Source organism: Coregonus clupeaformis, unplaced genomic scaffold (genome assembly GCF_020615455.1).
Source record: "Coregonus clupeaformis isolate EN_2021a unplaced genomic scaffold, ASM2061545v1 scaf0411, whole genome shotgun sequence".
Lineage (NCBI taxonomy): Eukaryota > Metazoa > Chordata > Actinopteri > Salmoniformes > Salmonidae > Coregonus > Coregonus clupeaformis.
Genome location: NW_025533866.1, coordinates 159,177 through 230,746, shown reverse-complemented (window position 1 = coordinate 230,746; position 71,570 = coordinate 159,177). Strand labels below are relative to the sequence as shown.

The window sequence follows — 71,570 nt, the reverse complement described above, 5'->3', positions numbered from 1 at the left end:
TCTTCTGTTGGATATCAGCCACTGTCCTTGAGATGATGCTGAAAGAGGCAGAGAAGGATGAAGTCCCCAAAACTCTGACCCAGATGTTCACACACTTCACGCTCATCCAAATAATATTGAAGAACAAGAAGTACAACAAAGCCACAGAGACAAACCCAAAGGAATTCTCAGTCAGACAAAGAGATGATCCTGAAACTGGCAAAGCTGGCTTTCCAACAGCTACAGAAGGGCAACCTGATCTTCTATGAGGAGGACCTGAGAGAGTGTGGCCTTGATGTCACAGAGGCATCAGAGTACTCAGCATTGTGTACAGAGATCTTTAAAGAAGAATCTGGGCTGAACCAAGAGAAGGTCTACAGCTTTGTGCATCTGAGCATTCAGGAGTTTCTAGCAGCAGTGCATGCTTTAGAATCATGTCTGGACAAGAAGGAAAATGTTTTTCCCACCACTAGTGAGGATGAAGATGAGAGTCAATCCAGTTGTCTGACTTACACAGAGAGCAGTGGACCAGGCCTTGAAGAGTGAGAATGGACACCTGGACCTGTTCCTCCGCTTCCTTCTGGGTCTCTCACTGGAGTCCAATCAGAATCTGTTACGAGGCCTTCTGACACAGACAGGAAGTACAACACAGAGCAATGAGGAAACAGTTGAGAGAACAGTCAGGTACCTTTCAGACACGATCAAAAGGGAATCCTCACCAGGAAGGATCATCAACTTGTTCCACTGTCTGAATGAACTTGGTGCCAACTCTCTAGTTGAAGAAATTCAAACCTCCCTGCGATCAGGAACTCTTTCAGAAACAGAGCTAGAACCTCAACAATGTTCAGCCCTGGCCTACCTGTTACTGATGTCAGAGGAGGTGCTGGAGGAGTTTGACCTGAAGACATACACCACATCAGAGGAAGGTTATCAGAGGTTAATGCCGGTAGTGAAAACCTGCAAGAGAGCACTGTAAATTCTGCTATTGAGTTGATGTATACAGTATCATTATTCTGAAGGATTTGTATATCTAACAGATGATCTCCTCTCTCCAGACTGGATTGCTGTAAACTCACATATGAATCCTGTGAGACTCTGGCCTCAGCTCTGCAGACACCAAACTCCCCCCTGAGAGAACTGGACCTCAGCTACAATGACCTGGGAGACAGAGGAGTGAAGCTGCTCTGTGTTGGACTAACCAGTGCACTCTGCAACATACAGACACTAGTGTGAGTTAAATATCTTCAGTATCCACTGTGAGTGTTTATATATTATGTATGTAGTTAGTATGTGTATGTTTTTAACATTATTTGAACGTCTTGGTAAATATGCAGAAACATACATAAAATGTGATAAATATATCAAACTAAGGTTAAATGTCTTGAGTGAGTTAGTATTTTTTGACATTGGTTAATCATGTCCTTCTGTTATTGTCTTAATGTATCTCATTATTCTTAAAGCTTTGCATATTTAACAGTATATCACTATATCTCCTCTCTCCAGACTGTCTGGCTGTAAACTCACATATAAATCCTGTGAGACTCTGGCCTCAGCTCTGCAGACACCAAACTCCCCCCTGAGAGAACTGGACCTCAGCTACAATGACCTGGGAGACAGAGGAGTGGAGCGGCTCTGTGTTGGACTAACCAGTCCACTCTGCAACATACAGACACTAGTGTGAGTTAACTATCTTCAGTATCCACTGTGAGTGTTTATATATTATGTATGTGTATGTTTTTAACATTATTTGAACATCTTGGTAAATATGCAGAAACATACATAAAATGTGATAAATACAGTGGGGGAAAAAAGTATTTAGTCAGCCACCAATTGTGCAAGTTCTCCCACTTAAAAAGATGAGAGAGGCCTGTAATTTTCATCATAGGTACACATCAACTATGACAGACAAATTGAGGATAGAAAATCCAGAAAATCACATTGTAGGATTTTTAATGAATTTATTTGCATATTATGGTGGAAAATAAGTATTTTTTATACTTAAGTCTCAAGTCTGTTTAATATTTATTAATTCATTATTACATGAGATTATCCGTTTTAAATAACAACTACTTTTGACTTCAGGGATTCCTCAGAGCTGTAAGACTTGTGACCATGTTGAGGTAAGTCATAATGTCAATTCTCACTTTTACATACCTTCAGGAGTCAGGCACAGTCTGAAAGCCAGGTGTGTACTGACCAACCATTCATACTGGGATATAGACAGTCCTGTGTTCTGCTTTAGTAATATAAACACAGTCTGAAAGCCAGGTGTGTACTGACCAACCATTCATACTGGGATATAGACAGTCCTGTGTTCTGCTTTAGTAATATAAACACAGTCTGAAAGCCAGGTGTGTACTGACCAACCATTCATACTGGGATATAGACAGTCCTGTGTTCTGCTTTAGTAATATAAACACAGTCTGAAAGCCAGGTGTGTACTTGACCAACCATTCATACTGGGATATAGACAGTCCTGTGTTCTGCTTTAGTAATATAAACACAGTCTGAAAGCCAGGTGTGTACTGACCAACCATTCATACTGGGATATAGACAGTCCTGTGTTCTGCTTTAGTAATATAAACACAGTCTGAAAGCCAGGTGTGTACTGACCAACCATTCATACTGGGATATAGACAGTCCTGTGTTCTGCTTGTAGGAATGCAGGATTTTAACTTCTGTCATATTTTGTCATTAGACAGTTTAATTGGATCAATCACCAGCATTCCATGTAACATTGAATAAATACATTAGATAAATTACTTTGTTCATTTAATGAGCCAGTTTCCCGGACAAAGATTAAGCCTAGTCTTGGACATTAAATAACTTTCTATTGAAACTTCCATTGATCATGCTTTAAGTCCAGCACTAGACTCAATCTGTGTCCAGGAAACTGGCCCCATATGTATAACTGACATGCTTGTCCTTGTTCAGGACTCCACACACTGGCTTCAGATTGAACCCTTGACATCCACTGTCCAGGAAGTGACAATGTTCAGGTAAAATAACTACTTTTAACATTTCATTCCACTTGCTAGTGTATTTCCCCATTACCTTTGGGAATAGGCTTCTAATCCAACCTCTCCATTTGACGATTGACCCTCTCTACCATATCTTGTTGTTGCCCTCAGGCACAGGACACCCAAAGGGCGTTATGAGTGCACAGTGTCTGGGATCCGCTGGGTGTGTGAGAGATGTCATTCTGAAGTATCACTTCAGGAACTGGGAACCCTACAGTCAACTTCTGAAAGACATGCAGTACGGACAAGGTGGTCCATTGCTGGACATCACTATGGAGTTAGGTGAACTGGAGGAAGTTCATCTGCCACACTTTGTCTGTTTAGGTAAAACCATATTCACATAGTATTCAGAAAGACATTTCCATGTAACTGAGTTTCACTTCCTGAATGAATGAATGAATATTCTGGGAGTTTGAGTTTACTGTGATCTGGTACCGCATATTCTTTGTGTTTTAGTTGTTTGAATAATACAATATTTGTCTTTCTGTCTCCTTTTTATTGTGTTGTTCAGGGACCAACCCTTCCCTGAGGAATGAGATGAAGATTTTTCATGTAGAGGAACATGGAGTGTCTTTTGAGGAAGTGCATGAGGTCACCAGATTCCATGCTAAGATTCTCCATCCCAAGTTCTCAGTTATCTCTGTTATACTGAGCTATATCTTTTCGTGGAACATAGATGTCCACTGTGAGCTGATGCTCTATCTGACAGTGAAAAAGCAAACACTAATTCCACGCCTATACCTGTTCCCCAGTAACCCCAGCCAAATACAGGTGAGGTACCATTATTTTAGAGGTGACCTTAACTAAGCAGTGGTACGGTTTATGTTGACACTCATAACATGAAGATAATAGTTTGTTGCTAGTTTTCTGAATAATGTTTGAATAAGACTATACATTGACTGGCTGTGTATTTCATGCCTCGTTTCGCAGGCTGTGGAACAACAGGAAAAGTCTCAAGGGTCTTCAAGGGTTCTCATCACAAGACCAGAGCAGGCCTTCAAACTGAATAGTTTCTTCAGACTGAACATTCCCTGTTCTACCTACATCAATCCACAGGTACAGTTTTAGTAGACTAAGAACATGAATCTGACATTTAAGTCACATTTCTATCCATTGCTCTCTCTCGCTCGATGGCTCTCAATTCAAATGGCTTTATTGGCATGGGAAACATATGTTTACATTGCAAGCAATCTCTCTCGCTCTCTCCATCTCTCTCCAGAAGATTCATCTCATACATAGAGACTCCACACCAAGATTTTTCAAGGCGGTTGTGAAAATGACAGGGGTTGACATTGAGATGGAGTTATTCGGTGATGATGAGAGGATTGCATGGAAAGAAGTGGTATCACAAAGTAGGAGCATATGTCAATCATAACTTTGTACTTTTGTAACAGATGCTATTTAGAGTGATATAACCTCATTTTGTTTATCTTTCAGATGAATACATCACTGCCACCCATTCAACAAGTAAGTAAACATGAGAGTTACAGTGCATTCAGAAAGTATTCAGACCCCTTGACTTTTTCCACATTTTGTTACGTTACAGCCTTATTATAAAATTGATAAAATCGTTTTTTCCCCCTCATCAATCTACACAAAATACCCGATAATGACAAAGCAAAAACAGGTTTTTAGACATTGTTGCAAATGTATATATATATAAAAAAACCTGAAATATCACATTTACATAAGTATTCAGACCCTTTACTCAGTACTTTGTTGAAGCACCTTTGGCAGCGATTACAGCATCAATTCTTCTTGGGCATGATGCTACAAGCTTGGCACACCTGTATTTGGGGAGTTTCTCCCATTCTTCTCTGCAGATCCTCTCAAGCTCTGTCAGGTTGGATGGGGAGCGTCGCTGCACAGCTATTTTCAGGTCTCTCCAGAGATGTTCGATCAGGTTCAAGTCCGGGCTCTGGCTGGAGCCACTCAAGGACATTCAGAGACTTGTCCCGAAGCCACTCCTGCGTTGTCTTGGCTGTGTGCTTAGGGTCGTTGTCCTGTTGGAAGGTGAACCTTCGCCCCAGTCTGAGGTCCTGGCGCTCTGGAGCAGGTTTTCATTAAGGATCTCTCTGTACTTTGCTCCATTCATCTTTCCCTCGATCCTGACTAGTCTCCCAGTCCCTGCCGCTGAAAAACATCCCACAGCATGATGCTGCCACCACCATGCTTCACCGTAGGGATGGTGCCAGGGTTCTTCCAGATGTGACGCTTGGCATTCAGGCCAAAGAGTTCAATCTTGGTTTCATCAGACCAGAGAATCTTGTTTCTCATGGTCTGAGAGTCTTTTGGTGCCTTTTGGCAAATTCAAAGCGGGCTGTCATGTGCCTTTTACTAAGGAGTGGCTTCCGTCTGGCCACTCTACCATAAAGGCCTGATTGGTGGAGTGCTGCAGAGATGGTTGTCCTTCTGGAAGGTTCTCCCATCTCCACAGAGGAACTCTGGAGCTCTTTCAGAGTGACCATCAGGTTCTTGGTCACCTCCCTGACCAAGGCCTTCTCCCCCGATTGCTCAGTTTGGCCGGGCGGCCAGCTCTAGGAAGAGTTTCGGTGGTTCTAAACTTCTTCCATTTAAGAATGATAGAGGCCACTGTGTTCTTGGATACCTTCAATGCTGCAGAACTGTTTGGTACCCTTCCCCAGATCTGGGCCTCGACACAATCCTGTCTCGGAGCTCTACGGACAATTCCTTCGACCTCATGGCTTGGTTTTTGCTCTGACATGCACTGTCAACTGTGGGACCTTATATAGACAGGTGTGTTCCTTCCCAAACATGTCCAATCAATTATATGTACCACAGGTGGACTCCAATCAAGTTGTTCAAACATCTCAAGGATGATCAATGGAAACAGGATGCACCTGAGCTCAATTTCAAGTCTCATAGCAAAGGGTCTGAATACTTATGTCGATAAGGTATTTCTGTTTTGGAATATTTTTATTCTGTCTATTTTGTATTCTTCTTTTCACTCTGTCATTTAAGTCATTATTGTGGAGTCACTACAATGTTGTTGATCCATCCTCAGTTTTCTCCCATCACAGACATTGACCTCTGTAGCTGTTTTAATATCATAAATGAACTCATGGTGACATCACTAACAGTTTCCTTCCTGCCCTGCAGCTCAGTTCAGAAGGACGACTGCATCTTTAATGTGTCTGGGTGGTTTAATACATCACCCACAGGATAATTATTAACTTGACCATGCTTAAAGAGAGATTCAATGTCTGATTTGTTATTGTTACCCATCTACCAATCACTGCCCTTCTTTTATGAGGCTTTCTAAAAGATCCCTGGTCTTTGTATATAGTTGAATCTGTGCTTGAAATGCAATACTTGACTGAGGGACTTACAGATGTTGAATGTATGGGGGACAGGCCCACTTTGACATTAGATTATTCTGAGTAGATTGTTGATAAAACATTAATAAGGGCATCAATTTTCAATGACTTCTCAATAAACCTAATAGGAAAAATTATTATTTCAAATTTTTTATTTTAAATTGACTGACTTTAATTGGAATTGACCACAACCCTGGAGTCAGCTCTATACAATAAATGACTATCAGAGGAATGATAACTGGAGAGACTGGAAGATGTAGAAACAGCTGCTGTTAACCCTAAAGCCATATTAATTTAATTGACCCCCCTTCAGCATTAACAGTCCCTGACATTCCTGCTGAGGAGTTTCTGAAGAAACACTGGGCTAAACTAATTCAGCGAACCAAAAACTCAATGCCAATAGCAGATGATCTGTGGTCAAAGAACATGATTGGTGAAGAAGAGCACTCCAGAATAACAGCTGAAACAACTGAACAGGACCGAATGAGAAAACTACTGAAAGCAGTCATCCCCAAAGGACCAGAAGTGACGGGAGCTTGTCTCAAAGCTCTCGTTGAACATGAAAACCATCTTGTTAAGGACTTGAGTGAATCTAGGTAAGACAGTTTTCATTGCTCCCTCCCTTGAATATGTGTAATGATTAAATATAGGTCAAATAAAAACACAGCTACCCAGATCAAAGAGGAACTGTTTTTCCAGAATGGAAGCATGTTTTAGTGTTTCTGTCTGTAATAAATGACTGTTATCTTATTGTAGTTACATCATAGGACCATCATCACATCATTATCTCAGGTGGAACTCCTCCTTCTCCTCCCTACTTTCTGATCTCTCTCTTCCTTCTCCTCCATACTTTCTGATCTCTCTCTTCCCTTCTCCTCCATACTTTCTGATCTCTCTCTTCCCTTCTCCTCCATACTTTCTGATCTCTCTCTTCCCTTCTCCTCCCTACTTTCTGATCTCTCTCTTCCCTTCTCCTCCCTACTTTCTGATCTCTCTCTTCCCTTCTCCTCCATACTTTCTGACCTCTCTCTTCCCTTCTCCTCCATACTTTCTGATCTCTCTCTTCCCTTCTCCTCCATACTTTCTGATCTCTCTCTTCCCTTCTCCTCCATACTTTCTGATCTCTCTCTTCCCTTCTCCTCCATACTTTCTGATCTCTCTCCTCCCTTCTCCTCCATACTTTCTGATCTCTCGCTTCCCTTCTCCTCCATACTTTCTGATCTCTCTCTTCCCTTCTCCTCCATCCTCTTTCTTATAGAACCTAATCTGAAGACACTGAGGCCTGTCTCCTAGTCTGTGGACTAAGACACTTCTTCACCTAATCTGAAGACCCTGAGGCCTGTCTCCTAGTCTGTGGACTAAGACACTTCTTCACCTAATCTGAAGACGCTGAGGCCTGTCTCCTAGTCTGTGGACTAAGACATTTCTTCACCTAGGAATGTATTGTGTGTGTGTGTGTGTCTTTGTATATACTGTGTGTGTCTATCTGTGTGTGTGAGTTGGTCTCTGATTACTGTGATTAGTTCAATGTAACGTCATATACTATACATTATAATCAGTCTGTTTTGGGTTTGCAGAATCATTGTATATCATTGGTTTTCCATCCTATCATGTTACCACACAGATGTGACTGTCTAGCTCAGCGGTTCCCAAACTTTCCCATTCTGGAGACCATCAAATCACCGTCCAAAGCTCTTGAGGACCACCATTCGCGGAGTCGCTGTTCTTTTTCACATCAAATATATTGCCGGTCAAATTCTATCAATAGATGTGAATGTAACAAAGCCTGTAAAGGTCTATTATTATTATTATTATTATAAACTAGTTGCATTGTGAAAAGGAATGTAAAATTGATTATAATACCATTAATACTCCCAACTGTTATTATTTTTGAATAATAAAATACTACAATCTAAAAGTAATTGAGGACCACCTGCACCACCCCCCAAGGACCACAGGTTGGGAACCACTGGTCTGGAGTCCTTCTGCCAAACCTGGTTGTTGTGTCACACTGCCCTCTCCTGGTAGCACTGCAAAACATCATCTCATTAAATACAATCATTAAATACAAAAATGTAATTGCAGTTTTACTAGATAGAATCTTAATTTATAGGCTGAATACTTGTATTAAGTGGATGAAGACTTTAGATGAACCTATGGGTGTTGAATCCACCAACTGTGTTGAAACAGGAAGTCCATTTATAATGAAGTAGAGGAACGGGTCCACCTCTTATTGTAGATCAATGGTGCCGCTACTTCGCTTCACCTCCGTTCCGCCGGTATGAATAAACAAGACCTAGAAAGAATAAGGTCGTGACCTCGGCAATTTTCCTTCAAAATAAAAGTCCCGCAATGATGATAGTGATTTTCTTTTTTTTTACTGAAATTCGTAACATTTATTGTATTAAATATCTGACACTAACCTCTATTTCAGTCTAGGAAAAGTTTTTTCTTAGCTTTTGTTGTTTCATTTCATTTTAAGGCTTTGTACATTCCCCACGGGCTTTAAAGGGATGATTTTGACCATATCTGGTTAATTAGGGGCGTTTCTAAATGCTAAATAGCCAAAGTAATACACAAGAACTGAGGCTGAGAACAACTGGTATTTATCAATGGCGATCTCCTACGTTTGCGTCATAGGATTGGTTGATACATCATACTTTTTCTATGCATACCAACAAAATTGCGTTTATATGTTGTATTTCAAGATAGATTCTACACAATATTTATAAATTGATAAATGTGCACAAAAGCATTGAGATGTATAAACTTGGCGCATTCATGTTTGCAGTTATAAATCAGACCTGTTGTAAAACGGTGCCTGCATGAACTAGCGTTATGAAATACACCCATCATCAATCTTTTATGGTGACAATAACGCCCTTATTTGCTGTATACTTTGGACAATTTGGAATTAGGCCTAGACAGTATATCTAAAGAACATATCCATGGCGAACTTCAAATGTCTTTGGAGGTGTTGGCAGAATGTTTTATTTTACAGTGACATTTGCTGTCGGTCTATCTGACCGTTTCTGAAAGACAAAAACACTTGCAAATAGTTGTGGACCTGTAAACAGATCGTTGGAATGAAGTAATGTTTTGCATTCACTTTTTCCCGAAACTAAATATGCTTCACTGCCCACAAATTCTGAAACATTGTCTACTCGAAAAAATAAAAATAAACTACAGTTTATTTGTAGCCTACACACTTCAATACACTGTTGCTACTAGGCTACTTTTGCCTTCTTAATATGCAAGACTTCAACCACTAGAACCTGTGCGCACGCATGGTCTAAAGTTTGCAGCAAATTCTCAGGTCAAGTTCAGTTTTTATAAATGACAACATTTGCGTGAAAACTGGAACATGCATGTTTTAGGCATATTTTGTGTGTAGGCAACGTTTATAAATGAGACCCCTGGTATTATAGCGCAAAATACTTGAAATAGTTTCTTTACTGCTGTGAAGTGGGTCCAATTAAACGAGAGATGGGCCGAATGGTAACCTTGTAGGTCTATATGCTACCTCGTGAGTATGAAACCATCACAGAAAAGGTGAGGAATTTATTATGCAATGATCATGGAAACGAAATAAATAATAGCCTAGGAAATAGATGGCTATTTCTAATTATTTTAAAACGCAAAGATAAACGAAATACATTTTCTATCTTCTTACTAACGGCAAATGATTGCTTCTTGTTATTAACCTTTTTATTGTTATGAATAAGCGTGTCCATCATATCCCACATTTACACTAAATACTAATCTACTTGCCTTCCTGCAACGCAATACTTCAACCGCTAGAAACTGTGAATACGCATGGTCTAAAGTTAACGGGAAGGTGAGTGTGTCTGTGTGTCTGTCTGTCTGTGTGTCTGTCTGTCTGTCTGTCTGTCTGTCTGTCTGTCTGTCTGTCTTCTGTCTGTGTGTCTTCACATATTTCTATATTTCTTAATTCCATTCTTCTACTTTTAGATTTGTGTGTATTGTTGTGTATTGTTAGATACTACTGCACTGTTGGAGCTAGGAACACAAGCATTTCAGTACACCCACAATAACATCTGCTAAATATGTTTATGCGACCAATACAATTTAATTTGATTTAAATGGCCCCTGGGTGTGATAATTTATTATTGAAAAATATATAGAGAAATGTTGGTAAACCAATACATAGTCAGGGTTGGGGTCAATTCCATTTAAGTTCCAGTCAATTCAGGAAGTAGACTGACATTCTAATTCCAATTCTCCTCAATGCTTTTCAATGAAGACAATTTGGATTTGGAATTTGGTTAACTTTCTGACTGGACTGGAATTCAAATGGAAGTGACTCCAACCACGCACATAGTCACTATGAAAATATAGACCTTAATGATATTTTTAGTAAAAGTGAAATATAGTGTTTATTATCCTGTAGTGTGTTAATCTCTCTGTGTGTGTCTGTGTTTGTGTATATGCTTTAGTGTGTGTGTGTGTGTGTGTGTGTGTGTGTGTGTGTGTGTGTGTGTGTGTGTGTGTGTGTGTGTGAGAGAGAATTGGTGAGATAATGAATAAATAATGAGTTAATTTGTATCACATTATTTCTAGGTCAGTGTATTCCAACCTCTCCTCTGGGATCCCTAAGGATCACATTATTCCTAGGTCAGTGTATTCCAACCTCTCCTCTGGGATCCCTAAGGATCACATTATTCTAGGTCAGTGTATTCCAACCTCTCCTCTGGGATCCTAAGGATCACATTACTCTAGGTCAGTGTATTCCAACCTCTCCTCTGGGATCCCTAAGGATCACATTACTCTAGATCAGTGTATTCCAACCTCTCCTCTGGGATCCCTAAGGATCACATTACTCCCTAGGTCAGTGTATTCCAACCTCTCCTCTGGGATCCCTAAGGATCACATTACTCTAGGTCAGTGTATTCCAACCTCTCCTCTGGGATCCCTAAGGATCACATTACTCTAGGTCAGTGTATTCCAACCTCTCCTCTGGGATCCCTAAGGATCACATTACTCTAGGTCAGTGTATTCCAACCTCTCCTCTGGGATCCCTAAGGATCACATTAGTTGTTTTTGCCCTAGAAGTAACACACTTGATTCAACTAATGAACTAATTATCATCAAGCCTTTGATTAGTAGAATCAGATGTGTTGGTGCTAGGGCAAAAACATGTATTTAGTATTTATTAAAATGTTTATCTACCTGCCCAGGGACTACAGTTGAAAACTAGCTAGCTGGCTAAATCTGGCACATTCACAGAAATGTTGATTGATGTGCAATATCACTGTCAATTACATTTTCAATAACTGAAATTAAAAGGAATGGAATGCATTTATGTGTGTGTGTGTGTTTCTGTGAATGTGTTTCGGTCGATCTCTGTGTGTGAATGTGTCTTTGATAAGTGTGATTAATTCAATGTAACTTCACATTATAAATAGTCCATTTTTAAATTCATATGCTATACATTATAATAAATTTTTTGGGGGGTTTGCAGAGTCATTGTATATCATTGGTTACCCATCCTATCATGTTACCACACAGATATGACCGTCTAGCGTCCTTCTGCCAAACCTGGGTGTTGTCACAGGGCCCCCTCTTGGTAACACTGCAAAACATCACTAAATCAAATCCTGAAATAAAAATCCACTTTTACTAGATAAAATATGAATTTATGGGCTGAATACTTGCATTAAGTGTATGAAGACTTTACATTACATACATATATACTATAAACCTATACGTGGTGAACCCGCCCACTGTGTTGAAATAGGAAGTACATTTATAAGGAAATAGAAAAAGAAATGGACGCTATCGGTCGAAGAAAAATGTTTCTGAGGTTTGTAGCGTTCTTTTACAATTTGATGTAGAAAAGTGTTTTGTAAAAGTTAGGCGATCGCAGAGAGAGGTGATTTAGGGGTAAGACATCCGCAGAATTGTTAACTTATTCAAATACTGATTTCAACGTTCAATATGGATCATTTTAGGCTTACTTAAATTGTCGCTGGATCATATTGATTAGCCTAGTCAATATGAATCAATGTTATATTATATATATACATATACATATATATATACATCAGCACACACCATTTGTCTTGATGAAAACCCCGCCAGCCAGTGTACAGGTTGAGATAACCGGTACCGCACCTCAAGAGAACTCAAGCAGTGGGTGTCGGCCTTTTCAGTAAACGGACCAAAACGGAGAGGGACCTACCTGAATTTGTTCACTATACAATAGATCACTAAATCAAATCCTGAAATAAAAATCAACTTTTACTAGATAAAATATGAATTTATGGGCTGAATACTTTATATTACATAAATATATACTATAAACATATACGTGGTGAACCCGCCCACTGTGTTGAAATAGGAAGTAGAGGGAAAAATTGACACTATCGGTCGAAGAAAAAATATTCTGAGGTTTGCAGCGTTCTTTTACAATTTTATGTAGAAAAGTGTTTTGTAAAAGTTAGGCCATCGCAGAGAGAGGTGATTTAGGGGGTAAGACATCCGCAGAATTGTTAACTTATTCAAATACTGGTTTCAACGTTCAATATGGATCATTTTAGGCTTACTTACATTGTCGCTGGATCATATTGATTAGCCTAGTCAATATGAATCAATGTTATATTATAGGATACAGGGCTATGAGGTAGGGTATGGGCGATTGACTGCACATGATCGTGATATTAGCTTTGCGCTCTTTCAATTACTGGAAAAAGACGTGTATCAGGTAAACTAGTTTCTTTGAAAAAAAAGTCAGTCTCGTCAATTAGGCCAAGTAAAAGTGACGTGCAGCAATGGGCATTGAAACGTTTTTTTTTCAAGTTGTCAGCAACGGGTGTGGCTGAAATAGCCGAATTGACTCATTTGAAGGGGTGTCCACATACTTTTGTATATATACTATACAGTGGGGGAAAAAATTATTTAGTCAGACACCAATTGTGCAAGTTCTCCCACTTAAAAAGATGAGAGAAGCCTGTAATTTTCATCATAGGTACACGTCAACTATGACAGACAAAATGAGAAAAAAAAATCCAGAAAATCACATTGTAGGATTTTTTATGAATTTATTTGCAAATGACGCAAATGCCTTAGACCACTGCGCCACTCGGGAGAGTATGAATTTATGGGCTGAATACTTGCCTTGCATTAAGTGTACGAAGACTTTACATGACATAAATATCAACATATAATATAAACCCACAAGTGTTGAACCTGCTGACCAGATGCTGGTGGGAGGAGCTATAGAGGAAGGGGCTCATTCTAATGGCTGGAATGGAATCAGAGGAACGGTATCAAACATATGGAAACCACATGTTTAACTCCATTCCATAAATTCCATTCCAGCCATTAGAATGAGCCCTTCCTCTATAGCTCCTCCCACCAGCCTCTGCCGCAGACGACTGAAATAGGAAGTACATTTATAAGGAAGTATGGTTGAAGAAAAAATGTTTTGAGGTTTGTAACGTTCATTTAAAATGTAATATGAGAAAAGTGTTTTGAGAAGTTAGACTATTCTAGAGAGTTGATTTAGGGGGTAAAGCATCCGAGAATTGTAAAGTTATACAACACTGATTTCAACTTTCAAGAATAATCATTTTAGGCATATGTTGATTAATATATTGGTTAGCCTAATCAATATGATGTGATAGACTAGTAGGGTATTATTGTTATAAGCGATTGACAGCACATTATCATGATTACGCATGATCCCCAAGACGGTCAAAACTTTAATTTCTTTAACTTCCTGAAGGAAGACGTGCATCGGATTTCTTGGTAAAGCTGTCGCTAAAGAAACTAGTCCGTCTGGTCAAGTAAAAGTCACATGCAACTATGGGCATAAAAACTAAACCATACGGGTTACTAAACCATACGGGTTACTAAACCATACGGGTTACTAAACCATACGGGTTACTAAACCATACGGGTTACTAAACCATACGGGTTACTAAACCATACGGGTTACTCAACGATACGGGTTACTAAACCATACGGGTTACTAAACGATACGGGTTATTAAACCATACGGGTTACTAAACCATACGGGTTACTAAACCATACGGGTTACTAAACCATACGGGTTACTAAACCATACGGGTTACTCAACGATACGGGTTACTAAACCATACGGGTTACTCAACGATACGGGTTACTAAACCATACGGGTTACTAAACGATACGGGTTACTAAACCATACGGGTTACTAAACCATACGGGTTACTAAACGATACGGGTTATTAAACCATACGGGTTACTAAACGATACGGGTTACTAAACGATACGGGTTACTAAACCATACGGGTTACTAAACCATACGGGTTACTCAACCATACGGGTTACTAAACCATACGGGTTACTACGATACGGGTTACTAAACCATACGGTTACTAAACCATACGGGTTACTAAACCATACGGGTTACTAAACCATACGGGTTACTAAACGACACGGGTTACTAAACCATACGGGTTACTAAACCATACGGGTTACTAAACCATACGGGTTACTAAACCATACGGGTTACTAAACGATACGGGTTACTAAACCATACGGGTTACTAAACCATACGGGTTATTAAACCATACGGGTTACTAAACCATACGGGTTACTAAACCATACGGGTTGGGAGCTACCTACATTTGTTCAATAGAAACTCTCGCTGTCGTTCCAAAACCTTTTCTGTTGCGAAATGTTTTGGTACGGTTTGGGAAGGTGTGCACTAATGACTACAACTAGGCTCAATCAAACGTAGTTGCCAGACAAACCAAATTTTTTCCATCTTTGGACATTTTCCTGCATAACAAAGCAATGCGTGTCACCTTGTAGGCTACTACTAAACCAGAACAAGAAACAGTGGTGTGTAGCCTGTATTCTCTTAAAGGGTTAGGAAGAAATACCTGTCAGCTATTTTAACTGGCTGTAATGTCTACTTGGTAAATGTTTTATAATGTCTACTACCGTCTTTCAATGTCAACTGTAAAGTCGATGTCTGTAATGTCTTTTAGTTGTGTTTGGACCCCAGGTGTTATGGAGTCAGTTAATGGGGATCCAACCAGGTAGACTAGCTGTTGTTATGGAGTCAGCTAATGGGGATCCAACCAGGTAGACTAGCTGTTGTTATGGAGTCAGCTAATGGGGATCCAACCAGGTAGACTAGCTGTTGTTATGGAGTCAGCTAATGGGGATCCAACATGGTAGACTAGCTGTTGTTATGGAGTCAGCTAATGGGGATCCAACCAGGTAGACTAGCTGTTGTTATGGAGTCAGCTAATGGGGATCCTACCAGGTAGACTAGCTGTTGTTATGGAGTCAGCTTGGGATCCAACCAGGGAGACTAGCTGTTGTTATGGAGTCAGCTAATGGGGATCCAACCAGGTAGACTAGCTGTTATTATGGAGTCAGCTAATGGGGATCCAACCAGGTAGACTAGCTGTTGTTATGGAGTCAGTTAATGGGGATCCAACCAGGTAGACTAGCTGTTGTTGTGGAGTCAGCTAATGGGGATCCAACCAGGTGGACTAGCTGTTGTTATGGAGTCAGCTAATGGGGATCCAACCAGGGGAGACTAGCTGTTGTTATGGAGTCAGCTAATCGGGATCCAAATCAAATTAATAACATATTGGACTGTGCATGTTTAAATGCAACATGAAGTCTCTGTTTGAACTCTGACCACAGACAGTAAAATTGTTGTCATTGTTAATGTTTGGAAATATTGACTGTTCTGTTATTTCTTAGTGTAGCTAAGTGAGCAGTGACTCAAAAATGAGTCTCTCTGGGGAGAGAGAGGAGGGGACCACTGCCTCTAAAATGAGTCTCTCTGGGGAGAGAGAGGAGGGGACCACTGCCTCTAAAATGAGTCTCTCTGGGGAGAGAGAGGAGGGGACCACTGCCTCTAAAATGAGTCTCTCTGGGGAGAGAGAGGAGGAGACCACTGCCTCTAAAATGAGTCTCTCTGGGGAGAGAGAGGAGGAGACCACTGCCTCTAAAATGAGTCTCTCTGGGGAGAGAGAGGAGGGGACCACTGCCTCTAAAATGAGTCTCTCGGGGAGAGAGAGGAGGAGACCACTGCCTCTAAAATGAGTCTCTCTGGGGAGAGAGAGGAGGAGACCACTGCCTCTAAAATGAGTTTCTCTGGGGAGAGAGAGGAGGAGACCACTGCCTCTAAAATGAGTCTCTCTGGGAGAGAGAGGAGGGGACCACTGCCTCTAAAATGACTCAAGACACCAGTTCTAAGAGGTAAGAGTTTAATTGTAAAATATACAGTTCTCTTAAAAATATCAAACTAATGAAGAGAAAAGTGTTCACAAATTACATCAAATGTAGGCCTATATCATTCATTTAAAAGTCCACAAACCAATTTACCAATTGCAGACTGTAGCTTTATAAAGAAACATCAGGATTTCTATGAGTTCAGCTATACACTTGTTGAAATGATGTAGATGAGGTACTGATGAGATATTGATGAGGTGATCTGCCTCCCTGTTTTGTTCAGTGTCCAGAAGCCCAGAGCAGAGTCACCTGCCCCCAGCCTGCTATCAATGAAGAGTGATCAGCCACCTGCTTTCAGCCAGGAACCATTACCAGATGACAATAAGGAAGTGGAGAGTTTGGACAGTGAGGATGCATTAAAGATCACACACAACCTTCTGGACAGAAGAAGTAAGACTGTGTTTCATACAATATTACAAAAGAACGGAACAAAGCCCCTCTAACACACACACACACACACACACACACACACACACACACACACACACACACACACACACGCACACACACACACACACACACATGCACACACACACACACATGCACACACACACACACACACACACACACATGCACTCACACACACACACATGCACTCACACACACACACACACACACACACACACACACACACACATGCACTCACACACACACACACACACTCACACACACACACACACAAACTTATGAGTCCCAACTCTCATTGTTTTCCTACAGGTCAAACTCTTCTGACAGTCCAACAAGACTTTAAGGCTAAACTGAAACACAAGTATCAACACATATCTGAAGGAATTGGAAACCAAAGTCTGTTAAAGGACATCTACACAGAGCTCTACATCACAGAGGGTGGAAGTGGAGGGGTCAATAATGAACATGAGGTGAGACAGATAGAGATGGCATCCAAGAAACAAACCACACAAGAGACACCAATCAAATGCAACGACATCTTCAAGCCTTACCTGGACAAGACAAACCTATCAGAACTCTGCTGACAAAAGGAATCGCTGGCATTGGAAAAAACAGTCTCTGTGCAGAAGGTCATCCTTGACTGGGCAGAGGGAAAAGCAAATCAGGACGTTCATTTCATGTTTCCTCTTCCTTTCCGTGATCTGAACCTGAAAAAGGACCAATACAGTCTGATGCAACTTCTTTCCCACTACTTCTCAGAGCTGAAAGAGATTGACAACATTGAAGATGGTGAAACCAAAACTGTTTTCATTTTTGATGGTCTGGATGAGTGTAAGACTTTCTCTAGACTTCAAAAACAATGAGAAGTGCTGTGATGTCACGAGCCAACCTCAGTGGACTGCTGCTGACAAACCTCATCAAGGGGAATCTGCTTCCCTCTGCTCTCCTCTCTGGATAACCTCACGGCCTGCAGCAGCCAATCAGATCCCTCCTGAGTGTGTTGACCAGGTGACAGAGGTACGAGGTTCAATGATCCCAGAAGGAGGAGTACTTCAGGAAGAAAATCACAGATCAGAATCTGGCCAATGAAATCATCAAACACATGAAGACATCAAGGAGCCTCCACATCATGTGCCACATGCCAGTCTTCTGTTGGATATCAGCCACTGTCCCTTGAGATGATGCTGAAAGAGGCAGGAAGGATGAAGTCCCCAAAACTCTGACCCAGATGTTCACACACTTCACGCTCATCCAAATCATTGTGAAGAACAAGAAGTACAACAAAGCCACAGAGACAAACCCAAAGGAACTGTCTCAGTCAGACAAAGAGATGATCCTGAAACTGGCAAAGCTGGCTTTCCAACAGCTGCAGAAGGGCAACCTGATCTTCTATGAGGAGGACCTGAGAGAGTGTGGCCTTGATGTCACAGAGGCATCAGAGTACTCAGCATTGTGTACAGAGATCTTTAAAGAAGAATCTGGGCTGAACCAAGACAAGGTCTACAGCTTTGTGCATCTGAGCATTCAGGAGTTTCTAGCAGCAGTGCATGCTTTAGAATCATGTCTGGACAAGAAGGAAAATGTTTTCTCCCCCAAAGCAGTCACTAGTGATGATGATGATGATTCCTCTGACGATGACTATGATGAAGCAGCCACTCCAACCCTACTCCAAAATGTCTTCACACAACAGTACAGAGACATGAAGTCAGACCCGTTGTCTGACTTACACAGGAGAGCAGTGGACCAGGCCTTGAAGAGTGAGAATGGACACCTGGACCTGTTCCTCCGCTTCCTTCTGGGCCTCTCACTGGAGTCCAATCAGAATCTGTTACGAGGCCTTCTGACACAGACAGGAAGTACAACACAGAGCAATGAGGAAACAGTTGAGAGAACAGTCAGGTACCTTTCAGACAAGATCGAATGGGAATCCTCACCAGAAAAGATCATCAACTTGTTCCACTGTCTGAATGAACTTGGTGCCAACTCTCTAGTTGAAGAAATGCAAACCTCCCTGCGATCAGGAACTCTTTCAGAAACAGAGCTAGAACCTCAACAATGTTCAGCCCTGGCCTACCTGTTACTGATGTCAGAGGAGGTGCTGGAGGAGTTTGACCTGAAGACATACACCACATCAGAGGAAGGTTATCAGAGGTTGCTGCCGGTAGTGAAAACCTGCAAGAGAGCACTGTAAGTTCTGCTATTGAGTTGATGTTACATTATCATTATTCTGAAGGATTTGTATATCTAACAGATGATCTCCTCTCTCCAGACTGGCTGGCTGTAAACTCACATATGAATCCTGTGAGACTCTGGCTTCAGCTCTTCAGACACCAAACTCCCCCCTGAGAGAACTGGACCTCAGCTACAATGACCTGGGAGACAGAGGAGTGAAGGTGCTCTGTGTTGGACTAACCAGAGGAGTGGAGCTGCTCTGTGTTGGACTAACCAGTCCACTCTGCAACATACAGACACTAGTGTGAGTTAAATATCTTCAGTATCCACTGTGAGTGTTTATATATTATGTATGTAGTTAGTATTTGTATGTTTTTAACATTATTTGAAGGTCTTGGTAAATATGCAGAAACATACATAAATGTGATAAATATATAAAACTAAGGTTAAATATCTTGAGTGAGTTAGTATTTTTTTGACATTGGTTAATCATGTGTCCTTCTGTTATTGTCTTAATGCATCTCATTATTCTTAAAGCTTTGCATATTTAACAGTGTATCAACATATCTCCTCTCTCCAGACTGGATCGCTGTAAACTCACATATGAATCCTGTGAGACTCTGGCTTCAGCTCTGCAGACACCAAACCTCCCCCTGAGAGAACTGGACCTCAGCTACAATGACCTGGGGGAGACAGAGGAGTGAGCTGCTCTGTGTTGGACCAACCAGTCCCACTCTGCAACATACAGACACTAGTGTGAGTTAACTTTCTTCAGTATGAGTTATTATGTGATGTTTTAAACATTTGTTAATCATGTGCTCTTCTGTCCTCTAGTCTAGGTCAGTGTGGTCTGACAGAGGGTTGCTGTTCAGATCTGGCCTCAGTCCTGAGTTCACCCAACTCACAACTGAAACAACTGGAGCTGAGAGACAATGACCTGCAGGACACAGGAGTTACACAGCTGTCTGCTGGACTGGAGGATCCAGACTGTAAACTACACACACTGGGGTAAGTATAGCTGTTTCAGTCAGGTTGGTACTGAGCTGAGTTACACTGCCCCCTCTGCTGGACTGGAGGATCCAGACTGTAAACTACACACACTGGGGTAAGTACAGCTGTTTCAGTCAGGTCGGTACTGAGCTGAGTTACACTGCCCTCTGCTGGACTGGAGGATCCAGACTGTAAACTACACACACTGGGGTATGTACAGCTGTTTCAGTCAGGTCGGTACTGAGCTGAGTTACACTGCCCTCTGCTGGACTGGAGGATCCAGACTGTAAACTACACACACTGGGGTATGTACAGCTGTTTCAGTCAGGTCGGTACTGAGCTTAGTAAAACAAATACTCTGAAAATCAAATGTTTCATGACAATGTTTGTGTCATGGACAAATATATGGGTGTCCTACAAGATGATTGACACCAGTCCACCAACCTAGACAGCTGTTGTGTCTCTCTGTAGGCTGTCTGGCTGTCTGGTCACAGAGGAGGGCTGTGCTGCTCTGTCTTCAGCTCTGAGGTCAAACCCCCTCCCACCTGAAAGAGCTGGACCTGAGCTACAATCACCCAGGAGACTCTGCAGGGGGACTGCTTTCAGCTGCTCTGGTGGATCCCACAGATAAACTGATGAAGCTGAAGTAAGTCAGAATAGATGTCCTAATAGTGTGAGCAGTGGTTGTGTCTCTATGTAGTGTAGTAGGTTCAGTAACATGAGGACATGATGGTAGAATACAGAGACGTTTACCCAGCAGGCTTAGCACTCCAACACAGCATACATCATCACCACATGAATACTCTTCTTCTGCATCTCTGATATCCTGTTGGAATTGTACTCTGTTCTGTATGCAGTAGGTAGGATAGAATACCTGTATGTCTCTAGTAATGAACTTGGATAGTGCACCAGAACACAACAATATGGTTTAAATGTTGACTGCTGTATTAGGTCTTTGTCAGTCAATAACCTGTTTCTCCTACAGTGTGGATCATGGTGGAGAGTTCAGGCTGAAATCAGGGCTGAGGAAATGTAAGTCTCTTCAATCCTAATTAACTACATATTCAGAACCATAGTGATATAGTAACTAATCAATACTTGTTCTGTACCTACAAAACAACATTTTATATGAAGATGTGGTTTGATTAAACTCTCCTTTTGTCTACAGATGCCTGTCATCTCACCCTGGACCCAAATACAGCAAACCCAAACCTGATACTGTCTGAGGGGAACAGGAAGGTGACACAGGTGGAGGAGAAGCAGCATTATGAAGACCATCCAGACAGATTTGACCGTCAACCCCAAGTTCTCTGCAGAGAAGGCTTATCTGGATCTCGTTATTACTTGGAGGTGGAGGGGGATGGTGGCGGGGCTGACATTGGTGTGGTGTACAAAGGAATGCAGAGGAATGGAGAGGAGGATGACAGTTGGATTGGAGGCAATAGGAAGTCCTGGGGTTTATTCTGCTCTGACAGTGGATATTACTTTTACCATGCTGGAGTCAGCAGATCCATCCCTGGTCCTGTTTCTAACAGAGTTGGAGTGTATCTGGACTGGCCAGCTGGTACTTTGTCCTTCTATAGTGTGTCCTCCTCTGGTACACTGACATACCTTTGCTCAAAACACACCACATTCACTGAACCCCTCTATCCTGGGTTTGGGGTTTCCTCCTCCTCAGTGACCCTGTGTCAGATAGATGACCAACACATTCAAAGGTGAGTCATAGCAATGTTTTATCATGTGTTTTCCTCTGGAATCATTCCTACAATTAGATTAGTAGTAGTGGTTTGTTTTAATGTGTTCTGTTGGACCTACAGACAGTTAGATTAGTAGTGGTGGTGTGTTTTAATGTGTTCTGTTGGACCTACAGACAGTTAGATTAGTAGTAGTGGTGTGTTTTTAATGTGTTCTGTTGGACCTACAGACAGTTAGATTAGTAGTAGTGGTGTGTTTTAATGTGTTCTGTTGGACCTACAGACAGTTAGATTAGTAGTAGTGGTGTGTTTTAATGTGTTCTGTTGGACCTACAGACAGTTAGATTAGTGGTGGTGGTGTGTTTTTTAATGTGTTCTGTTGGATGTACATGATGTTTCCTCTCCTATGTCTCACTGTAGTGTCAGTTACTCTAACCACAAGAGGGCATCAGAACCTGTTAAAATGATACCTGGTGACTTCACGTCTCTAGGGGCTTTCATCAAGATAAGCAATGTCACCTGTAATGTCACCATCAGTATTGACTTCATGGAAGTTGACATAGTGTTATGTCACATTTGGCAATGCACCCTACATGAGGAGCTGTTCTGTCACCCCTTTATACACCCTTTGTATTGCTTATGAAGACTGTATGTATGCTATATAAAGCCTTTATAAGTTGTATTTAGTTTAATCACAGTCTATCCATCTGCTTTCCCAACAGCAGAGACCATGGTGGAGAGTGTTGTATCAAGCCTGGACCTGAGAACACCAGAGACCAGATATGTGAGTGTTAACTGATAATTGTTTTAAAATCAAAATACGATTAAAGCGTTCTTGAGTCCCAGGCAAGGAACACAATCATGATCTATTTGGTCAAAACAAACTTAAAGGTAGAGTCAGCAATATGATGTAGATGCACAAAGTAAACAGCATAGTGGGTCAATTTCTACAACAACTAAGGGCGTTGGAGCGCGATGCTAAACTTCTCTGTTTTGGTCCCATGGCTACCACACAGGAGAGTGAAGAGAACCCGTGCACATGGGCAGATACTGTGTGAGAGAGAAGTCAGGCATCTTGCTCATCACAATATCTGCGGTGCTGCTCGTACAACATCATTTAGCTGACTCTACCTTTAAGCTCTCATCCTGGGATCTACCAGAAATCAGGCCCCAAACATCTCCAAAACATGGACCAGAACCATGTTGTTTCCTGCTTCCACAAACATTCATTAGTTTGTATGATAATGAGTGTACATTCTGAGACTGTTGCTCACTTACATTCATTTTTATTACAAGTCTGTTTAATATTTATTAATTCATTATTACATGAGATTGTCCGTTTTAAATAACAACTACTTTTGACTTCAGGGATTCCTCAGAGCTGTAAGACTTGTGACCATGTTGAGGTAAGTCATAATGTCAATTCTCACTTTTACATACCTTCAGGAGTCAGGCACAGTTTGAAAGCCAGGTGTGTACTGACCAACCATTCATACTGGGATATAGACAGTCCTGTGTTCTGCTTTAGTAATATAAACACAATCTGAAAGCCAGGTGTGTACTGACCAACCATTCATACTGGGATATAGACAGTCCTGTGTTCTGCTTGTAGGAATGCAGGATTTTAACTTCTCTCATATTTTGTCATTAGACAGTTTAATTGGATCAATCACCAGCATTCCATGTAACATTGAATAAATACATTAGATAAATTACTTTGTTCATTTAATGAGCCAGTTTCCCGGACAAAGATTAAGCCTAGTCTTGAACCTTAAATAACTTTCTATTGAAACTTCCATTGATCATGCTTTAAGTCCAGCACTAGACTCAATCTGTGTCCAGGAAACTGGCCCCATATGTATAACTGACATGCTTGTCCTTGTTCAGGACTCCACACACTGGCTTCAGATTGAACCCTTGACTTCCACTGTCCAGGGAGTGACAATGTTCAGGTAAAATAACTACTTTTAACATTTAATTCCACTTGCTAGTGTATTTCCCCATTACCTTTGGGAATAGGCTTCTAATCCAACCTCTCCATTTGACGATTGACCCTCTCTACCATATCTTGTTGTTGCCCTCAGGCACAGGACACCCAAAGGGCGTTATGAGTGCACAGTGTCTGGGATCCGCTGGGTGTGTGAGAGAGATGTCATTCTGAAGTATCACTTCAGGAACTGGGAACCCTACAGTCAACTTCTGAAAGACATGCAGTACGGACAAGGTGGTCCATTGCTGGACATCACTATGGAGTTAGGTGAACTGGAGGAAGTTCATCTGCCACACTTTGTCTGTTTAGGTAAAAGCATATTCACATAGTATTCAGAAAGACATTTCCATGTAACTGAGTTTCACTTCCTGAATGAATGAATGAATATTCTGGGAGTTTGAGTTTACTGTGATCTGGTACCGCATATTCTTTGTGTTTTAGTTGTTTGAATAATACAATATTTGTCTTTCTGTCTCCTTTTTATTGTGTTGTTCAGGGACCAACCCTTCCCTGGGGAATGAGATGAAGATTTTTCATGTAGAGGAACATGGAGTGTCTTTTGAGGAAGTGCATGAGGTCACCAGATGCCATGCTAAGATTCTCCATCCCAAGTTCTCAGTTATCTCTGTTATACTGAGCTATATCTTTTGGTGGAACATAGATGTCCACTGTGAGCTGATGCTCTATCTGACAGTGAAAAAGGAAATACTAATTCCACGCCTATACCTGTTCCCCAGTAACCCCAGCCAAATACAGGTGAGGTACCATTCTTTTAGAGGTGACCTTAACTAAGCAGTGGTACGGTTTATGTTGACACTCATAACATGAAGATAATAGTTTGTTGCTAGTTTTCTGAATAATGTTTGAATAAGACTATACATTGACTTGCTGTGTATTTCATGCCTCGTTTCGCAGGCTGTGGAACAACAGGAAAAGTCTCAAGGGTCTTCAAGGGTTCTCATCACAAGACCAGAGCAGGCCTTCAAACTGAATAGTTACTTCAGACTGAACATTCCCTGTTCTACCTACATCAATCCACAGGTACAGTTTTAGTAGACTAAGAACATGAATCTGACATTTTAAGTCACATTTCTATGCATTGCTCTCTCTTGCTCGCTCGATGGCTCTCAATTCAAATGGCTTTATTGGCATGGGAAACATATGTTTACATTGCAAGCAATCTCTCTCTCGCTCTCTCCATCTCTCTCCAGAAGATTCATCTCATACATAGAGACTCCACACCAAGCTTTTTCAAGGCGGTTTTGAAAATGACAGGGGTTGACATTGAGATGGAGTTATTCGGTGATGATGAGAGGATTGCATGGAAAAAGTGGTATCACAAAGTAGGGAGCATATGTCAATCATAACTTTGTACTTTTGTAACAGATGCTATTTAGAGTGATATAACCTCATTTTGTTTATCTTTCAGATGAATACATCACTGCCACCCATTCAACAAGTAAGTAAACATGAGTTACAGTGCATTCAGAAAGTATTCAGACCCCTTGACTTTTTCCACATTTTGTTACGTTACAGCCTTATTATAAAATTGATAAAATCGTTTTTTCCCCCTCATCAATCTACACAAAATACCCCATAATGACAAAGCAAAAACAGGTTTTTAGACATTGTTGCAAATGTATATATATATATATAAAAAACCCTGAAATATCACATTTACATAAGTATTCAGACCCTTTACTCAGTACTTTGTTGAAGCACCTTTGGCAGCGATTACAGCATCAATTCTTCTTGGGTATGACGCTACAAGCTTGGCACACCTGTATTTGGGGAGTTTCTCCCATTCTTCTCTGCAGATCCTCTCAAGCTCTGTCAGGTTGGATGGGGAGCGTCGCTGCACAGCTATTTTCAGGTCTCTCCAGAGATGTTCGATCAGGTTCAAGTCCGGGCTCTGGCTGGGCCACTCAAGGACATTCAGAGACTTGTCCCGAAGCCACTCCTGCGTTGTCTTGGCTGTGTGCTTAGGGTCGTTGTCCTGTTGGAAGGTGAACCTTCGCCCCAGTCTGAGGTCCTGAGCGCTCTGGAGCAGGATTTCATTAAGGATCTCTCTGTACTTTGCTCCATTCATCTTTCCCTCGATCCTGACTAGTCTCCCAGTCCCTGCCGCTGAAAAACATATAATAATATATAATATAATATGCCATTTAGCAGACGCTTTTATCCAAAGCGACTTACAGTCATGCGTGCATACATTTTTGTGTATGGGTGGTCCCGGGGATCGAACCCACTACCTTGGCGTTTCAAGCGCCGTGCTCTACCAGCTGAGCTACAGAGGACCACATCCCCACAGCATGATGCTGCCACCACCATGCTTCACCGTAGGGATGGTGCCAGGGTTCTTCCAGATGTGACGCTTGGTATTCAGGCCAAAGAGTTCAATCTTGGTTTCATCAGACCAGAGAATCTTGTTTCTCATGGTCTGAGAGTCTTTTGGTGCCTTTTGGCAAATTCAAAGCGGGCTGTCATGTGCCTTTTACTAAGGAGTGGCTTCCGTCTGGCCACTCTACCATAAAGGCCTGATTGGTGGAGTGCTGCAGAGATGGTTGTCCTTCTGGAAGGTTCTCCCATCTCCACAGAGGAACTCTGGAGCTCTTTCAGAGTGACCATCAGGTTCTTGGTCACCTCCCTGACCAAGGCCTTCTCCCCCGATTGCTCAGTTTGGCCGGGCGGCCAACTCTAGGAAGAGTTTCGGTGGTTCGAAACTTCTTCCATTTAAGAATGATAGAGGCCACTGTGTTCTTGGATACCTTCAATGTTGCAGAACTGTTTCGGTACCCTTCCCCAGATCTGGGCCTCGACACAATCCTGTCTCGGAGCTCTACGGACAATTCCTTCGACCTCATGGCTTGGTTTTTGCTCTGACATGCACTGTCTGTCAGTGTAGCTGTAGGTGGGTGTGGTGGTGGAATCAGGCGCAGGACGCACAAAGTAAGTCCAAAAGACTTTAGTTGTTTGGCAACAAAACACAGCACGAAAACAAATGCCCTGAGGCGAGAAACTCCGCACACAGGCGAAATAAAGCAGGCGCACAAAATACGTGCGACAAAATACTCCAAAACACAGAATGGAGAGCAGCTCAACCGAGCAAACTGGACATACAAAAGCTAAGCGCACGACAGTGAAAACAATCACACACAACACTAGACAAACACAACGAGAACTTATAGGACACTAATTACACTAAACGATAACAGGTGTAACAACAATCAGACAAAAGCAAACGAACATAGAAACATGCAACGGTGGCAGCTAGTATTCCGGAGACGACGAACGCCGAAGCCTGCCCGAGCAAGGAAGAGAGGCAGCCTCGGCCGAAACCGTGACAGTACCCCCCCTTGACGCGCGGCTCCAGACGTGCGCCGACTCCGGCCTCGGGACTGACCAGGAGGACGCGGAGCAGGGGTGCGTCAGGTGCCCACGATGGAATTCCGTCAGGAGAGACGGGTCCAAAATGTCTCTCCCTCGGCACCCAGCACCATTCCTCCGGCCGTACCCCTCCCACTCCACTAGATATTGGAGACCCCCCATCCGACGTCTCGAATCCAAGATGGACCGCACGGAGTACGCCGGTGCCCCCTCGATGTCCAATGGGGCGGAGGAGTCTCCCTGATCTCACTTTCTTGGAGTGGGCCAGCACCACCGGCCTGAGAAGAGACACATGGAACGAGGGTTAATACTTTTATACTCAACAGGTAGTTGTAATTTGTAACACACCTCGTTCAACCTTCTCAGGACTTTAAATGGCTCCTACAAACCGCCGACCCAGTTTCCGACAGGGCAGGCGGAGGGGCAGGTTTCTGGTAGAGAGCCAGACTCGATCACCAGGTGCGTACACCGGTCCCTCACTGCGGTGGAGATCGGCGCTCGCCTTATGACGACGGAAGGCCCGCTGCAGGTGGACGTGTGCAGGCGTTCCCATGTCTCCTCCGAGCGCCGCGCCCACTCATCCACCGCAGGAGCCTCGATCTGGCTCTGCTGCCAAGGTGCCAGAACCGGCTGGTAACCTAACACACATTGGAAAGGGGTTAGGTTAGTGGAGGAATGGCGTAGGGGAATTCTGGGCCATTTCGGCCCAGGGAACGTACCTTGCCCACTCCTCCGGCCGGTCCTGGCAGTATGTTCTAAGAAACCTACCCACATCCTGGTTCACGCTGTTCCACCTGCCCATTACTCTCCGGGTGGTAACCCGAGGTGAGGCTCACCGAGACCCCCCAACCGCTCCATAAAAGCTCTCCAGACTCTGGAGGTAAATTGGGGACCTCGATCAGACACAATATCCTCGGGTACCCGTAGTGCCGGAACACATGGGTGAATAGTGCTTCGGCGGTTTGCAGGGCAGTAGGAAGGCCCGGCATAGGAGCAAACGACAGGCCTTAGAAAACCGGTCCACAACGACCAGTATAGTGGTATTCCCCTGTGAAGGAGGAAGGTCAGTGAGGAAATCCACCGAGAGGTGAGACCATGGTCGTTGTGGAACGGGCAGGGGTAGTAACTTACCCCTAGGCAGATGTCTAGGCGCCTTACACTGGGCGCACACCAAGCAGGAGGAAACATAAACCCTCACATCCCTCGCCAACGTGGGCCACCAGTACTTGGCACTAAGACAGTGCACTGTCCGGCCGATACCAGGGTGTCCAGAGGAGGGTGACGTGTGAGCCCAATAGATCAATCGATCCCGAACCTCGAGCGGAACGTACTTCCGACCCTCCGGGCATTGAGGTGGACTAGGGTCGGTGCGTAACGCCCGCTCGAGTTCAGCATCGACCTCCCACACTACCGGTTCCACCAGACACGACTCCGGCAGTATGGGAGTGGGCTCCACGGACCTCTCCTCCGTGTCATACCGCCGAGACAGTGCGTCTGCCTTACCGTTCTGTGACCCAGGGATGTCGTGATCTTAAATGTGAACCGGGTCAAAACATATTCCACCTCGCCTGGCGAGGGTTCAGCCTCCTCGCTGCCCGGATGTACTCCAGGTTACGGTGGTCCGTCAAAATGAGGAAAGGGTGTTGAGCCCCCTCAAGCCAGTGCCTCCACACCTTTAGGGCCTGTACCACGGCTAACAGCTCCCTGTCCCCCACGTCATAGTTTCGCTCCGCCGGACTGAGCTTCTTGGAATAAAAAGCACAGGGGCGGAGTTTAGGTGGCGCTGGACCGTTGCGACAGCACGGCTCCTATACCGGCCTCTGACGCGTCCACCTCTACCTGAAATGGCAAAGAGGGATCCGGATGCGCCAGCACCGGAGCCGAGGTAAACAGGTCCTTCAGCCTCCCAAACGCCCTGTCCGCCTCGGCTGACCACTGCAGACGCACCGGACCCCCCTTCAAAAGAGACGTTATGGGAGCTGCCACCTGTCCAAAACTCCGGATAAACCTCCGGTAATAATTCGCAAACCCCAAAACTGCTGCACCTCCTTCACAGTGGTTGGCGTTTGCCAATTACGCACGGCTGACACCCGGTCTACCTCCATCTTCACCCCTGACGCAGACAACTGATAACCCAAAAAGGAGACCGACTCCCTGGAAGAACAGACACTTCTCTGCCTTGACATACAGGTCGTGCTCCAACAGTCTCCGCAACACTCGGCGCACCAGGGCCACATGCTCGACTCGGGTAGGCGAGTACACGAGAATGTCATCGATGTACACGACCACCCCCTGCCCCTGCATGTCCCTGAAGATCTCATCCACGAAGGATTGGAAAACTGAAGGAGCGTTCATCAACCCGTATGGCATGACAAGATACTCGTAATGGCCCGAGGTGGTACTAAAGGCTGTCTTCCATTCATCGCCCCCCTAATGCGCACTCAAGTTGGACGCGCTCCTGAGATCTAATTTAGTGAAGAAACGCGCCCGTGCAATGACTCCGTCATGGTCGCAATCAGCGGGAGTGGATAACTGTACTTCACCGTGATCTGATTGAGACCACGGTAATCAATGCACGGGCGTAATCCTCCATCCTTTTTCTTCACAAAAAGAAACTCGAGGACGCAGGGGAAGTGGAGGGCCGTATGTATCCTTGTCTCAGAGATTCATCTATGTACGTCTCCATAGCTCTCTTCTCCTCCTGAGACAGAGGATACACATGGCTCCGTGGGAGCGCAGCCCCTGCCTGGAGGTCTATCGCACAATCTCCCTGCCTATGGGGAGGCAACTGCGTCGCCCTCGACTTACTGAACACAATAGCCAAATCCCCATACTCAGGGGGAACGTGCAATGCGGGCACCTGGTTTGGACTCTCCCACCGAGGTAGCCCCTACGGAAACGCCTAAACATCGACCACACACTGGGCAGACCACTCCATCAGAGCCCTCTCCTGCCACGAAATAGATGGGTTATGGGTACTCAACCAGGGCATGCCCAGCACCACCGGATACGCAGGCGAGTCGATCAGAAATAGCTGGATCATCTCCCTGATGACCCCCTGCGCACACATCCTAAGTGGCGCAGTGACCTCCCTGATCAAGCCCGCACCCAACGGACGGCTATCTAGGGCATGAACGGGAAGGGAACGTCAACTGGGAGAAGGGGAATCCCTAAGGCTAAGCAAAACTTCTTATCAACAAAATTCCCAGCCGCGCCTGACTCTACCAGCGCCTTATGCTGGGAATGAGGTGCTACCTGTGGAAAACGCACAGGTATACAGAAATGTGCAACAGAGAGCTCTGGGTGAGTGGGGCGCCTACTCACCTGGAAGGACTCCCCAGTGCGGGACCTGTCGTCCTCTCCCCTAGGAGGCCATCCCCAGCACCTAGCCGCGGTGTGTCCTCCCCGACCACAGTTGGTGCAGGAGATGGACCCCCTCGTAAGCTCGACCCCTCCTCTCTCTAGCGCCAGCGCCCCGAGCTCCATGGGGCACGGCTCGGAGGCGCTGGAGGGTGAAATGGACGGACCCCCCTCGGGACGTCCCGCGGGTAGCTAGCAGGGTATCCAGCCTGATGGACATGTCGACCAACTGGTCGAACGAGAGGCTGGTGTCCCTACAGGCCAGCTCCCCTACGGACGTCCTCGCGTAGACTACATCGGTAGTGATCGATGAGAGCCCGCTCATTCCACCCTGCATCCGCCGCTAGAGTACGGAATTCCAAGGAGAACTCCTGGGCACTCCTCTTCCCCTGCCGGAGGCAGACCAGACGCTCCCCGCTCGCTTCCCTCCGGGGATGGTCAAACACCGCCCTGAAGCGGCGGGAGAACTCGTCGTAGGTGATGGTGTTCGCGTCGATTCTCCTCCACTCTGCGTTGGCCCATTCCAACGCCTTCCCGGAAAGGCAGGAGATCAGGCGGACACGCTCCGTGTCCCGAGGGCGCCGGGTGCACGGTGGCCAGGTAAAGCTCCACCTGAAGAAGGAATCCCTGACACCCGGCCGCGGTCCCATCGTAGGCCCTCGGGAGCGAGAGCCGAACTCCTCTGGGTTCCGGAGCGGGAATGGGCTGACCTGCCGATGGTGCGGGCAGGGAGGATGGCGGTGGAGGAGTCCCTCGGGTCTCCCAGCCTCGGATGGTGGTGATAACCTCCTGCAGTGCGGACCCCATCCGCAGGATCTGGTCATTTTGTTCGCGGATCCTGTCGACTCCATCGAGTAGGGTGTGTGATTCTGTCAGTGTAGCTGTAGGTGGGTGTGGTGGTGGAATCAGGCGCAGGACGCACAAAGTAAGTCCAAAAGACTTTAGTTGTTTGGCAACAAAACACAGCACGAAAACAAATGCCCTGAGGCGAAACTCCGCACACAGGCGAAATAAAGCAGGCGCACAAAATACGTGCGACAAAATACTCCAAAACACAGAATGGAGAGCAGCTCAACCGAGCAAACTGGACATACAAAAGCTAAGCGCACGACAGTGAAAACAATCACACACAACACTAGACAAACACAACGAGAACTTATAGGACACTAATTACACTAAACGATAACAGGTGTAACAACAATCAGACAAAAGCAAACGAACATAGAAACATGCAACGGTGGCAGCTAGTATTCCGGAGACGACGAACGCCGAAGCCTGCCCGAGCAAGGAAGAGAGGCAGCCTCGGCCGAAACCGTGACACTGTCAACTGTGGGACCTTATATAGACAGGTGTGTTCCTTCCCAAACATGTCCAATCAATTATATGTACCACAGGTGGACTCCAATCAAGTTGTTCAAACATCTCAAGGATGATCAATGGAAACAGGATGCACCTGAGCTCAATTTCAAGTCTCATAGCAAAGGGTCTGAATACTTATGTCGATAAGGTATTTCTGTTTTGGAATATTTTTTTATTCTGTATATTTGTATTCTTCTGTTCACTCTGTCATTTAAGTCATTATTGTGGAGTCACTACAATGTTGTTGATCCATCCTCAGTTTTCTCCCATCACAGACATTGAACTCTGTAGCTGTTTTAAAATCACCAATGAACTCATGGTGACATCACTAACAGTTTCCTTCCTGTCCTGCAGCTCAGTTCAGAAGGACGACTGCATCTTTGATGTGTCTGGGTGGTTTAATACATCACCCACAGGATAATTATTAACTTGACCATGCTTAAAGAGATATTCAATGTCTGATGTGTTATTGTTACCCATCTACCAATCACTGTCCTTCTTTATGAGGCTTTCTAAAAGATCCCTGGTCTTTGTATATAGTTGAATCTGTGCTTGAAATGCAATACTTGACTGGGTGACCTTCCAGATGTTGAATGTATGGGGGACAGGCCCACTTTGACATTAGATTATTCTGAGTAGATTGTTGATAAAACATTAATAAGGGCATCTATTGTAGATGTAGAAACAGCTGCTGTTAACCCTAAAGACATATTAATTTAATTGACCCCCCACCTTCAGCATTAACAGTCCCTGACATTCCTGCTGAGGAGTTTCTGAAGAAACACTGGGCTAAACTAATTCAGCGAACCAAAAACTCAATGCCAATAGCAGATGATCTGTGGTCAAAGAACATGATTGGTGAAGAAGAGCACTCCAGAATAACAGCTGAAACAACTGAACAGGACCGAATGAGAAAACTACTGAAAGCAGTCATCCCCAAAGGACCAGAAGTGACGGGAGCTTGTCTCAAAGCTCTCGTTGAACATGAAAACCATCTTGTTAGGGACTTGAGTGAATCTAGGTAAGACAGTTTTCTTTGCTCCCTCCCTTGAATATGTGTAATGATTAAAATATAAGTCAAATAAAAACACAGCTACCCAGATCAAAGAGGAACTGTTTTTCCAGAATGGAAGCATGTTTTTGTGTTTCTGTCTGTAATAAATGACTGTTATCTTATTGTAGTTACATCATAGGACCATCATCACATCATTATCTCAGGTGGAACTCCTCCTTCTCCTCCATACTTTCTGATCTCTCTCTCCCCTTCTCCTCCATACTTTCTGATCTCTCTCTTCCCTTCTCCTCCATACTTTCTGATCTCTCTCTTCCCTTCTCCTCCATACTTTCTGATCTCTCTCTTCCCTTCTCCTCCATACTTTCTGATCTCTCTCTTCCCTTCTCCTCCATACTTTCTGATCTCTCTCTCCCCTTCTCCTCCATACTTTCTGATCTCTCTCTTCCCTTCTCCTCCATACTTTCTGATCTCTCTCTTCCCTTCTCCTCCATCCTCTTTCTTATAGAACCTGATCTGAAGATGCTGAGGCCTGTCTCCTATTCTGTGGACTAAGACACTTCTTCACCTAATCTGAAGCCGCTGAGGCCTGTCTCCTAGTCTGTGGACTAAGACACTACTTCACCTAATCTGAAGCCGCTGAGGCCTGTCTCCTAGTCTGTGGACTAAGACACTACTTCACCTAATCTGAAGCCGCTGAGGCCTGTCTCCTAGTCTGTGGACTAAGACACTACTTCACCTAATCTGAAGCCGCTGAGGCCTGTCTCCTAGTCTGTGGACTAAGACACTTCTTCACCTAATCTGAAGATGCTGAGGCCTGTCTCCTAGTCTGTGGACTAAGACACTACTTCACCTAATCTGAAGCCGCTGAGGCCTGTCTCCTAGTCTGTGGACTAAGACACTTCTTCACCTAATCTGAAGATGCTGAGGCCTGTCTCCTAGTCTGTGGACTAAGACACTTCTTCACCTAATCTGAAGACGCTGAGGCCTGTCTCCTAGTCTGTGGACTAAGACACTTCTTCACCTAATCTGAAGACGCTGAGGCCTGTCTCCTAGTCTGTGGACTAAGACACTTCTTCACCTAATCTGAAGATGCTGAGGCCTGTCTCCTAGTCTGTGGACTAAGACACTACTTCACCTGATCTGAATATGCTACAGCATGAAGCTGGCTAGACAAAGACACTTCTTCACCTCGTCAAGCCAGTGCTACAGCATGAAGCTGGCTAGTCAAAGACACTTCTTCACCTCGTCAAGCCAGTGCTACAGCATGAAGCTGGCTAGACAAAGACACTTCTTCACCTCGTCAAGCCAGTGCTACAGCATGAAGCTGGCTAGACAAAAACACTTCTTCACCTCGTCAAGCCAGTGCTACAGCATAAAGCTGGCTAGTCAAAGACACACCACCACGTTGACATCTTGACCTTCCTTAGATCCTTTATGGGATTGCAACTCACTCTGTCTGAAGGAAGGAAGGGAGGAAATGGCCTCACTAAAGGGGATACCTGAGAGGGCAGAGAAGGCACGTGACATCATCGACATGGTGTTGAGAAAAGGAACTGAGTCATGTTCCAGGATGATAAACCTTCTTGGGAAGATGGACTCTCTGTCTTTGTACACAGCTTCAGATCTACAGTTGTAGCCAACCCCTGGGTGTGGGGAGACCAGGCAGAATAGACAGGCAGGGTGGTTCAACATGGTCTTGTTGTCTGTTGCTTTAATTCAGGCTCCTGAAAATGTACAGAAAATGTCAATCAAACATGACCACTATAATAGCAATAAACTAACCAAAGGTCCAGCCACACAGCCTCTCTCCTTCTGCAGCCTCCTGGAGGTGTGGATCTTCTAGCAGGAGGGTCAGTTAGTCCTCCACTAGGTACCTAGCTGGACCCCTATCTAGCAGGAGGGTCAGTTAGTCCTCCACTAGGTACCTAGCTGGACCCCTATCTAGCAGGAGGGTCAGTTAGTCCTCCACTATGTACCTAGCTGGACCCCTATCTAGCAGGAGGGTCAGTTAGTCCTCCACTAGGTACCTAGCTGGACCCCTATCTAGCAGGAGGATCAGTTAGTCCTCCACTAGGTACCTAGGTATGGACCCCTATCTAGCAGAACATGTTGATACAACTATGTCTCTCTCTCACACCAACACACCTACCTACCTGATGTCTGTGTATTTTAAACTTTAGATTTTAAATTTCATTGTATACGCATTGTAAGCATGTATTGTATACGCATTGTAAACATGTATTGTATACGCATTGTAAACATGTATTGTATACGCATTGTAAACATGTATTGTATACGCATTGTAAACATGTATTGTATACGTATTGTAAACATGTATTGTATACGCATTGTAAGCATGTATTGTATACGCATTGTAAGCATGTATTGTATACGCATTGTAAGCATGTATTGTATATGCATTGTAAACATGTATTGTATACGCATTGTAAGCATGTATTGTATACGCATTGTAAACATGTATTGTATACGCATTGTAAACATGTATTGTATACGCATTGTAAACATGTATTGTGATGTTATTGGAATTTACTTACTGTATTTGCATACTCACTGTGAATGTGTCTGGGAAAATGGCTCTGAGAATTTGGCATTCAACTTAAAACCACAGAAACGTATTTTATGAATATATTGTACAGTGTTGGCCTGATAGAGGTTAATGAGAGGGGCTGGATATCAACACAACCACCTCAGTCTATCAGCAGTTTTCTCAGTGAGAGCACATTGACCATTGACAGACATAAGGAGCTGTTCAACCTCTCACCCCTTTACCAATGACTTGAGAGGCTAAAGGACATATAAGGAGCTGTTCAACCTCTCTCCCCTTTACCAATGACTTGAGAGTGGCTGAAGGACATATAAGGAGCTGTTCAACCTCTCACCCCTTTACCAATGACTTGAGAGTGGCTAAAGGACATATAAGGAGCTGCTCAACCTCTCACCCCTTTACCAATGACTTGAGAGTGGCTGAAAGACATATAAGGAGCTGTTCAACCTCTCTCCCCTTTACCAATGACTTGAGAGTGGCTGAAGGACATATAAGGAGCTGTTCAACCTCTCACCCCTTTACCAATGACTTGAGAGTGGCTGAAGGACCAATCAGCCCCCATCTATACACAATGTTTTACTAAATGTTTTATAACGTTGTATTTTTCTATGTGTATCTACCTGCCCAGGGACTACAGCTAAATCTGGCACATTTACAGAAATGTTGATTGATGTGCAGTATCCCTGTCAAATACATGTTGTAAATGTCAATTAAAAGGAATGTATTGTGACTTAGAATGTTGTTTAACAATATGGAAAAAAAGCAATAAAGTAAACCGCCTTCATAGCACAAATAATATTATAGCACTGACATTTGTTAACAGCATTGAAAGTAATGATTACTAGACAGTTGTCATGGTAACAGCAGTAATACAAATAACATTTATGATGCTACTATTAATAATAATAGCAATAACACTATTAATAATAATACAATTATTATTATAATCAATTTTAGAAAACACTCTAAAATCCGGGCTCTGGGCTCCAACAGCGCAGGTGGGGGCAGGGTAAGAGTCTGTTGGGTGGTGGGGGCAGGGTAAGAGTCTGTTGGGTGGTGGGGGCAGGGTAAGAGTCTGTTGGGTGGTGGGGGGCAGGGTAAGAGTATGTTGGGTGGTGGTGGGGGCAGGGTAAGAGTCTGTTGGGTGGTGGGGGGGCAGGTTAAGAGTCTGTTGGGTGGTGGGGGAGGGCAGGGTAAGAGTCTGTTGGGTGGTGGGTGGTGAGGGCAGGGTAAGAGTCCGTTGGGTGGTGAGGGCAGGGTAAGAGTCCGTTGGGTGGTGGGGGCAGGGTACGAAAGTGTTGGGTGGTGGGGGGCAGGGTAAGAGTCTGTTGGGTGGTGGGGGCAGGGTAAGAGTCTGTTGGGTGGTGGGGGTAGGGTAAGAGTCCGTTGGGTGGTGGGGGGCAGGGTAAGAGTCTGTTGGGTGGTGGGGGCAGGGTAAGAGTCCGTTGGGTGGTGGGGGGCAGGGTAAGAGTCCGTTGGGTGGTGGGGGCAGGGTAAGAGTCCGTTGGGTGGTGGGGGCAGGGTAAGAGTCCGTTGGGTGGTGGGGGCAGGGTAAGAGTCCGTTGGGTGGTGGGGGCAGGGTAAGAGTCCATTGGGTGGTGAGGGCAGGGTAAGAGTCTGTTGGGTGGTGGGGGCAGGGTAAGAGTCCGTTGGCTGGTGAGGGCAGGGTAAGAGTCCGTTGGGTGGTGAGGGCAGGGTAAGAGTCCGTTGGGTGGTGAGGGCAGGGTAAGAGTCCGTTGGGTGGTGGGGGCAGGGTAAGAGTCTGTTGGGTGGTGGGGGCAGGGTAAGAGTCTGTTGGGTGGTGGGGGCAGGGTAAGAGTCTGTTGGGTGGTGGTGGGGGCAGGGTAAGAGTATGTTGGGTGGTGGTGGGGGCAGGGTAAGAGTCTGTTGGGTGGTGGTGGGGGCAGGGTAAGAGTCTGTTGGGTGGTGGTGGGGGCAGGGTAAGAGTCCGTTGGGTGGTGGGGGCAGGGTAAGAGTCTGTTGGGTGGTGGGGGCAGGGTAAGAGTCTGTTGGGTGGTGGGGGCAGGGTAAGTGTCTGTTGGGTGGTGGGGGCAGGGTAAGAGTCCGTTGGGTGGTGGGGGCAGGGTAAGAGTCCGTTGGGTGGTGGGGGCAGGGTAAGAGTCCGTTGGGTGGTGGGGGCAGGGTAAGAGTCTGTTGGGTGGTGGGGGCAGGGTAAGAGTCCGTTGGGTGGTGGGGGCCGGGTAAGAGTCTGTTGGGTGGTGGGGGCAGGGTAAGAGTCTGTTGGGTGGTGGGGGCAGGGTAAGAGTCTGTTGGGTGGTGAGGGTAGGGTAAGAGTCTATTGGGTGGTGGTGGGGGGCAGGGTAAGAGTCTGTTGGGTGGTGGTGGGGGGCAGGGGTAAGAGTCTGTTGGGTGGTGGTGGGGGCAGGGTAAGAGTCTGTTGGGTGGTGGTGGGGGGCAGGGTAAGAGTCTGTTGGTTGGTGGGGGTCAGGGTAAGAGTCCGTTGGGGAATGCCCACAGGGGGAGCAGCAGGGGGGGAAGTGATATGTGAATGAAACAGTAATAAAGCAGACTAATATGTAGATATTTACTCTGTAACAATGAGACATCTCCATTGGGGTGTGTGGCTAGGGTAAATGAGGAAGTGATCCATGGTGGCCATCAGTAACAACAAACCAGGTATGGTTTTATTTACTTGACATTTTTCTCCCCTCTTATCATAGTTTTGTTTTTGTCCTGTTGTGTTCTAAAATACAATTCTGGTACAAACCTCCCAAAAATACTAATGTGTTGTTTATTAAACTTTTATTTTCTAGTTTATTTTATGCACTTTGAGATTATTCTTGTTTTCAAAATAATGATTATTATTACTATTCATTACATCATACATAGGCGCTAATCTGTACATAAACAGTTACTGGCCCAGGGCTCCTACCCGCCAGGCGACCTTCCGCCCCAAAATATACTGTATGTTGAAAATGTGTGAAATTGTGAGAGTAATAATGACATTTTTTTATGTAATTATATAGACATTGTGAATTCATGCAACATGTCTTGACAGGCTATATATTTTGACCACATCAGTGCATTTGTAACGATAATAATCCATATAAAGTACAGTCATTTGTTAAATTAGAGGTACGTGTGAAAGTGAAACTATTGTGTAAATCCTATAAAAGACTGAGATAATGGAAATCCAATGAGAGATGGCTGATCTGCTCTGTTGGAAGATCTGGCACCGCTGCATTTCACAGAGAGCACGTTTTTAGAGACAGGTGGGACTTTTTAGCAGAAAGTACAGATTGGCTCATCAGATATCGTTTCCCAAAACCAATCTTATAGGATCTTTGCGAGGATTTAAGACCTACTTTAGAAAGGCAAACCCATGCCATTCGGGTGCGCGTCAAAGTGTTATCCATCCTCGGGTTTTTGACAACGGGCACTTTTCAGCCGGAGCTTTCCGATCGGCCAGCGGCGGCATCTCACATCCCTCGACGAGCCAATGTTTTGGATGCAATCATCAGCAAAACGTACTGTAACATACCATTTCCACCATCGCGCAACAGGTTAAGAGGGGTTTCTTTGCCATCAATATGTTCCCAAATACGAACGGAGAAATAGACGGCCCCCACATCGCCATAAAAGCACCATCCCAAAACGAGTTCAACTAGGCTATGTGAACAGAGAAGGCTTCTACTCTTAATGTGCAGGTGATATGTGATGTTATGTGCAAAAGACGCTACTGAATTTAGTGGCCAGGTGGAAAGCACGACTTGTTCATTCTGCAGAATAGCAATGTTGCCGATCCGCCTACAGGGGGAGCTGTTGAGGATGGATGGCGTATTGGTGAGTATTGCCTACTGCTAGTGTCAGATGTTGAATTCCATCAAAAGGTTTTATTTGTCTCACTCAGTTGTGGTTTGATTAGTAAAAATATAAAACATAGCTACAAAGAGAGGACCATTAGAACACTTCAAAGTATATTTGTCATCGCTAAAGCAACTTGAATTGTTCTAATGGTCTCTTTGTAGCTGTTTTTAGTTTTACTCATCAAACCACTAAGGTTTTATTTTTCTCACTCAGTTGTGGTTTGATGAGTAACAATGAGCGTTATAACTCCACGTGAAATACGCCCATCATTCACCCTTCATGGTGACAATAACGCCCTTATTTGCTGTATAGTTGGGAAGTATTGGAATTAGGCCCAGACAGTATATCTAAAGGAAATATCCATGGCGAACTTCAAATGTCTTTGGAGGTGTTGGCAGAATGTTTTATTTTACAGTGACATTTGCTGTCGGTCTATCTGACCGTTTCTGAAAGACAAAAACACTTGCAAATTGTTGTGGACCTGTAAACAGATCGTTTGAATGAAGTAATGTTTTGTATTCACTTTTTCCCGAAACTAAATATGCTTCACTGCCCACAAATTCGGAAACATTGTCTACTCTAAAAAATAAAAATAAACTAGAGTTTATTGGTAGCCTACACACTTCAATACAAAAGATCAGCTGTCTGTTCACCTGTTACATTCTGCTGTATGTTATACACCGCGCCGCGCACCCTGTCATCTGCATAGAGCAAACACTTTAAATAATAGCCTCTCTGATAGGCCCAATTAAATGAGAAATGTGCATGGTAATTTGTTGTATGGCTACATCGGGAATATGAACTCATCATGGCCAGAAAAAGTGAGGAATTTATTATGCAATGTTTATGATAATGTTTTATAATTATAAATGAAATATTGTCTACGCAAGAAATGTCACTTTACATCATTCAGACGTCGCCTACAAACGTCAATGGAAAAGGTGAATCGTCTGTTCTAACGTTAAACTGCGCTTCGGATCGGATCGCATAGAGCAAAATAGGCTGCTGGAAATACTGTAGCTGATCTATTTACTACTGTGAAGTGGGTCCTATTAAATGAGAGATGGGACGAATGGTAGCCAATCCTAACTTGTTGTAGGCCTATAGGCTATTTCGCGAGTATATGCTTTGTTCTGCAATATTATATGCCTATTTCTAATTATTTTAGAATGTAAAGATGAATTGATTTTCACTAAAGGCAAATGATTGCATCTTGTTATTAACCTTTTTATTGTTATGAATAAACGTGTCCATCATATCCCACATTTACACTAAATACTAATCTACTTGCCTTCTTGCAATGCAATACTTCAACCGCTAGAAACTGTAAATACGCATGGTCTAAAGTTAGCGGGAAGGTGAGTGTGTCTGTCTGTCTGTCTGTCTTATGTCTGTCTGTCTGTCTGTGTGTCTTCACATATTTCTATATTTCTTAATTCCATTCTTCTACTTTTAGATTCGTGTGTATTGTTGTGTATTGTTAGATACTACTGCACTGTTGGAGCTAGGAACACAAGCATTTCACTACACCCACAATAACATCTGCTAAATATGTTTATGCGACCAATACAATTTGATTTGATTTAAATGGCCCCTGGGTGTGAGAATTCATTATTGAAAAATATATTGAGAATTGTTGGTAAACCCATACATAGTCAGGGTTGGGGTCGATTTCGTTTAAATTCCAGTCAATTCAGGAAGTAGACTGACATTCTAATTCCAATTATCCTCAATGCTTTTCAATGAAGACAATTTGGATTTGGAATTTGGTTTACTTTCTGACTGGACTGGAATTCAAATGGAAGTGACTCCAACCATGTACATAGTCACTATGAAAATATAGACCTTAATGATATTTTTAGTAAAAGTGAAATATTGTGTTTTTTATCCTGTAGTGTTTTAATCTCTCTGTGTGTGTCTGTGTTTGCCTATATGCTTTTGTGTGTGTGTGTGTGTGTGTGTGTGTGTGAGAAGTGGTGAGATAATTAATAAATAATGAGTTAATTTGTATCCCATTATTCTAGGTCAGTGTATTCCAACCTCTCCTCTGGGATCCCTAAGGATCACATTACTCTAGGTCAGTGTATTCCAACCTCTCCTCTGGGATCCCTAAGGATCACATTACTCTAGGTCAGTGTATTCCAACCTCTCCTCTGGGATCCCTAAGGATCGCATTAGTTGTTTTTGCCCTAGAAGTAACACACTTGATTCAACTAATGAACTAATTATCATCAAGCCTTTGATGAGTAGAATCAGATGTGTTGGTGCTAGGGCAAAAACATGTATTTAGTATTTATTAAAATGTTTATCTACCTGCCCAGGGACTACAGTTGGAAACTAGCTAGCTGGCTAAATCTGGTACATTCACAGAAATGTTGAATGATGTGCAGTATTACTGTCAATTACATGTTCAATAAATGAAATTAAAAGGAATGGAATGTATTTGTGTGTGTGTCTGTGAATGTGTTTCGGTTGATCTGAGTGTGTGAATGTGTCTTTGATAAGTGTGATTAATTCAATGTAACTTCACATTATAAATAGTCCATTTTTAAATTCATATGCTATACATTATAATAAATAATTTTGGGGGGTTTGCAGAATCATTGTATATCATTGGTTACCCATCCTATCATGTTACCACACAGATATGACCGTCTAGCGTCCTTCTGCCAAACCTGGGTGTTGTCACAGGGCCCTCTCTTGGTAACACTGCAAAACATCACTGAATCAAATCCTGAAATAAAAATCCACTTTTACTAGATAAAATATGAATTTATGGGCTGAGTACTTGCATTAAGTTTATGAAGACTTTACATTACATACATATATACTATAAACGTATACGTGGCGTAACCCGCCCACTGTGTTTAAATAGGAAGTACATTTATAAGGAAATAGAGAAAGAAATGGACACTATCGGTCGAAGAAAAATGCTTCTGAGGTTTGTAGCGTTCTTTTACAATTTGATGTAGAAAAGTGTTTTGTAAAAGTTAGGCCATCGCAGAGAGAGGTGATTTAGGGGGTAAGACATCCGCAGAATTGGTAAGTTATTAAAATACTGATTTCAACATCGATCATTTTACACTGTAAACCCTAATAAGTTCACATAACTCAAATTATTTTGTAACAGATTACACAAAAATATTTTAGATGTTTTTAAATGTTTTAAGTTTACATAAAATAAAAATTACATTTACAGTTGCCTTAAATTATCTCAATGTTATCTTATAAATATTGATATTCCTCAACTTATAATTAGGGAGTAATTCACTCAAAATTTTCAATATTTTTCAACTCATATAATGTGGGAAATACACTCAAAACTTTCAATATTCTTCAACTCATAAATGTGGGAAATACACTCCAAAATATTAAATATTCTTCAACTCATATAATGTGTGAAAAACACTCAAAATTTTCAATATTCTTCAACTCATAATGTGGGACATGCAAACAAAATTAATTCTAAACTGAAATACTGATGTCGGTCCATTACACAATTATAATCAGCGAATAATGTTAGAAAACATGAAAGTGACACCACAGTGACAATTTAACTTTTTTTTTATTCAACACAATGTGCTTTTAAAAAGGCACGAATCAAAAGGAGCTCAGTCAAAACAAAGTGCTTGTCATAAATTAAAACAAAAAGGAAAAGGAAATGACTCCATAAAAACAAAATGTGTTTTAAAAGTACATTAAGTGTTAATAGTTCCATATTCTGATAGTGGTCATTGCTACAGAGGGTAGATTCAGTATTTTGGGTCTCCATATCACATTATTCAGTAAACATTATGATAAAAACTCACAAAGGCTTCATGATAAAATTCAATAAGATTCTAATTATAATCCATCCTCAACAGCAATGACAACTATTAGAATGTGGAGCCATTTAAAACGTTTTGGCACATACTGTACCTTGAAGGCTGCAACTCACTTTTTTTAAAAATAAAACATTCAAATAAAAGTACTGGTTTCTACTGTGCCGTACTTCAACTGGCAACATCAAGGTAAGCATTAGGTCACACAACATTAAACATGTATAGTGCATGAATTCAACAGTCGTTTCCCTACAAGTACAGTACAAAAACTTGGGCTTGGCAATACGTCAATGTTGTGATATTTATCTATTAACAATCAATGTATTAAATCTGAGGTAGAAGAGGCAAACAGTGTAACATATTAAACATGAGGTAGAAGAGGCAAATTATTACATTTGTAAAGAGGGGAAAAAACAAAAACATCCTCAATACTCAGCTCAACAAATAGTCCATTCTGAGTGATTCACTCATTGAACAAATCATTCTTCAGTGTCAGTAGACGGCCTTTCAGTGGTTTGTTGTCCTCAAGACACATCACAACTTTTTGGATAAATGTGAATGTAAGCTCAAGATTCTTTGGGTACTGTAGGTCTAGTGCATAGACATACCCAAAGAGCAGGAGAAATGAGTCAGCCAGGTTTGTGGGACCACTCACAAGTATTTCATCTTCCACGACAATACAGATGCTCTCAGGGCTGAAGAGGGCCGCATCAGTAGTATCATCAGTGACAACTGTCAGGAGAGCCACCGGAGTGTCAGTGAGGTCTGGACCATCTGCTGACTATAAAACACAAGTAATACAAAAATGAGTTCAGCCCCTCAAGGATACAAATCATGCTAATGATGTCTAGACATTACGGTCACTTTGCACTTAGACTGCAACTAAGCTACATGTTTAAACTATTTTCTTTACACATGCTTATTATTTTATGTTAGTTTCACACCTACCTGTAAGCATACTTTTTGTTTAGTGGAATTCTTTATACTTACCTTTTCATTTATGTAATTTCTACATGTCAGTTTGCAGAATAACAACTCAAGGAAACTTCATAAACAGGTTCTGGGGGCTATTCCAGAAAGGAGGTTCAACAAACTGAGCCTAACCCTGAACTCAGAGTTGACTTACCCTGTGAAGTGAAACTGAGTTTTCAGTTACAGAACAGCTGATCTGAGTTAGGTAAGTTGACTCAGAGTACGTTAACTCGGAGTTGAGCTTGTGCCTGACGACTAGTAAAAGCCATCATCAATGGAGCTCCGATACGGTTATTCACCATGGCAACGGGAGAAAACAGGAAGCAGACATTTTCTGGCTGCGGCTGTTATATAAATCACTGACAGAGTTTCAGATGCAGTCGTCTTTTCATTTTGAATTTAACATCACTTTATTTTATATTAGCCTTTAAGGAAGTGGTTGAATGTTGTTCAATGTTTTATTTTAGGCTATTTTGTTTTATTTAAAATCGGCTGAAAATGAAATATAAAAACATTTTATCTCATACTCAATGCGGCGACAAACTAGAAACACAGACTTTGAAATTACGTTGTTGGAAAAAATACAATTGGCTATACTGATGGTTTTCACATAACCTGCTTTCTGGAATGCCCCTCTGGTTCTCCTAGAGTTCTTTGAGTGGTGTCATGTTTAAGCTGACTGAATAGCTAAGCAAAGGGATTGATAGTGAGGCCAGTACACTTACATTACAGGTCCTGAAAAAACTTGGAGGCATCTTCACGCAGGTACACAGGAAGTGCACGAAGGACGAGGGCCCGTCTCATATTTACATCACGTTGTTCCTACATGGACAAAAAATATCCATTACAATAATAATTACACAAATATCAAAAACATTCATTGTACACTAATTATAGTAAAAATGAAAATGTTAAAAGATAAGCAAGTTAGTTATTAACAAGCAAAGCATCAAAGTTGTGTGCTTATAGATCTGCTATTTCTGTTGTTGTTCTTTGTATTTAACAAAGTATTAATAAAGGGTTCAAGTGATCAACTGTTGACCCCACAGTTGAGATAAAAACATTTAGAGAAATAGCAAAAGAATGACTGTGGAAACACATAAAATAAAACCAATTATTAGTGTAACCCTCTCACCAGGCTCGAATTTGACTCTCACGATATTACCTTATTTAGAATATCTGAACAGCATGGGATATTAGGTGAGAAGGACATCTCCAATAAGAATCCCTATTGTAAACTTGCTAGGGTGAATGACAAATAGGGTATTAACTTCAGATAGAATGATTATAGACTTGGTTATTGTTATAAGGATATGCTTTCCCATGCATTAAATGAAACTGAAACAGTAAATGACTCCACCAATACAACAGACATAAGGTTCAAGATCTATATAATCAAATGTTCAATGTATCACATCAAAAGAAATACAAATTATAAACCCCAATGATTTTTCCACAACCCCATGTCCAAATTATTTGCAAGCTTGCTTAAACCCTGGGCGCGCGTTGGAGCTCATAAAAAAAATGACGACATACATAAAGTCCCGAAGTCCACCCCCACATTTGTAGTTACTCACTACTTGTAGATAATGCCTCAGCAAAATATAGTAGTTCCGTGCAGGTGTCCTCACAAGATCCACCGCGAACACAGCTATCAATGCAGCCAGTACTCGGTAGCAGCAACAGACATCCGTTGGAAACCCGAACTGATCGTCACAAGCAATTCTCTCCAAGTCTTGCACGATGCTAGGCTAACCTCTAGGATGTCGAATGTCTCCACAATGCGACGGCAGCTTCAGTCTCCACTTGGTCTTTCTTAACTAAATAATAAACACTCTCTTATAGAAATAAAATCAGGATTTCCCTTAAAAAAACTCTGTAGGTATGGCTTTGTTCTCTCTTTATCGTTTCCTTTGGTCGTTTTTCCTTCACCAACCCCACTAACGTCTCTCCTCTCTCTTCTTTCAACTTTTCCCTCCCTTTTCTTTCCCGGCAACCAGTCCACTCTCCCATTGGCCACAACTTAACAAGTTAGCTCATTGGTCAAAACTTTAACGAGATACGTGGGAAATTTAAACTTAAAAGTAAACCAACCTATTCACTTGTACATTTTTTTAAAAACATTGCTTCAAAAGAAATGCATTAATGACATTACAAATCAGGAGCTATTCGATCCCCTTTTAAATATAATACCAATGAATTATAACAAATACACTCTATACTTGGTTTTAGCAATGTATTACATTAGTAACACTATTTCATAATACATCCTACCTGAACTGTTAAAAGGATTTCGAGATGATCTCACAACCACACACTTGAGCCTAGGAAGAAATACAAACACAGGCCTGGTTAGCATCATGATAACACACTCACATTATGTTGTTTAGCATTGTTCGTTTCACGCTAGCACACACGTACACACAGCTCGATAACGTAAAATATTTACTGTGTAAGGCAGACACTTATTGAAATAAGTATACTCACAGTACGCACTTGCATTACCGCGAACAGCGAAAAACTCATGGACCTTCCTCCACCGTCAATGTCCCGGGCAAACGTGCATTATGGGAAATGTAGTTCATCCAGGAAACCTGCTGATAACGTTACACCGTTGTAAGATGAAGTAACGTAACGTATTTGTCACATATTTAACAACTTCTAAAGTTACAATTACTTAGATTTTAAAACTATTTACAACAAATATTCACTGTGCACATTGTACAAATGTATTCCCAGTTCCACATTTAAGACTATCGAAATTCAATTTTTAAAAAAACAACAAAAACAACAGAGTTACTTACCAAATCAGAGGTGATGATAAGATGGCGCTTAAGAAAACGAAGGCAATAAGACTAATGATAAAAACGGAGGTGGTGGTGGTTTCAAGCGAGCAGCATAAAACTGCGCATTGCAAACAAATTAAAACAAATTAAACTGTGTTCCACATCCACACGGGCGGCCCAAACATCCCCGCATCAAAGCAAATTCAAGATGGCTGACTCAGCTTTCCTGAGGGAGAGATGACCCACCCACCAGAACGTCATGACGTCGATAACGTCATGACACTACCTAAACTTTTTGAGCGTTCCACACAAATTACCTATAAAATATTGAGCCCTCTTCAATTAAAGTGGCATAAATCTCAACAGAGCTCAACACTTTATAGTTTGGTCAACTGCATAACGACATTTGACTGTTATGACCTTATTACTTATGAGCTAGTACAACTGTTTGGGATTACAGTGTGTCATACAGTACACGGTCTATCACTCTGTCATACAGTACACGGTCTATCACTCTGTCATACAGTACACGGTCTATCACTCTGTCATACAGTACACGGTCTATCACTCTGTCATACAGTACACGGTCTATCACTCTGTCATACAGTACACGGTCTATCACTCTGTCATACTTGTTTAACTCAAAGGCCAAATGCTCGCAGGCTTCCTTTGTCTTCAATGCTACGGGCAACAATGTCATACTCGTTTGGACCAGACAGCATCAGATAGATGGCCTACACATAGAGAGACAGAGGGGCGCTGTTTAGCTCGCTCGGATGCTTTCTCCTGTGAGATACATTCAGCCTCTTGCAAATTAAAGGACAATTATGAAGCAAAGAGAGACGAAAGATACATTATAGCCTGGCTTCCTTTGGTATAGAAGAAATACCTGTCAGCTATTTTAACTGTATGTAATGTCTACTTGGTAAATGTTTATAATGTCTGTCAATCTAAGCTGTAACGTATTTTTAGTTGTGTTTTCCCCTGGTAGACTAGCTGTTGTTATGGAGTCAGCTAATGGGGATCCAAGTCAAATCAAATCAAATTAACTGTGCATGTTTAAATGCAACATGAAGTCTCTGTTTGAACTCTGACCACAGACAGTAAAAGTGTTGTCATTGTTAATGGTTCTTCAACAATGTTCAGAAATATTGACTGTTCTGTTATTTCTTATTGTAGCTGAGTGAGCTGTGACTTACATCTAAAATGAGTCTCTCTGGGGAGAGAGAGGAGGGGACCACTGCCTCTAAAATGAGTCTCTCTGGGGAGAGAGAGGAGGGGGCCACTGCCTCTAAAATGAGTCTCTCTGGGGAGAGAGAGGAGGGGACCACTGCCTCTAAAATGAGTCTCTCTGGGGAGAGAGAGGAGGGGACCACTGGCTCTAAAATGAGTCTTTCTGGGGAGAGAGAGGAGGGGACCACTGACTCTAAAATGAGTCTCTCTGGGGAGAGAGAGGAGGGGACCACTGCCTCTAAAATGACTCAAGACACCAGTTCTAAGAGGTAAGAGATTACATGTAAAATATACAGTTCTCTTAAAGATATAAAACTAAAGGGAAACGTTTTCCCAAATTACATCAAATGTAGTTCTACGTCATTAATTTAAAAGTCCCCAAACCGATTTACCAATTGCAGACTGTAGCTTTATAAAGAAACATCAGGACTTCTATGAGTTCAGCTATACACTTGTTGAAATGATGTTGATGAGGTATTGATGAGATATTGATGAGGTGATCTGCCTCCCTGTTTTGTTCAGTGTCCAGAAGCCCAGAGCAGAGTCACCTGCTCCCAGCCTGCTATCAATGAAGAGTGATCAGCCACCTGCTTTCAGCCAGGAACCATTACCAGATGACAATAAGGAAGTGGAGAGTTTGGACAGTGAGGATGCATTAAAGATCACACACAACCTTCTGGACAGAAGAAGTAAGACTGTGTTTCATACAATATTACAAAGAACGGGACAAAGGCCCTTCTAACACACACACACACACACACACACACACACACACACACACACACACACACACACACACACACACACACACACACACACACACACACACACACACACAAACTTATGAGTCCCAACTCTCATTGTTTTCCTACAGGTCAAACTCTTCTGACAGTCCAACAAGACATTAAGGCTAAACTGAAACACAAGTATCAACACATATCTGAAGGAATTGGACACCATGGAAACCAACGTCTGTTAAAGGACATCTACACAGAGCTCTACATCACAGAGGGTGGAAGTGGAGGGTCAATAATGAACATGAGGTGAGACAGATAGAGATGGCATCCAAGAAACAAACCACACAAGAGACACCAATCAAATGCAACGACATCTTCAAGCCTTTACCTGGACAAGACAAACCTATCAGAACTGTGCTGACAAAAGGAATCGCTGGCATTGGAAAAACAGTCTCTGTGCAGAAGGTCATCCTTGACTGGGCAGAGGAAAAGCAAATCAGGACGTTCATTTCATGTTTCCTCTTCCTTTCCGTGATCTGAACCTGAAAAAGGACCAATACAGTCTGATGCAACTTCTTTCCCACTACTTCTCAGAGCTGAAAGAGATTGACAGCATTGAAGATGGGGAGACCAAAACTGTTTTCATTTTTGATGGTCTGGATGAGTGTCGACTTCCTCTAGACTTCAAAAACAATGAGAAGTGCTGTGATGTCACGAAGCCAACCTCAGTGGACGTGCTGCTGACAAACCTCATCAAGGGGAATCTGCTTCCCTCTGCTCTCCTCTTGGATAACCTCACGGCCTGCAGCAGCCAATCAGATCCCTCCTGAGTGTGTTGACCAGGTGACAGAGGTACGAGGGTTCAATGATCCACAGAAGGAGGAGTACTTCAGGAAGAAAATCACAGATCAGAATCTGGCCAATGAAATCATCACCCACATAAAAACATCAAGGAGCTTCCACATCATGTGCCACATGCCAGTCTTCTGTTGGATATCAGCCACTGTCCTTGAGATGATGCTGAAAGAGGCCGAGAAGGATGAAGTCCCCAAAACTCAGACCCAGATGTACATACACTTCACGCTCATCCAAATCATTGTGAAGAACAAGAAGTACAACAAAGACACAGAGACAAACCCAAAGGAACTGTCTCAGTCAGACAAAGAGATTATCCTGAAACTGGCAAACCTGGCTTTCCAACAGCTGCAGAAGGGCAACCTGATCTTCTATGAGGAGGACCTGAGAGAGTGTGGCCTTGATGTCACAGAGGCATCAGAGTACTCAGCATTGTGTACAGAGATCTTTAAAGAAGAATCTGGGCTGAACCAAGAGAAGGTCTACAGCTTTGTGCATCTGAGCATTCAGGAGTTTCTAGCAGCAGTGCATGCTTTAGAATCATGTCTGGACAAGAAGGAAAATGTTTTTTCCACCACTAGTGAGGATGAAAATGAGGAGTCAATCCAGTTGTCTGACTTACACTGGAGAGCAGTGGACCAGGCCTTGAAGAGTGAGAATGGACACCTGGACCTGTTCCTCCGCTTCCTTCTGGGTCTCTCACTAGAGTCCAATCAGAATCTGTTACGAGGCCTTCTGACACAGACAGGAAGTACAACACAGAGCAATGAGGAAACAGTTGAGAGAACAGTCAGGTACCTTTCATACAACATCGAGGAGGAATCCTCACCAGAAAGGATCATCAACTTGTTCCACGGTCTGAATGAACTTGGTGCCAACTCTCTAGTTGAAGACATGCAAACCTCCCTGCGATCAGGAACTCTTTCAGAAACAGAGCTAGAACCTCAACAATGTTCAGCCCTGGCCTACCTGTTACTGATGTCAGAGGAGGTGCTGGAGGAGTTTGACCTGAAGACATACACCACATCAGAGGAAGGTTATCAGAGGTTGCTGCCGGTAGTGAAAACCTGCAAGAGAGCACTGTAAGTTCTGCTATTGAGTTGCTGTTTACAGTATCATTATTCTGAAGGATTTGTATATCTAACAGATTATCTCCTCTCTCAGACTGGATCGCTGTAAACTCACATATGAATCCTGTGAGACTCTGGCTTCAGCTCTGCAGACACCAAACTCCCCCCTGAGAGAACTGGACCTCAGCTACAATGACCTGAGAGACAGAGGTTGGAGCTGCTCTGTGTTGGACTAACCAGTCCACTCAGCAACATACAGACACTAGTGTGAGTTAAATATCTTCAGTATCCACTGTGAGTGTTTATATATTATGTATGTAGTTAGTATGTGTATGTTTTTAACATTATTTGAACATCTTGGTAAATATGCAGAAACATACATCAAATGTGATGAATATATCAAACTAAGGTTAAATATCTTGAGTGAGTTAGTATGTTTTTTAACATTGGTTAATCATGTGTCCTTCTGTTATAATAATAATATAATAATATGCCATTTAGCAGACGATTTTTATCCAAAGCGACTTACAGTCATGCGTGCATACATTTTGTTTTTGTGTATGGGTGGTCCCGGGGATCGAACCCACTACCCTGGCGTTACAAGCACCGTGGTCTACCGGCTCTTAAAGCTTTGCATATTTAACAGTGTATCAACATATCTCCTCTCTCCAGACTAGCTAACTGTAAACTCACATATAAATCCTGTGAGACTCTGGCCTCAGCTCTGCAGACACCAAACTCCCCCCTGAGAGAACTGGACCTCAGCTACAATGACCTGAGAGACAGAGGAATGAAGCTGCTCTGTGTTGGACTAACCAGTCCACTCTGCAACATACAGACACTAGTGTGAGTTAAATATCTTCAGTATCCACTGTGAGTGTTTATATATTATGTATGTACTGTATACTGAACAAAAATATAAACGCAACATGCAACAATTTGAAAGGTTTTACTGAGTTACAGTTCATATGAGGAAATCAGTCAATTGAAATAAATAAATTAGAACCCTAATCTATGGATTTCACATAAATGGGAATTCAGATATGCATCTGTTGGTCACAGATACCTTTAAAAAAATAAGTATGGGTGTGTATCAGAAAACCAGTCCGTATCTGGTGTGACCACCATTTGCCTCATGCAGCGAGACACATCTCCTTCACAGAGTTGATCAGGCTGTTGATTGTGGCTTGTGGAATGTTCTCCCACTCCTCTTCAATGGCTGTGCGAAGTTGCTGGAAACTGCCAGGAACTGGAAGATGCTGTCGTACACATCGATCCAGAGCATCCCAAACATTTATGTCTGGTGAGTATGCAGTCCATGGAAGAACTGGGACATTTTCAGCTTCCAGGAATTGTGTACAGATCCTTGCGACATGGGGCCGTGCATTATCATGCTGAAACATGAGGTGATGGCGGCAGATGAATGGCACGTCAATGGGCCTCAGGATCTCGTCACGGTATCTCTGTGCATTCAAATTGACATCGATAAAATGTGATTGTGTTCATTGTCCATAGCTTATGCCTGCCCATACCATAACCCCACCGCCACCATGGGGCACTCTGTTAACCACATTGACCTCAGCAAACCGCTCGCCCACACAATGCCATCACGACGCCATACACGCTTTCTGCCATCATCCCGGTACAGTTGAAACCGGGATTCATCCGTGAAGAGCACACTTCTCCAGTGTGCCAGTGGCCATCGAAGGTGAGCATTTGCCCACTGAAGTCGGTTACGACACCGAACTGCAGTCAGGTCAAAACCCTGGTGAGGATGAAGAGCACGCAGTTGAGCTTCCCTGAGACGGTTTCTGACAGTTTGTGCAGAAATTATTTGGTTGTGTAAACCCACAGTTACATCAGCTGTCCTGGTGGCTTGTCTCAGACCATCCTGCAGGTGAAGAAGCCGGATGTGGAGGTCCTGGGCTGGCGTGGTTACATGTGGTCTGCGGTTGTGAGGCCGGTTGGATGTACTTCCAAATTCTCTAAAACGATGTTGGAGGCGGTTTATGGTAGAGAAATTAACATTCAATTCTCTGGCAACAGCACTGGTGGACATTCCTGCAGTCATCATGCCAATTGCACGCTCCCTCAAAACTTGACACATCTGTGGCATTGTGTTGTGTGACAAAACTGCACATTTCAGAGTGGCCTTTTATTGTCCCCAGCACAAGGTGCACCTGTGTAATGATCATGCTGTTTAATCAGCTTCTTGATATACCACACCTGTCAGGTGGATGGATTATCTTAACAAAGGAGAAATGCTCACTAACAGGGATCTAAACAAATTTATGCACAACATTTGAGAGAAATAAGCTTTTGTGCGTATGGAACATATCTGGGATCTTTTATTTCAGCTCATGAAACGTGGGACCAACACTTTACATGTTGGGTTTATATTTCTGTTCAGTATAGTTAGTATGTGTATGTTTTTAACATAATTTTAACATTTTTGGGACATATCCAGAAACATACATAACAGCATATATAAAACTAAGGTAAATATCTTGAGTGAGTTAGTATGTTTTTAACATTGGTTAATCATGTGTCCTTCTGTTATTATCTTAATGCATCTCATTATTCTTAAAGCTTTGCATATTTAACAGTGTATCACTATATCTCCTCTCTCCAGACTGTCTGGCTGTAAACTCACATATGAATCCTATAAGAATCTGGCTTCAGCTCTGCAGACACCAAACTCCCCCCTGAGAGAACTGGACCTCCGCTACAATGACCTGGGAGACAGAGGAGTGGAGCTGCTCTGTGTTGGACTAACCAGTCCACTCTGCAACATACAGACACTTGTGTGAGTTAACTTTCTACAGTATGAGTTATTATGTGGGTGTTTTAAACATTTGTTAATCATGTGCTCTTCTGCCTTCTAGTCTAGGTCACTGTCGTCTGACAGACGGTTGCTGTTCAGATCTGGCCTCAGTCCTGAGTTCACCCAACTCACAACTGAAACAACTGGAGCTGAGAGACAATGACCTGCAGGACACAGGAGTTACACTGCTGTCTGCTGGACTGGAGGATCCAGACTGTAAACTACACACACTGGGGTAAGTATAGCTGTTTCAGTCAGGTTGGTACTGAGCTGAGTTACACTGCCCTCTGCTGGACTGGAGGATCCAGACTGTAAACTACACACACTGGGGTAAGTACAGCTGTTTCAGTCAGGTCGGTACTGAGCTGAGTTACACTGCCCTCTGCTGGACTGGAGGATCCAGACTGTAAACTACACACACTGGGGTAAGTACAGCTGTTTTAGTCAGGTCGGTACTGAGCTTAGTAAAACAAAAATCGAATGTTTCATTACAATGTTTGTGTCATGGACAAAATGATGGGTGTCCTACAAGATGATTGACACCAGTCCACCAACCTAGACAGCTGTTGTGTCTCTCTGTAGGCTGTCTGGCTGTCTGGTCACAGAGGAGGGCTGTGCTGCTCTGTCTTCAGCTCTGAGGTCAACCCCCTCCCACCTGAAAGAGCTGGTCCTGAGCTACAATCACCCAGGAGACTCTGCAGGGGGACTGCTTTCAGCTGCTCTGGTGGATCCCACAGATAAACTGATGAAGCTGAAGTAAGTCAGAATAGATGTCCTAATAGTGTGAGCAGTGGTTGTGTCCTATGAAGTGTAGTAGGTTCAGTAACATGAGGACATGATGGTAGAATTAAGGGGACGTTTACCCAGCAGGCTTAGCACTCCAACACAGCATACATCATCACCACATGAATACTCTTCTTCTGCATCTCTGATATCCTGTTGGAATTGTACTCTGTTCTGTATGCAGTAGGTAGGGTAGAATACCTGTATTTCTCTAGTAATGAATTGTTCTCTGTTCTGTATGCAGTAGGTAGGATAGAATACCTGTATGTCTCTAGTAATGAATTGTACTCTGTTCTGTATGCAGTAGGTAGGATAGAATACCTGTATGTCTCTAGTAATGAATTGTACTCTGTTCTGTATGCAGTAGGTAGGATAGAATACCTGTATTTCTCTAGTAATGAACTTGGATAGTGCACCAGAACACAACAATATGGTTTAAATGTTGACTGCTTCATTAGGTCTTTGTCAGTCAATAACCTGTTTCTCCTACAGTGTGGATCATGGTGGAGAGTTCAGGCTGAAATCAGGGCTGAGGAAATGTAAGTCTCTTCAATCCTAATTAACTGCATATTCAGAACTACAGTAACATAGTAACTAAGCAATACTTGTTCTCTACCTACAAAACAACATTTTATATGAAGATGTGGTTTGATTAAACTCTCCTTTTGTCTACAGATGCCTGTCATCTCACCCTGGACCCAAATACAGCAAACCCAAACCTGATGCTGTCTGAGGGGAACAGGAAGGTGACATTGGTGGAGGAGAAGCAGCATTATGAAGACCATCCAGACAGATTTGACCATCATTACCAAGTTCTCTGCAGAGAAGGCTTATCTGGATCTCGTTATTACTGGGAGGTGGAGAGGGATGGTGGCAGGGCTTACATTGGTGTGGCGTACAAAGGAATGAAGAGGAAGGGAGAGAAGGAGGACAGTTGGATTGGACTCAACAGGAAGTCCTGGGGTTTATTATGCTCTGATAGTGGTGATGACTTTTACCATGCTGGAGTCCGTAGCATAACCATCCCTGGTCCTGTTTCTAAGAGAGTTGGAGTGTATCTGGACTGGCCAGCTGGTACTTTGTCCTTCTATAGTGTGTCCTCCTCTGGTACACTGACACACCTTTACACAGAACACACCACATTCACTGAACCCCTCTATCCTGGGTTTGGGGTTTCCTCCTCCTCAATGACCCTGTGTCAGATAGATGACCAACACATTCAAAGGTGAGTCATAGCAATGTTTTATCATGTGTTTTCCTCTGGAATCATTCCTACAATCAGATTAATAGTGGTGTGTTTTAATGTGTTCTGTTGGACCTACAGACAGTTAGATTAGTCGTAGTGGTGTGTTTTAATGTGTTCTGTTGGACCTACAGACAGTTAGATTAGTAGTGGTGTTTTTTAATGTGTTCTGTTGGACCTACAGACAGTTAGATTAGTAGTGGTGTGTTTTAATGTGTTCTGTTGGACCTACAGACAGTTAGATTAGTAGTGGTGTGTTTTAATGTGTTCTGATGGACCTACAGACAGTTAGATTAGTAGTAGTGGTGTGTTTTAATGTGTTCTGTTGGACCTACAGACAGTTAGATTAGTAGTGGTGTGTTTTAATATGTTCTGTTGGACCTACAGACAGTTAGATTAGTAGTAGTGGTGTGTTTTAATGTGTTCTGTTGGACCTACAGACAGTAACTCATGATACCGGGTGACATCACATCTCTAGGGGCTTTCATCAAGATAAGCAATGTCACCTTGTCATAAATGCTGTAGGTGGGTGTAGTGGTGGAATCAAGCGCAGGACACCGAAGTATAGTCCAAAAGACTTTAGTGGAATATCCAACAAGGAAAACAGAACAAACTTGCCCGAAGGCGAAACTACGCACGTAGGCGACAAACAAAAGGCGCACTACACAGGTGCGTAAAACGCTCCAACACAGTGGAGTAAAGCTCAACCGAGCGAATAAGGAAATCGACAAGCAAACATACGACAGGAACAATCACACACAAACACAGACACACCCAACGAGACTTAAATAGAACACTAATGAGGACCCAACTAGACACAGGTGTACAACATCAAGACCAAACCAAACGAACATGAAACATAGATCGGTGGCAGCTAGTACTCCGGGGACGACGACCGCCGATGCCTGCCCGAACCAGGAGGAGGAGCAGCCTCGGCCGAAACCGTGACAGTACCCCCTTGACGCGCGGCTATGGCCGTGCGGCCGACCCGGCCTCGGGACGACCAGGAGGGCGCGGAGCAGGGGCGCGCGGGATGGTCCCGGTGGAACTCCGACAGGAGAGATGGGTCTAGGATGTCCCTCCACGCGGCACCCAGCACCGCTCCTCCGGCCGTGCCCCTCCCACTCCACGAGATACTGGAGACCCCCCATCCGGCGTCTGGAGTCCAAGATGGACCGAACGGTGTGCGCCGAGCCCCTCGATGTCCAATGGGGCGGAGGAGTCTCTCCTATCTCATTGTCCTGGAGTGGACCAGCTACCACCGGCCTGAGAAGAGACACATGGAACGAGGGGTTAATATTCTTATATTCAACAGGTAGATGTAACCTATAACACACCTCGTTCAATCTTCTCCAGGACTTTAAAGGGGCCCCCACAAACCGCCCGACCCAGCTTCCGGCAGGCAGGCGGAGGGGCAGGTTTCTGGTAGAGAGCCAGACTCGATCTCCGGGTGCGTACACCGGCCCCTCACTGCGGTGGAGATCGGCGCTCGCCTTGTGACGAAGGACGGCCCGCTGCAGGTGGACGTGGGCAGTGTTCCACGTCTCTTCCGAGCGCCTCATCCAATCATCCACCGCAGGGGCCTCGATCTGGCTCTGCTGCCATGGTGCCAGAACCGGCTGGTAACCCAATACACATTGGAAAGGGGTTAGGTTGGTAGAGGAGTGGCGGAGAGTTCTGGGCCATCTCGGCCCAGGGAATGTAACGCGCCCACTCCTCAGGCCGGTCCTGGCAATACGACCTCAGAAACCTACCCACATCCTGGTTAACACGTTCTACCTGCCCGTTACTCTCCGGGTGGTACCCGAGGTAAGGCTAACCGAGACCCCCAAACGCTCCATAAACGCTCTCCACACACGGGAGGTAAACTGAGGGCCTCGATCAGACACTATATCCTCGGGGACCCCGTAATGCCGGAAGACGTGGGTAAATAGGGCCTCAGCGGTCTGTAGGGCAGTAGGAAGACCCGACATAGGGAGAAGACGACAGGCCTTAGAGAACCGGTCCACAACGACCAGGATGGTGGTATTCCCCTGAGAGAGGGGAAGGTCTGTTACAAAAATCCACCGAGAGGTGGGACCATGGTCGTTGTGGAACGGGTAGGGGCTGTAACTTACCCCTGGGCAGATGTCGGGGCGCCTTACACTGGGCGCACACCGAGCAGGAGGAGACGTAAACCCTCACATCCCTAGCCAAAGTAGGCCACCAGTATTTAGTGCTAAGGCAATGCACTGTCCGGCCAATACCCGGATGTCCAGAGGAGGGTGACGTGTGAGCCCAGTAGATGAGTCGATCCCGAATCTCGAGCGGAACGTACCTCCGACCCTCAGGACATTGTGGAGGGCTGGGGTCGATGCAAGCGCTCGCTCGATCTCGGCATCGACCTCCCACACCACCGGTGCCACAAGGCAAGACTCCGGTAGTATGGGAGTAGGCTCAACGGACCTCTCCTCCGTGTCATACCGCCGGGACAGTGCATCTGCCTTACCATTCTGGGACCCAGGGATGTACGTGATTTTAAATACGAACCTGGTGAGAAACATACTCCATCGAGCCTGGCGAGGGTTCAGTCTCCTCGCTGCCCGGATGTACTCCAGGTTCCGATGGTCAGTCAAAATGAGAAAGGGTGTTGAGCCCCTCAAGCCAATGCCTCCACACCTTAAGGGCTTGAACTACAGCTAACAGCTCCCTGTCCCCAACGTCATAGTTACGCTCCGCCGGGCTGAGCTTTTTGGAGTAAAAAGCACAGGGGCGGAGTTTGGGTGGCGAGCCGGACCGTTGAGAGAGAACGGCCCCTATACCAGCCTCAGACGCGTCCACCTCAACCTGAAATGGAATTGTGGGATCCGGATGCGCCAGCACCGGGCCCGACGTAAACAGGTCCTTCAGTCTCCCAAAGGCCCTGTCCGCATCAGCTGAACACTGCAGGTGCACCGGACCCCCCTTCAGAAGGGACGTGATGGGAGCTGCCACCTGTCCAAAACCCCGGATAAACCTCCGGTAGTAATTCGCAAAGCCCAAGAACTGCTGCACCTCTTTTACAGTGGTTGGAGTTTGCCAATTACGCACAGCGGACACACGATCCACCTCCATTCTCACCCCTGACGCGGACAACCGATAACCCAAAAAGGAGACCGACTCCTGGAAAAACAGACATTTCTCTGCCTTGACATATAGGTCGTGCTCCAACAGCCTCCTCAATACACGTCGCACCAGGGTTATATGCTCGGCCGGGTAGACGAGTACACCAGAATATCATCAATGTACACGACCACCCCTTGTCCCTGCATATCCCGGAAAATGTCATCTACGAAGGATTGGAAGACTGATGGAGCATTCATCAACCCATATGGCATGACAAGATACTCGAAATGACCTGACGTGGTACTAAACGCCGTTTTCCATTCATCGCCCTCCCTAATGCGCACCAAGTTATACGCGCTCCTGAGATCCAATTTTGTGAAAAACCGCGCCCCATGCAATGACTCCGTCATGGTCGCCATCAGAGGGAGTGGATAACTGTATTTCACAGTAATCTGATTGAGACCACGGTAATCAATGCGGGCGCAACCCTCCATCTTTCTTTTTCACAAAAAGAAACTCGAAGAGGCGGGGGAAATGGAAGGCCGAATGTATCCCTGTCTCAAAGATTCGGCTATGTAAGTCTCCATAGCTTTCCTCTCCTCTTGAGACAAAGGATACACATGGCTCCGTGGGAGCGCTGCTCCTGCCTGGAGATCAATCGCACAATCCCCCTGTCTATGGGGAGGCAACTGCGTCGCCCTAGTTTTGCTAAACACAAGAGCTAAATCCCCATATTCAGGCGGAATGTGCAGTGCGGGCACTTGGTCTGGACTTTCCACCGAAGACGGGAAAAGGTTTGTCAACAGGTAGGAGAGGGATCCCTAACTCTAAACAAAACTTTCGATCAACAAAATTCCCAGCTGCGCCTGAATCTACTAGCGCCTTATGCTGGGAATGAGGTGCAACCTGTGGAAAACCAACAGGTATACAAAAGTGCGCAACAGAAAGCTCTGGGTAAGCGGGGCGTCTACTCACCTGGGAGGCCCCCCCAGTGCGTGGCCTGTTGTCCTCTCCCTCGGAGAACCCTCCCCAGCACCTGGCCGCAGTGTGCCCTCCACGACCGCACTTGGTGCAGGAGACAGGCCCCCTCGGGCTCTTCCTCCTCCGCTCTCTAGCGCCAGTGCCCCCGAGCTCCATGGGGCACGGCTCGGAGGCGCTGGAGGGTGAAATGGACGGACCCCCCTCGGAACGTCCGCGGGTAGCTAGCAGGTTATCCAGCCTGATGGACAAGTCGACCAACTGGTCGAACGAGAGGCTGGTGTTCCTATTGGCCAGCTCCCTACGGACGTCCTCGCGTAGACTACATCTGTAGTGATCGATGAGAGCCCGCTCATTCCACCCTGCATCCGCCGCTAGAGTACGGAATTGCAAAGCGAACTCCTGGGTACTCCTCCTCCCCTGCCGGAGGAAGACCAGACGCTCCCCCGCCGCTTTCCCCTCCGGGAGATGGTCAAACACCGCCCTGAAGCGGCGGGAGAACTTCGTCGTAGGTGATGGTGTTCGCGTCGATCCTCCTCCACTCTGCGTTGGCCCATTCCAACGCCTTCCCGGAAAGGCAGGAGATCAGGGCGGACCACGCTCTCATGTCCCGAGGGTGCCGGGTGCACGGTGGCCAGGTAAAGCTCCACCTGGAGAAGGAATCCCTGACACCCGGCCGCGGTCCCATCGTAGGCCCTCGGGAGCGCGAGTCGAACTCCTCTGGGTTCCGGAGCGGGAATGGGCTGACTTCCCGATGGGGCTGGCAGAGAGGATGGCGGTGTAGGAGTCCCCCAGCCTCGGATGGTGGTGATCACCTCCTGTAGTGCGGACCCCATCTGCAGGATCTGGTCACTCTGTTCACGGACCCTGTCCTCCAGCGTCGCCTGGGCTGCTGCGGCTCCTGCTGATTCCATTCTATTGTTGTGTGATTCTGTCATACATGCTGTAGGTGGGTGTAGTGGTGGAATCAAGCGCAGGACACCGAAGTATAGTCCAAAAGACTTTAGTGGAATATCCAACAAGGAAAACAGAACAAACTTGCCCGAAGGCGAAACTACGCACGTAGGCGACAAACAAAAGGCGCACTACACAGGTGCGTAAAACGCTCCAACACAGTGGAGTAAAGCTCAACCGAGCGAATAAGGAAATCGACAAGCAAACATACGACAGGAACAATCACACACAAACACAGACACACCCAACGAGACTTAAATAGAACACTAATGAGGACTAACTAGACACAGGTGTACAACATCAAGACCAAACCAAACGAACATGAAACATAGATCGGTGGCAGCTAGTACTCCGGGGACGACGACCGCCGATGCCTGCCCGAACCAGGAGGAGGAGCAGCCTCGGCCGAAACCGTGACACACCTGTAATGTCACCATCAGTATTGACTTCATGGAAGTTGACAGGGTGTTATGTCACATTTGGCAATGCACCCTACATAGGGAGTGGTTCTGTCACCCTTTATACACCCTTTGTATTGCTTATGAAGACTGAATGTATTTACATTTACATTTAAGTCATTTAGCAGACGCTCTTATCCAGAGCGACTTACAAATTGGTGCATTCACCCTATAGCCAGTGGGTTAACCACTTTACAAATTTTTATTTATTTATATTTTTTTTTTGGGGGGGGGGGGGCTAGAAGGATTACTTCATCCTATCCCAGGTATTCCTTAAAGAGGTGGGGTTTCAAATGTCTCCGGAAGGTGGTGAGTGACTCCGCTGTCCTGGCGTCGTGAGGAAGCTTGTTCCACCATTGGGGTGCCAGAGCAGCGAACAGTTTTGACTGGGCTGAGCGGGAACTATGCTTCCGCAGAGGAAGGGAGCCAGCAGGCCAGAGGTGGATGAACGCAATGCCCTCGTTTGGGTGTAGGGACTGATCAGAGCCTGAAGGTACGGAGGTGCCGTTCCCCTCACTGCTCCATAGGCAAGCACCATGGTCTTGTAACGGATGCGAGCTTCAACTGGAAGCCAGTGGAGTGTGCGGAGGAGGGGGTGACGTGAGAGAACTTGGGAAGGTTGAACACCAGACGGGCTGCGGCATTCTGGATGAGTTGTAGGGGTTTAATGGCACAGGCAGGGAGCCCAGCCAACAGTGAGTTGCAGTAATCCAGACGGGAGATGACAAGTGCCTGGATTAGGACCTGTGCCGCTTCCTGTGTAAGGCAGGGTCGTACTCTCCGAATTTTGTAGAGCATGAACCTGCAGGATCGGGTCACCGCCTTGATGTTAGCGGAGAACGACAGGGTGTTGTCCAGGGTCACGCCAAGGGTCTTCGCACTCTGGGTGGAGGACACAACGGAGTTGTCAACCGTGATGGCGAGATCATGGAACGGGCAGTCCTTCCCCGGGAGGAAGAGCAGCTCCGTCTTGCCAGGGTTCAGCTTGAGGTGGTGATCCGTCATCCATACTGATATGTCGGCCAGACATGCAGAGATGCGATTCGCCACCTGGTTATCAGAAGGGGGAAAGGAGAAGATTAGTTGTGTATCGTCAGCGTAGCAATGATATGTGAGGATATGACAGAGCCAAGTGACTTGGTGTATAGGGAGAATAGGAGAGGGCCTAGAACTGAGCCCTGGGGGACACCAGTGGTGAGAGCACGTGGTGCGGAGACAGCTTCTCGCCACGCCACTTGGTAGGAGCGACCGGTCAGGTAGGACGCAATCCAGGAGTGAGCCGCGCCGGAGATGCCCAGCTCGGAGAGGGTGGAGAGGAGGATCTGATGGTTCACAGTATCAAAGGCAGCAGACAGGTCTAGAAGGACAAGAGCAGAGGAGAGAGAGTTAGCTTTAGCAGTGCGGAGAGCCTCCGTGACACAGAGAAGAGCAGTCTCAGTTGAATGACCAGTCCTGAAACCTGACTGGTTTGGATCAAGAAGGTCATTCTGAGAGAGATAGCAAGAGAGTTGGCTAAAGACGGCACGCACAATAGTTTTGGAAAGAAAAGAAAGAAGGGATACTGGTCTGTAGTTGTTGACATCAGTGGGATCGAGTGTTGGTTTTTTGAGAAGGGGTGCAACTCTCGCTCTCTTGAAGACGGAAGGGACATGGCCAGCGGTCAAGGATGAGTTGATCAGCGAGGTGAGGTAGGGGAGAAGGTCACCGGAGATGGTCTGGAGAAGAGAAGAGGGGATGGGGTCAAGCGGGCAGGTTGTTGGGCGGCCTGCAGTCACTAGTCGCAAGATTTTATCTGGAGAGAGAGGGGAGAAAGAAGTCAAAGCATAGGGTAGGGCAGTGTGAGCAGGACCAGCAGTGTCATTAGACTTAACAAACGAGGATCGGATGTCGTCAACCTTCTTTTCAAAGTGGTTGACGAAGTCATCCACAGAGAGGGAGGGGGGGTGGGGGGGATTCAGCAGTGAGGAGAATGTGGCGAAGAGCTTCCTAGGGTTAGAGGCAGATGCTTGGAATTTAGAGTGGTAGAAAGTGGCCTTAGCAGCAGAAACAGATGAAGAAAATGTAGAGAGGAGGGAGTGAAAAGATGCCAGGTCGGCAGGGAGTTTAGTTTTCTTCCATTTCCGCTCCGCTGCCCGGAGCTCTGTTCTGTGAGCTCGCAATGAGTCATCAAGCCACGGAGCTGGAGGGGAGGACCGAGCCGGCCGGGAGGATAGGGGACACAGGGAGTCAAAGGATGCAGAAAGGGAGGAGAGGAGGGTTGAGGAGGCAGAATCAGGAGATTGGAGGGAGAAGGATTGAGCAGAGGGAAGAGATGATAGGATGGAAGAGGAGAGAGTAGTGGGAGAGAGAGAGCGAAGGTTGCGGCGGCGCGTTCCCATCTGTGTAGGGGCAGAGTGAGTAGTGATGGAGGAGAGCGAGAGAGAAAAGGATACAAAGTAGTGGTCGGAGACATGGAGGGGAGTTGCAGTGAGATTAGTAGAAGAGCAACATCTAGTAAAGATGAAGTCAAGCGTATTGCCTGCCTTGTGAGTAGGGGGGACGGTGAGAGGGTGAGGTCAAAAGAGGAGAGGAGTGGAAAGAAGGAGGCAGAGAGAAATGAGTCAAATGTAGACGTAGGGAGGTTGAAATCCCCCAAAAACTGTGAAGGGTGAGCCATCCTCAGGAAAGGAACTTATCAAGGCGTCAAGCTCATTGTTGAACTCTCCAAGGGAACCTGGAGGGCGATAGATGACAAGGATATTAAGCTTAAATGGGCTAGTGACTGTGACAGCGTGGAATTCAAATGAGGAGATAGACAGATGGGTCAGGGGAAAATTGAGAATGACCACTTGGGAGAGATGAGGATTCCTGTGCCACCACCCCTCTGACCAGATGCTCTCGGGGTATGCGAGAACACATGGTCAGACGAGGAGAGAGCAGTAGGAGTAGCAGTGTTTTCAGTGGTAATCCATGTTTCCGTCAGCGCCAGGAAGTCGAGGGACTGGAGGGTAGCATAGGCTGGGATGAAGTCAGCCTTGTTGGCGGCAGAACGGCAGTTCCAGAGGCTGCCTGAGACCTGGAACTCCAGGTGTGTGGTGCGTGCAGGGACCACCAGGTTAGAGAGGCAGCAGCCACGCGGTGTGAGGCGTTTGTGTAGCCTGTGCGAAGAGGAGAGAACAGGGATAGGCAGAGTATGCTATATAAAGCCTTTATAAGTTGTATTTAGTTTAATCACAGTCTATCCATCTGCTTTCCCAACACCAGAGACCACGGTGGAGAGTGTTGTATCAAGCCTGGACCTGAGAAATGTGAGTGTTAACTGATTTAATTGTTTTTCAATCAAAATACTTTTAAAGCATTCATTATACTTGAGTCCCAGGCAAGGAACACAATCACGATCTATTTGGTCAAAACAAACTTAAAGGTAGAGTCAGCAATATGATGTAGATGCACAAAGTAAACAGCATAGTGGGTCAATTTCTACAACAACTAAGAGCGTTGGAGCGCGATGCTAAACTTCTCTGCTTTGGTCCCGTGGCTACCACGCTGTAAGAGAGTGAAGAGAACCCGTGCACATGGGCAGATACTGTGTGAGAGAGAAGTCAGGCATCTTGCTCATCACAATATCTGCGAGTGCTGCTTTCGTACAACATCATTTAGCTGACTCTACCTTTAAGCTCTCATCCTGGGATCTACCAGAAATCAGGCCCCCAACATCTACAAAACATGGACCAGAACCATGTTGTTTCCTGCTTCCACAAACATTCATTAATATAACACTGTGTGCTAATGAGACTGTTGCTAACATATATAGATTTTTATTACAAGTCTATTTAATCATTATGAATTAACTATTACATGAGATTGTCCATTTTAAATAACAACTACTTTTGACTTCAGGGATTCCTCAGAGCTGTAAGACTTGTGACCATGTTGAGGTAAGTCATAATGTCAATTCTTACTTTTACATACCTTCAGGAGTCAGGCACAGTCTGAAAGCCAGGTGTGTACTGACCAACCATTCATACTGGGATATAGACAGTCCTGTGTTCTGCTTTAGTAATATAAACAGTCTGAAAGCCAGGTGTGTACTGACCAACCATTCATACTGGGATATAGACAGTCCTGTGTTCTGCTTTAGTAATAGAAACACAGTCTGAAAGCCAGGTGTGTACTGACCAACCATTCATACTGGGATATAGACAGTCCTGTGTTCTGCTTTAGTAATATAAACACAGTCTGAAAGCCAGGTGTGTACTGACCAACCATTCATACTGGGATATAGACAGTCCTGTGTTCTGCTTTAGTAATATAAACACAGTCTGAAAGCCAGGTGTGTACTGACCAACCATTCATACTGGGATATAGACAGTCCTGTGTTCTGCTTTAGTAATATAAACACAGTCTGAAAGCCAGGTGTGTACTGACCAACCATTCATACTGGGATATAGACGGTCCTGTGTTCTGCTTGTAGGCATGCAGGATTTTAGCTGTTGTCATACCAGCATTCCATGTAACATTGAATAAATACATTAGATTAGTTACTTTGGTTAATGGGCCAGTTTCCCGGACACAGATAAAGCATGATCAATGGAAGTTTCAATAGAAAGTTCTTTAAGGTCCAGGACTAGGCTTAAAGTCCAGCACTAGACTCAATCTGTGTCCAGGAAACTGCCCCCATATGTATAACTAACATGCTTGTCCTTGTTCAGGACTCCACACACTGGCTTCAGATTGAACCCTTGACTTCCACTGTCCAGGGAGTGACAATGTTCAGGTAAAATAACTACTTTTAACATTTAATTCCGCTTGCTAGTGTATTTCCCCATTACCTTTGGGAATAGTCTTCTAATCCAACCTCTCCATTTGACGATTGACCCTCTCTACCATATCTTGTTGTTGCCCTCAGGCACAGGACACCCAAAGGGCGTTATGAGTGCACAGTGTCTGGGCTCCGCTGGGTCTGTGAGAGAGATGTCATTCTGAAGTATCACTTCAGGAACTGGGAACCCTACAGTCACCTTCTGAAAGACATGCAGTACGGACAAGGTGGTCCATTGCTGGACATCACTAAGGAGTTAGGTGAACTGGAGGAAGTTCATCTGCCACACTTTGTCTGTTTAGGTAAAACCATAAAGACATAGTATTCAGAAATACATTTCCATGTAACTGAGTTTAACTTCCTGAATGAATAAATGAATATTCTAGGAGTTTATTTACTGTGATCTGATACTGCATATTCTTTGTGATTTAGTTAGATGAATAATACAATATTTGTCTTTCTGTCTCCTTTTTATTGTGTTGTTCAGGGACCAACCCTTCCCTGAGGAATGAGATGAAGATTCTTCATGTAGAGGAACATGGAGTGTCTGTTGAGGAAGTGCATGAGGTCACCAGATTCCATGCTAAGATTCTCCATCCCAAGTTCTCACCTATCGCTGTTATACTGAGCTATATATTTTTTTGGAACGTAGATGTCCACTGTGACGTGGTCCTCTATATGGCAGTAAAAAAGGCAACAGTAATTTCACGGCTGTACATGCTCCTCAGAAACTCCAGTCAGAAAGAGGTGAGGCACCATCATTGAAGTGACACCAGTATGTTGAAACTTACTAAAGGAAAGCTGATAGTTTGTTGAAAATCTATAGATTACAAAGACAACATGCAGCTCTGTGAGAAATCTATTTCTGTCTCATTCATTTGAAGAGCCAGTAGACGGCACTCTTCTCTGTTCGAAGGAGAACCCAATGCCCCCGGGGCAGTGAAGGGGACATTGCCCTGAGTAGTGTGCTGTCTTTCGCATGGGACGTTAAACATGTTTCCTGACTCTCTGTGAACACTAAAGATCCCATGGCACTTATCATAAGAGTAGGGGTGTTAACCCCGGTGTCCTGGCTAAATTCACTATCTGGCCCTCATACCATCACGGCCACCTAATCATCCCCAGCTTCCAATTGGCTCATTCATCCCCTTTTCCCCTGTAACACTTCCCGAGGTCGTTGCTGTAAAATAGACTCTCTTCTCAGTCAATTACCTGGTAAAATAAGGGTAAAATAAATAAATAAAATAGTGTACACATTTTTTTGATGTTGACAAAAAAGGATTGCTCAGTGAGCTGCATGTTGTGTGAATTATTAGACTACATTGTTCAGACTGACTACTACACTGCTCATTTTGTAGGCTGTTCGGGACCGGGAGAAATATCAGGTGTCCCAAGGATATTCAGAATTGGTCCTGTCAAGTCCAAACGGGTCCTTAAAGCTGAACAGTTGGTTTGCTGTCAAGAATCCCCATTCCTCCTCCATCAATCCAGAGGTGCAGTTTTAGCAGGCTGAGGACATGAATCTGTCATATTATATATTCATAACTGGAATATCATTATATTTCTTTCTCTCTCTCTCTGTCTGTTGTCTCAATCGTTGCACCATATGACCTTTGTGGTATCGCGTCGAATGCTGGTGGGTATTGCTGTCAACAAGGAGTCCGCTTAGGCTGCACCGTGATTAGAGGCTTTTATTAATATCACAAGGTTACAGCATAAGTTACAGACCCGCGATGTCTGGAGAAGCCCCGTCCCAAATTAATCTGAATGCTTCTGACTTCTCCTTTGTCTAGCTCCTACTTATAAACAATGGCAAAAATGGGTTGCTCCCTTTTTCGTCCAATCACCGGTCTCCCCTGTCTCCAACACACTTCCTGTCTGTTGTATGTGGCGTTACACTAAAACATTCCCTCTTGATACTAAAATCAACGTCCTCTCTGGTTCCACTTAAAACATTAACAACGTCATAATCTTCATATACGATACCTTCTACAGAAGATTCAGCTGTTACCTGCAGACACCACACCAAGCTGTTGTAAGATGGTTATGAGAAACACAGGGGTTGACATTGAGATGGAGTTAATCGGGGATGATGAGAGGACAGTATGGAGAGATATGGTACCAACAGGTAGGAGAATATGTCAATCATAACTCTGTTATTTTCTGACAGATGCTATTTAGTGATTATAACCTCTTTTTGTTTCTTTCAGATGAATACATCCCTGAAACCCATTCAACTAGTAAGTAAACATGAGAGGTACAAACCAATGGCTTGAGGGCCAGTCGACATGGTTTACTGTTGGACTAGTCCTGATTATAAAAGGCTGTCTTCAAGATCAATGACATCTCCTCCAGGACTTGTTGTAGATTAGCCTGGTTCTGAATGACATCTCCTCCAGGATTTGATGTAGATTAGCCTGGTTCTGAATGCCCCAATGACATTTCCTCCAGGACTTGATGTACATTAGCCTGGTTCTGAATGCCCCAATGACATCTCCTCCAGGACGTAATGTAGATTAGCCTGGTTCTGAATGCCCCAGCCTGTTTTTCTACGTCTGTGAAAACCAACCCTAAATATGAATGAAACAGTAGTGGTGTGATGTGTACATTGATGCAGGTTGTTATTGTTACAGAATGTGTTCTTAATGCAAAGATTAACAATACAATGAAGACTTTTACTGTAGGTCACTCTGAAAGAAGTCTGTTTCTAAATGTCTGAAATGTAAATGTGAATGAACAAATGTAGTTATTTTGTAACCTGCCTCTCTCAGGTGCTGTGTTGGGGGCAGGGCGTCCGGCTGAGAGCAGTCTGACTGGTTCTGCAGAGCAGCAGCTGCGTTCTGTACGGACAGAGTTTGTGAGACGAGTGTCAGGACCTGTCCTGGAAGGTCTGCTGGACGGACTCCTGCAACACACAGTCATCAACCAGGAGGAAATGGAGTCAGTAAAGGTGATAGCTGAGAGGGCAGAGAAGGCACGTGACATCATCGACATGGTGTTGAGAAAAGGAACTGAGTCATGTTCCAGGATGATCAACCTTCTTGGGGAGCTGGACCCCTATCTTTGGTCACAGCTTCAGATCTAAAGTTGTAGCCAACCCCTGGGTGTGGGGAGACCAGGCAGAATAGACAGGCAGGGTGGTTCAACATGGTCTTGTTGTCTGTTGCTTTAATTCAGGCTCCCAAAATGTACAGAAAATGTCAATCAAACATGACCACTATAATAGCAATAAACTAACCAAAGGTCCAGCCACACAGCCCCTCTCCTTCTGCAGCCTCCTGGAGGTGTGGATCTTCTAGCAGGAGGGTCAGTTAGTCCTCCACTAGGTACCTAGCTGGACCCCTATCTAGCAGGAGGGTCAGTTAGTCCTCCACTAGGTACCTAGCTGGACCCCTATCTAGCAGGAGGGTCAATTAGTCCTCCACTAGGTACCTAGCTGGACCCCTATCTAGCAGGAGGGTCAGTTAGTCCCTTCACTAGGTACCTAGCTGGACCCCTATCTAGCAGGTGGGTCAGTTAGTCCTCCACTAGGTACCTAGGTATGGACCCCTATCTAGCAGGAAGATCAGTTAGTCCTCCACTAGGTACCTAGCTGGACCCCTATCTAGCAGGAGGGTCAGTTAGTCCTCCACTAGGTACCTAGCTGGACCCCTATCTAGCAGGAGGGTCAGTTAGTCCTCCACTAGGTACCTAGCTGGACCCCTATCTAGCAGGAGGGTCAGTTAGTCCTCCACTAGGTACCTAGCTGGACCCCTATCTAGCAGGAGGGTCAGTTAGTCCTCCACTAGGTACCTAGCTGGACCCCTATCTAGCAGGAGGGTCAGTTAGTCCTCCACTAGGTACCTAGGTATGGACCCCTATCTAGCAGGAGGGTCAGTTAGTCCTCCACTAGGTACCTAGGTATGGACCCCTATCTAGCAGGAGGGTCAGTTAGTCCTCCACTAGGTACCTAGCTGGACCCCTATCTAGCAGGAGGGTCAGTTAGTCCTTCACTAGGTACCTAGCTGGACCCCTATCTAGCAGGAGGGTCGGTTAGTCCTCCACTAGGTACCTATGTATGGACCCCTATCTAGCAGGAGGGTCAGTTAGTCCTCCACTAGGTACCTAGCTGGACCCCTATCTAGCAGGAGGGTCAGTTAGTCCTTCACTAGGTACCTAGGTATGGACCCCTATCTAGCAGGAGGATCAGTTAGTCCTCCACTAGGTACCTAGGTATGGACCCCTATCTAGCAGAACATGTTGATACAACTCTGTCTCTCTCTCACACCAACACACCTACCTACCTGATGTCTGTGTATTTTAAAGTTTAGATTTTAAATGTCATTGTATACGCATTGTAAGCATGTATTGTATACGCATTGTAAACATGTATTGTGATGTTATTGGAATTTACTTACTGTATTTGCATACTCACTGTGAATGTGTCCGGGAAAATGGCTCTGAGAATTTGGCATTCAACTTAAAACCACAGAAATGTATTTTATGAATATATTGTACAGTGTTGGCCTTGAGAAAAGGAGGTGTTGAGAAAAGGAACTGAGTCATGTTCCAGGATGATCAACCTTCTTGGGGAGCTGGACCCCTATCTTTGGTCACAGCTTCAGATCTACAGTTGTAGCCAACCCCTGGGTGTGGGGAGACCAGGCAGAATAGACAGGCAGGGTGGTTCAACATGGTCTTGTTGTCTGTTGCTTTAATTCAGGCTCCCAAAAATGTACAGAAAATGTCAATCAAACATGACCACTATAATAGCAATAAACTAACCAAAGGTCCAGCCACACAGCCCCTCTCCTTCTGCAGCCTCCTGGAGGTGTGGATCTTCTAGCAGGAGGGTCAGTTAGTCCTCCACTAGGTACCTAGCTGGACCCCTATCTAGCAGGAGGGTCAATTAGTCCTCCACTAGGTACCTAGCTGGACCCCTATCTAGCAGGAGGGTCAGTTAGTCCTTCACTAGGTACCTAGCTGGACCCCTATCTAGCAGGTGGGTCAGTTAGTCCTCCACTAGGTACCTAGGTATGGACCCCTATCTAGCAGGAAGATCAGTTAGTCCTCCACTAGGTACCTAGCTGGACCCCTATCTAGCAGGAGGGTCAGTTAGTCCTCCACTAGGTACCTAGCTGGACCCCTATCTAGCAGGAGGGTCAGTTAGTCATCCACTAGGTACCTAGCTGGACCCCTATCTAGCAGGAGGGTCAGTTAGTCCTCCACTAGGTACTTAGCTGGACCCCTATCTAGCCCAGGAGGGTCAGTTAGTCCTCCACTAGGTACCTAGCTGGACCCCTATCTAGCAGGAGGGTCAGTTAGTCCTCCACTAGGTACCCTAGGTATGGACCCCTATCTAGCAGGAGGGTCAGTTAGTCCTCCACTAGGTACCTAGGTATGGACCCCTATCTAGCAGGAGGGTCAGTTAGTCCTCCACTAGGTACCTAGCTGGACCCCTATCTAGCAGGAGGGTCAGTTAGTCCTTCACTAGGTACCTAGCTGGACCCCTATCTAGCAGGAGGGTCAGTTAGTCCTCCACTAGGTACCTAGGTATGGACCCCTATCTAGCAGGAGGGTCAGTTAGTCCTCCACTAGGTACCTAGCTGGACCCCTATCTAGC

At 44.6% G+C, this 71,570-nt stretch overlaps 3 protein-coding genes, 1 long non-coding RNA gene and 2 pseudogenes across 5 annotated transcripts; 5 read left to right on the top strand and 1 right to left on the bottom strand.

The window, feature by feature from the left end:
* The window catches only part of LOC123481349, a 23,358-nt pseudogene extending 107 nt beyond the window's left edge, over positions 1-23,251 (top strand).
* Positions 3,173-7,628, top strand: LOC123484698 (NACHT, LRR and PYD domains-containing protein 1 homolog). The gene is made up of 7 exons (XM_045215263.1): positions 3,173-3,323; positions 3,511-3,770; positions 3,930-4,055; positions 4,219-4,351; positions 4,437-4,466; positions 6,651-6,933; positions 7,596-7,628. Exons 1-7 carry the CDS (start codon positions 3,233-3,235, stop codon positions 7,600-7,602), a joined length of 930 nt encoding a protein of 309 aa, XP_045071198.1. The 5' UTR covers positions 3,173-3,232; the 3' UTR covers positions 7,603-7,628.
* Positions 23,252-23,524: 273 nt separating the features above from the next.
* On the top strand, positions 23,525-32,870 carry LOC123484699 (NACHT, LRR and PYD domains-containing protein 1 homolog). 2 transcript variants are annotated; one of them, XM_045215265.1, is made up of 7 exons: positions 23,525-23,816; positions 23,949-24,163; positions 24,351-24,610; positions 24,770-24,895; positions 25,069-25,197; positions 25,284-25,313; positions 32,699-32,870. In XM_045215265.1, the coding sequence occupies exons 1-7, from the start codon at positions 23,734-23,736 to the stop codon at positions 32,702-32,704; spliced, it is 849 nt and encodes a 282-aa protein (XP_045071200.1). In that variant the 5' UTR covers positions 23,525-23,733; the 3' UTR covers positions 32,705-32,870. The 2 variants fall into 2 exon arrangements, with proteins under 2 accessions (XP_045071200.1, XP_045071199.1); XM_045215264.1 differs by having other exon boundaries at positions 23,616-23,816; positions 25,066-25,197.
* Positions 32,871-43,488: 10,618 nt separating this feature from the next.
* Positions 43,489-47,402, bottom strand: LOC123484700. The gene is made up of 5 exons (XR_006658647.1): positions 46,967-47,402; positions 46,650-46,759; positions 46,437-46,486; positions 44,888-44,984; positions 43,489-43,971 (listed from the first exon to the last, which is right to left on the bottom strand). It is a non-coding gene; the product is annotated as an uncharacterized LOC123484700 (long non-coding RNA).
* Positions 47,403-49,147: 1,745 nt separating this feature from the next.
* On the top strand, positions 49,148-51,079 carry LOC121565678 (annotated as a pseudogene).
* A 1,020-nt stretch (positions 51,080-52,099) lies between these two features.
* LOC123481344 (NACHT, LRR and PYD domains-containing protein 1 homolog) lies at positions 52,100-69,162 on the top strand. Its single transcript, XM_045215259.1, has 14 exons — positions 52,100-52,107; positions 53,729-53,902; positions 54,250-54,423; positions 54,943-54,989; positions 55,126-55,675; positions 64,411-64,454; positions 65,047-65,084; positions 65,859-65,923; positions 66,056-66,270; positions 66,456-66,715; positions 67,327-67,461; positions 67,964-68,096; positions 68,179-68,208; positions 68,740-69,162. Exons 1-14 carry the CDS (start codon positions 52,100-52,102, stop codon positions 69,051-69,053), a joined length of 2,187 nt encoding a protein of 728 aa, XP_045071194.1. The 3' UTR covers positions 69,054-69,162.
* Positions 69,163-71,570: the final 2,408 nt, after the last annotated feature.

Excerpts from the sequence above, each read along its gene's own strand:
- LOC123484699 (XM_045215264.1), top strand. The coding sequence starts at position 23,734 with ATGCTTGTCCTTGTTCAGGACTCCACACACTGGCTTCAGATTGAACCC. Across the intron at positions 24,611-24,769 it reads GTAACCCCAGCCAAATACAG|GCTGTGGAACAACAGGAAAA; the intron begins GTGAGGTACCAT and ends CTCGTTTCGCAG. Across the intron at positions 24,896-25,065 it reads CTACCTACATCAATCCACAG|AAGATTCATCTCATACATAG; the intron begins GTACAGTTTTAG and ends ATCTCTCTCCAG.
- LOC123484698 (XM_045215263.1), top strand. The coding sequence starts at position 3,233 with ATGCAGTACGGACAAGGTGGTCCATTGCTGGACATCACTATGGAGTTA. Across the intron at positions 4,056-4,218 it reads CTACCTACATCAATCCACAG|AAGATTCATCTCATACATAG; the intron begins GTACAGTTTTAG and ends ATCTCTCTCCAG. Across the intron at positions 4,352-4,436 it reads GAAAGAAGTGGTATCACAAA|ATGAATACATCACTGCCACC; the intron begins GTAGGAGCATAT and ends TTTATCTTTCAG.
- LOC123481344 (XM_045215259.1), top strand. Across the intron at positions 54,424-54,942 it reads GATAAACTGATGAAGCTGAA|TGTGGATCATGGTGGAGAGT; the intron begins GTAAGTCAGAAT and ends TTTCTCCTACAG. Across the intron at positions 65,924-66,055 it reads CAGGGAGTGACAATGTTCAG|GCACAGGACACCCAAAGGGC; the intron begins GTAAAATAACTA and ends TGTTGCCCTCAG.